This window comes from Chiloscyllium plagiosum, unplaced genomic scaffold, assembly GCF_037043375.1.
Source record: "Chiloscyllium plagiosum isolate Xiang-an unplaced genomic scaffold, Cpla_swu_hap1 HiC_scaffold_52, whole genome shotgun sequence".
NCBI classification, from domain to species: domain Eukaryota; kingdom Metazoa; phylum Chordata; class Chondrichthyes; order Orectolobiformes; family Hemiscylliidae; genus Chiloscyllium; species Chiloscyllium plagiosum.
In genome coordinates, this window is record NW_028270190.1 from 24,348,164 (window position 1) to 24,420,252 (window position 72,089).

A 72,089-nucleotide genomic window follows, 5' to 3' on the forward strand; every position below is an offset into this window, starting at 1 on the left:
TTTCACAGGTCACGTGGAGGAAAAAGGGATGAATGCCCATTGCTGTGACATCCGAACCGAAGATTTTGAAGCTACAGCAGAGATTTCGAACCACAATACAAACATGGCATAATATGGAAAAACACAGTAGAACATAAGAAAAGCGAAATGACATATTATGTATCAGGAACTGTATCATATTCATCACAGAAATATTTACCAATCAGCAGACAGAGATGTGGGATTTAAGAATGGGCTGAATCTTTAACTCCAAAATCCCCGGACGGTGTGGAGATTCCATCATTGAGTTTGTTCAAGACTGAGATCAATAGATTACTGCGATTAGATGAAACGTTCAGGAGATAGTGCACAATACTGTTGAAACGCAGGTTTCAATATCAGTGTAGTTTACGATTGGTTATATCACCCCTTTCCGCACACAATGAAGTAGCCACTGCTGCAGACGATCATATATTCCCAGTTCCCAGGCCCGAAAACATAGGAAGTAAGTCTTATATCCGTGAATATCCACCCCAAAAGAGGATGGGAATGAGTGCACGGAACGACTCTGTGGCGCCAGTGACGCGATCAGTTAGCACGTGGTACTTCTATGAAGGTACAGAGGCGCGTGAATTGCCGAAGCTCACAGCTGCAACCTGACCTGGAGCAGCTTCTATTAACAAGAAGCAGGGAGGATTGAGACATCAGGCTGAGGGAAAGGAAACTCTGCTTTTATCTGTAGTGAAATCGTCTTCGGCAGCACATATTTGTTGACTGAGGGAGGATCTGCCTCAGGTAATTGATTGAATTTTTTTTTAAATCCTGAAACATTGATGTCATGTCAGAGTATAGGGAAAAAGATATGTGAGGTAATATTTTTGCTCTTGGACTTTTCTCATGTGGCTGACTCTGCACTGGGTTACGTTTTCGAAAGGGATTTTAGTTCCTTTCATATTATTCAATTTCCTGCTAAATTTCTCAGGTAATTAAAATAATCTAAACCTTCGAAAATTAACGGAAATATATGATGTTGTGATTAGGCTCGAGTTTATGTTAAATTATAGTGGAAAGACAGGAAAGTGAAGGTGAAATTCATCAGACCAGCGGTGATCTCGTAGACAGAGTGTGAATGGATGCTTCATGACGACAAATATGTTTGCTTTGCCAATGACACTCAACGCTTCACAAAGTAGCGATCATTGAAGTGAAGCAGTGACAGTCATGATCTTTTTTGGTTGTGGACATCTCTCCTGGATTTACAGTAATGGGGCTTATGAACTCCTTTTACAAGGAAGCGGGTGAATTTAAAAATGCATACTCCAAATAATAGATAAATTTGTTCCCTGCTGACCGTCTGTTCTGGATTGACTGAGATGGCTTTTGCAAAGCTATTTTACAGGATGTAAACGGAAATTGTAGATCGGAAACTTAAACCAAATAACATATCAAGATCTGAACATCCCGCTTTATTGAGTAAGATAAAAGAAACATAAAATTTCTTTCTTCAATCTCGTAGTAACACTTGCCCAATGTCTGATCTTTATTTAACTTTATAAAGCTATTATAACATAGTCACTTTTAATAAATCACACAACAATCTCCTTTGATCTGTACAGAAGTACTTGAGTTTCTCTAACCTAATTTTACATCTAATATTCTTCATTCCTTTGACTATTCTGACAAATCTCGGTTTGAATAATTCCATTGGCCATCACAATCTTTGCGGTGATAACCTGTTTGCGCAGACCCAATTGTTACTTGTTCATGTGTGTGATGTTATCATGCACAGGCAATCGCTAACTAACATCAACTGGGAAAGTTTGCTCTGCCCACAGTTCTTCTGATTTCGTTTGGGCTGCAGACTCCGACATTTCATTATCAAGTTGAAACCAATAAAATTACTTCAGTATTTTAAATCAGTAATCTTCACAGTTCAGCTTTGAGTTCTGCGTGAAATCTTTACAAAGCTGTTTGGATCGTGTGACCCCTTTACTATGGATCTGAATCAATGTCCTTCCATTGATCGGTTTCATGTCTATTGTACTGGATCAATTCTCTGTCACATTCTAACTTCCTCTGTCTCTAAGATTAGATGTAATGTATTCGTTTTTTTATTTTGTTTCCAATGACTCCCTGAATGTGTTTTATTAAAGCTGGACATCCCATGAAAAAGGGCTTTTGGCATTTGACTTTGCATAGTACCTCCCTCAATGCCATTAGTTAAGGAGGTATTTACGAAGTGACATTTAAGGGATTGTGACACGTTCCAAACCAGTGACCATTAATTTATAAAAATATAGTGTTATTAATCAACCAAGGGGAGGAAACAGCTGTAAGACAACTTTCCAGATCGGCCGAACATTCTCACAAGAGCTGCACGCGACACTGGCTAAAAATCTTTTCCTCTTTTCATCGATATTGCTCTGCATCCTTTTCCTGATCCTGATGTTTAAATAATCTCTGGTCCATCTCATTAAATCTGCTACACTAACACTGATTCCACAAACAAGTTAGCTAAATGGATCAATTTGTTTGAAGGTCCCGATGATGAGACTGGTGCATGTTCACCCAGCAACAGTGACTTCACAGTACAGACTGAACAATGGTTAATGTGAAAGCGAGTGTTAGACTGTGCCGTGAAATTGGAGGAGGGACTTAAATAAGGGTTAGTTTTCGTGGAAGGGAGTGACATGTCTTAGAATGGGTCGTTTTGAACCCTGTGCTATGACTCACAAAGATGTCAGAAAGGGTCAGTTTGAGGAAACAAGACCATCACTTCAGATGAATATTTTCATGTAAACAATGATCGATGTTAAATGCATCTAAATCAATGACAATTAATTGATATCAATGCAGTGTTATAAACCAAGATTTATCCCCTTTGAAATAACGAGTTATAGTAGAGGTTCTAACATGTTTTATGGTCAAATATGTAGTTTTGAAGGAGTATTTAAGAGTGAAAATCTGAGGTCGAGAGAGAGAGAAAACGTTAATGAAGAAGCTTCACAGTTGATGGCCTTGACAACTTAGGGTCGATGGCGGCTAATGTGGAAAAGTTAAAAACGAGAATGCTCAGGAGATTGGACTTAAAGGAAATGCAGAGATGTCGAGTGGCATTATTTTAAAAAAAATCTCATTCTTGGGATGTAGAAATCGCTGGCTGAGTTAGCATTTATTGACCAGCTTGAATTGCTCATGAGAGGGCTGGATGACTTTACAGACCTGGGTAGGGAAGAGACTGTCAATAGATCTGAATAGAAGGGCGTAAATTTTATAGTTAGTCTCGGAGTGGTGGGTGAGCTGGTTGAGGTTCGAAGACTGTTTCTTTGTCTTTGCAGGTTCGCCATGGAGGCAGTGACGGCAGTGACTGTGAGAATTTGGTGGTCGGCTGTGAGATGACTGGTAACTTTCGACAGCATTACAGCTTCGTCAAATTTGGAGCTGGATTATGCAACGAGACGACTGATATGGCAACAGAGCATAGCAGGACCATGGACCTAGCATGAACCCAGATGGTGGTAGTGACAGCGAAGGATGATTGCAACAACAAGGCATGGTGCACCTGATGAATGTGAGCATCAGTCGTCAGCGGTGAGGACAGCTGGTCGAAACAGCCTGGTGTTAGTCCAGCCCGGGAAGGCATGGCCAGGCTGAGTATTCTTGTGGAAAACTTGAAGAGTCTGCTGGCCCATGATTTAAGGGGCCATTGTAATAAATGGTTATTTCAAATTTATTTCAATACATTTTAATTCAAATCCTAGAACACTGAGAAAACTCATTTTTCTTACTTTTCAACTTCTGAAATAAAGATGTTATGCAAGGGTACATTGTTTCTAACACGCTGCTGTATTGGGGATGCTTCCCTCTTCTCCCTTGTACCCTGTCCCTATGAACATGTTAATTCCATCTCATGGACATCGTCGTGTGCCAACAGGCCCTTAGTCTGAACACTAACCCACACAGACACATTCCCACATCGTATTATCCTATATTTTCCCAGGACGAATGCATCTTATCTGCATATCCATGAAAACTATGGACAATTTAGCTGAGCCAATACACATCACGTGAACATCTTTGGATTGTTGCAGGACACCGGGACACGCGGAAGAAAACCATATAGACACTGGGAGAGTGTGCAAACTTCACACAATCACTGGACGTTGGAATTGAACCCAGTCTGTTGCGCTGTAAGGCAGCAGAGCTAATCATTGACCAGCCTTGCTCCCTCAGCCATGACATGCTCAATTGATATGCCCCACCCCTGGTCTATCTGAATGCTTGGAGGACCAGCAGCTCCTCCGTGATCCTCTCGCCCCGCTACATGATAACACTAGGGCCTGTGACGTCATCATGCCAGCGGGCAGCATACGAATTGTGAGCTTGCATGCCATGAGTGATGGAGGGAAGGAAATGCTGGTGTCTCACAGTCACAGGCGGTGAGTGAGGTTTAAAAGGGAGGGGAACGCCTGAATCTACATTCTGGTAATTGAGATGAAAGGGCAGGGCGGCGCCAAGATTTACATTCCAGTGAGCGAGAATGAAACGTGAGGGCAGGACCAGAAGCTGTATTCTCGCGACAGAGTGTTAAAGGCGATGGCAGCGCCGGGAGTTATATTCGGCTGAATGAGTAGTAAAGGGGATGGCAGCACCAGGAGATATATTCCGGTGAGTAAGTTTTAAAGATGAGAGTGCCAGGAGCTACATTGTGGTGAGCGAGGTTTAAAAGGGAGGATAATACCAATTGCTCTGTTCCAGTGAATGAGGATTAAAGGGCAGGACAACACATGGTACTATATTCTGGTGAGTGAGGGTTATATGGGAGGAGAACACCAATTGCTCTGTTCCGGTGAAAGAGGATTAAAGGGGAGGGAAATACATTGAGCTATATTCTGGTGAGTGAGGGTTAAATTGAACAGCAGCATCAGAATCTATATTCCGGTGAGTGATGATTAAAGGGGAGTGTAATGCCAGGATCTATATTGCGGTGAATGAGGGTTAAAAGGGAGGACAGCGCCACGAAGTATATTCCAGTGAGTAATGCATAAAGGGGAGTGCAGCACCAGGCGGTATACTCTGGTGATTGAGGGTTAAAACAGAGGGCAGCGTCAGGAGTTATATCCTGCTTTTTCGGTTTCATTGTTAGTCACTGTTGGGCTCTCGACACAAACATGAGTTTTGGTGTCATGGTTTCAGCCACAGAGAACCTCAGGCTTCTTCACAGAAACAATTCCCAGGCAGCAGCCGCTACACTTGGTTCAGTTTTATATTTTTTTGTTTTACTTTTTAAAAAAAATCGCTTCACTGTATGTTTGTATTTTTTTGGTTTGAATGGGGCTGAAAACAAAGACTAACGTGTTGAATCACTGCTGTGTTCACTGAGGAGTATTGACAGATACTCCTATATGTTGGCTTTTAATCTCCTCACTTTCCCCTACATCATTTTCCTGCTGTTACGTATTTCCTTCAGTTCCTCCCTCTCATGTGTTCCTCAACATTTTAGGAATATCATTTGTTGCAACCTTTGTGATGAAACCACCAACATATATAATTAATTGGTGAGCCCTCTCCTTATTTCACGTTATAACTTGCCCTGTTTGACTGGAAGGGATTTGTTTCTGTTATTTTTCCCCCTTCATACACGTTTAGGAGTTGGAATAATTATTTTGTGTGTTCCCCTTAAGCAACCCTTAAAATTCATTTTTTTATCACTCTTAAATCAATCACTTAGTCCTCTTTTCTTGAAATCTGAACTACTCCCAGTTTTCATGTCTGCTGCTCTATTTAGCCAATTTCCACGCCACGTTCTGGGATCCACTTCTAACCTTAATATCCCTTTTTAGCATTAGCAGGGCCACCTTTCCTGTTTTATTTTGTGCCTGACAGGAACGAATAACGGTCAGAGTTCCTCAAAATACTGCTGAAATGTTTGTTAATACCAAAAGTGATCTTCCCCAAATTATTATAGCTTGGTTGTGTCTCATGCCTTTGAAAGCTTGTCCATTTAGGTTTTTACCACACATCCCCAGTCTCAGAATCAAATCTATCATTCTCCATCCTTTAGAGTTGTTCACTCTGCCGCAAGGGGTCCCACACAGTTATAGAACATAGAACATAGAAAAATACAGCGCAGTACAGGCCCTTTGGACTTCGATGTTGCGCCGATCCAAGCCCACCTAACCTACGCTAGCCCATTATCCTCCATATGCCTATCCAATGCCCGATTAAATGCCTATTAAGAGGGAGAGTCCACCACTGCTACTGGCAGGGCATTCCATGAACTCACGACTCGCTGAGTAAAGAATCTACCCCTAACATCTGTCCTATACCTACCCCCCTTAATTTAAAGCTATGCCCCCTCGTAATAGCTGACTCCATACGTGGAAAAAGGTTCTCATGGTCAACCCTATCTAAACCCCAAATCATCTTGTACACCTCTATCAAGTCACCCCTAAACCTTCTTTTCTCCAATGAAAACAGCCCCAAGTGCCTCAGCCTTTCCTCATACGATCTTCCTACCATACCAGGCAACATCCTGGTAAACCTCCTCTGCACCCGTTCCAGTGCCTCCACATCCTTCCTATAGTATGGCGACCAAAACTGCACACAATACTCCAGATGCGGCCGCACCAAAGTCTTATACAACTGCAACATGACCTGAGGACTCCGGAACTCAATTCCTCTAACAATAAAAGCCAGTACCCAATATGCCTTCTTCACCGCACTATTTACCTGGGTGGCAACTTTCAGAGATCTGTGTACATGGACACCAAAATCCCTCTGCTCATCCACACTACCAAGTATCCGACCATTAGCCCAGTACCCCATCTTTTTGTTACTCTTACCAAAGTGAATCACCTCACACTTACCTACATTGAACTCCATTTGCCACCTATCTGCCCAGCTCTGCAACTTATCTATATCCCGCTGTAAACTGACACATCCTTTCCTCACTGTCAACAAATCCACCGACTTTCGTTACATCCGCAAACTTGCTCATCCAACCTTCTAGCCCCTCCTCCAGGTCATTTATAAAAATGACAAACAGCAATTATCCCGGAACACCGCTATTAACTGCACTCCAAGATGAACCTTTACCATCAACTACTACCCTCTGTCTTCTTCCAGGCAGCCAATTCCTAATCCAAACCTCCAACTCACCCTCAATGCCATACCTCATTTTTTTGCAGTAGCCTACCATGGGGAACCTTATCAAATGCCTTACTAAAATCCAAATGCAACACATCTACCGCTTTCGCGTCGTCTACATCCTTAGTCACCTTCTCAAAGAATTTAATAAGGTTTGTGGGGCACAACTTGCTCTTCACAAAACCATGCTGTCTATCCTTAATCACATTATTAATATCCAGATGTTCATAAATCCTATCCCTTACAATTATTTCTAAGACTTTGGCCACAACAGAAGTGAGACTCACCGGCCTGTAGTTACTAGGGTTATCCCTACTCCCCTTCTTGAACAAGGGAATCACATTTGCTATCCTCCGTCTTCTGGCACTATTCCTGTAGACAAAGAGGACATAAACATCAAGGCCAATGGCTCTGCAATCTCCTCCCTAGCTTCCCAGAGAATCCTAGGATAAATGCCATCAGGCCCAGGGGACTTATCTGTTTTCACCCTTTCCAGAATTTCCAACACCTCTTCCCTTCATACTTCAAAGCCTTCCATTCTAATTAATTGTGACTCAGTATTCACATCGGCAACAATGTCCTGTTCCTGAGTGAATACTGACGAAAAGTATTCATTCAGTGTCTCCCCAATCTCTTAAGCCTCCACACGCAACTACCCACTACTATCCTTGACTGGACCTATTCCTACCCTCGTCTTTCTTTTATTCCTGTTACCTTGCCAGAAATCCCTTCTGATTGCCCAACAGGAATTTTGAATGTAAAGTTGCTGTAGTTCCAGAAAATCATGGGACTGATCTCTGACTGATACAGAGAGAAAGAGAGAGGACTTGTGGTGCTTTACCTTGAGGGTCAGCTTTCTTCCGGTGATGGTCAAGGTTAAAGAAGGTGGGACCTTCATGGTGACCTCAGCTAGTACAGGGATTGAGCATATGCTATTGATGTCTTTCTGCTTCACAATCCAGCCGTCCACCCAAATAATCTAACCACTCCCAGCCATTACACAGTACGTTGTTGATGACGGCCTTCCTCCATTTGGGTCCTTCATGCATCGCTCGTAACACCATCCCATCGACACTCTGAAAATGTTTCCTGTGTGATATTCACACTGATTTTACTTGCTCTATCTATGTGCAGATTGATGATCCCCACGCTACAAGGGCAGAATTAGGCCGTTCCGCCCATTTAGTCTGTTTCACCATGTGATCGTGTCAGAAATAATTCTCAACCCCATTCTCCTGCTTCCTTTCGTAATCATTGATGCCCTCCCCAAATCAGAAACTTCTCTGTCACTGTCATAAGCGTATCCACTGACTTGGTGTCCACAGCCCTCTTGTTTTGAAGGTGTACAGGTACAATACATTAAAGAGAGCTGAAGAGCTCATGCAACTGACGGATACAGCAAAAAGTGTCCTGAACAAGGTAATAATATAAAATTTGATATAATAATATTGTCTTAAATTAAAGTCCAACATATGTCATAATATTGTAGTTAGGGAATAGATGAAAAATGAAGGCACTTCTTCATTGCGATGCTTTCATTTTGTTCTGACGAGGGAGAGGTGTTAATAAGGTGTAGAGATACTGCACCTTTTAGAGAGTTGAAAAGCTAGCAGAACGATCTCACACTCCCCAAAGTATTTTGAACAAGCTTACAATGTATCTTTTTGTCTAGCTACTAGCAATAGCTCGGTTGCTGTGAGACAAAAACAAATTGAAACTTGCCCAAACATTTTAAAAACTTCCCCAAGACACCAAACTTTAATGAAATTTGAATTTAGTATGTTAAAGATATTAAAACCAATGAAACAATCCGAAGTCTTGTGGTATAAAACCAGACATTTTTGACCAGTTGAGGGAGAACTGTCAAGCGACCAACAAGTAGAGACTGCCAGCAGGACAGCTGTCTGAGAGGTGCCTGTCTATTCGCTTGGGCAGCAGAACTTCAAGGCCGACCTGGTGTGAGAGAAAACAGAGGAAAATCTACAGAGGAAACTCGGCAAAGCTGCCTGTTTTTGAAACGTGATTATTTTTCTGTAAAGGGCAATCCGATTTTTTTAATCGAACTAGTATTGTAGAGTGGGAGGTAAAAGATTGTACGAAGAGAAAGAATATGTAAATAATTCTTCATTAATACTCTCTGTTAAACTTACAGAATAAACTTGTTAATTTTTGTTTTACATCGTGATAGTTCTTTGCCTCTCGAATCTTAACAGATTGCTGCACGGGCTGTATCTTTTCTGTGTTGCGTGTTTAAATTAGGAAATGGAGTTACACCGTGTTGTAACATTTTGCGGCTCATCGCCAGGGTTTGAACAGTTTGAGACTTAGTTTCGTGATTTGGGCAGTTTCAGACAGATCGATTCTGAGATTTTAACACTTGCAGATTAGTGTCTGAGATATTCAAGTAAAACGTCGCGAACAATGTGTTTAATTTCGGTGACTTGTGGGTGGTTAAATTAGAAGAAGAGAAACGGCTCTGAAAATTGTGGAAGACTTTCCTGGATTTGAGGATGATGCTCAAATTTGGCAAGCAAGTATAGAAGGAGAGAAAAAGACCATACTTTAGAATAAGCAAATAAGTTGTTTTTGCGTTAAATCAAGGACAAACGTAAACCTGAAATTGTAATGGAGTTATAGAGTCACAGAGTCATAAAGAAGAACAAGCACGGGAACAGACACATCGGTCCAACTCGTCCATGCTGACCAGATTTCACACCCAAACTAGTCCCACCCGCCAGCACCTGACATGTAAACCTCCAAACCTTTCCGATTCATATACTCATCCAGATGCTTTTTAAATGTTGCAATTGTACTGGCCTAAACTACTACCTCTGACAATTCAGTCCACACACCCACTACTCTCTGAGTGAAAAGTTGCCACTTTGGTCATTTTTATGTCTTTCCACTCTCACCCTAAACCTACGCTTTCTAGTTCTGGTGTCCACCACCCCAGAGAAAGGACTTTGTCCATTTATCCTATCCATGCCCCTCGTGTTTTTATAATCATCTATGAAGTCACTCCTCAGCCTCCGACGCTCCACTGAAAACAGCCCTAGCCTATTCAACCTTTCCCTATTGATGAAATCCTCCAACCAATTATAATTTTGAGAGATACATGGTTTAACCAGACGCGGATCGTTAGAGATGAGCGAACGTACACTCTTACTGATTTGATACCCGAGAGTTTGGTAATTTTTTGGGTAGTTGGACAGAAATCTAGAACTCCCCTTTGTAAGATAGTTTTGGTATGCCAACTGAAGACTGTGAACGTATGAGTAGGAATAATTGACAGAGTATCAGCTCCACGGATCCAGGTTTTTTTCTTGGGAATGTTTGGGCATGTTCCAAGGTGGGAATGGCACCCCTTCATGGGAAGAAGCCCACAGAAGACCAAGAACCAGAGGAGTTAAAATACGATAAATGCTAATATCTTCATAGACTGCGACGTAAGCAGATCTCACTATCAGAAGTCGCAGCACGAAGTAAGCACTAAAGACAAAGATGAAGGAGTTGAGGTGCTGTTAGTGGACATCCTGTTTGACTTAACGTGCAGGAAATCCTGAAACAGGCAGAGGGACAGGCAGATGTATTTAATTATGAAAGGATCAGGGAATTGCAACAGGAAGAAAAGAAGGTGAAAGCGTGTGTGTATCTGTGAAGGTGTCAGAGAATTTTCCTGAGATAGAAATGGAGACCACGGCAAGTTAGGTAATGTGCTGAAGTTCACCAGATTGTGTTGCCTGTTGCAGAAAAAAACAGGAGCTGTAACGGATAGTACATCGACAAAGGTTCAGAAAGAGTTGGAGGCCATGCTCCACGAGGATATGATCAAACCGATCCTGAGTGAATGAAGTTCGCCGATCATCTTAGTTCCCGGATGGGACTCAATAATTTTGCTTAGATTATCGGAAGGTCAACAAAGGGACAAAGTCTGAATCATATCCAATTCCGAGACTGGAGCACTGTATCCAGAAAATTAGATGAACCAGTTACATCACCAAGTTGGACTTACTGCTTGGTTAAAGGCAGATACCTTTATCAGAGATGGCGAAAGAAAGTGCTGTGTTTGTATTTCCAAATGGGCGATGTCAATTTAATGATTGCTCATTGGAATAAAGAACGCACCCGTCATATTTCAAAGACTAAGGAACATTAGTGTGCAGTTTATTTGGACGTTGTCGCTGGCAGAGCTCTTTGAGCCATTATGAGAATCAAAATTGGCAATGAACTTAAACAAAAGTAATTTCGCGTAAACAGAGCTTACTTTCTTGGAACATAACATTGATCAGGGAAAGTTCACGCTACGGAAATCAAAGACGAAGAGCATCGAGGAATTCCCCCGACCAAGTTCGGGAAAAAAGGCACTTTGATTCTTAGGATGAAGCGTATTCTTTTGGAAGTTTGTTCCAAGCCTGAGCAGTGCAGTGGCACCGTTAACATATTTTTTGATGAACTGCACATCGTTTCGGAGGACAGAACAATGTTAGGAGGCATTGGACCATTTAGGAGGAAAATCAACTGCTGCACCAGTTTCAGCTACACCAAACGTTTCAAATCCTTCAAATGTTCTCATCGCAGCCAGGGGCAAAGGAGCTGGAGCTGATGTGGGGCAGGAAGATGATGATAAGTTGGTTACTTTTCGAAGAAACTTAACGTTCACCAGAGGAAATAGTCAATGATCGAAAAAGAAATGTTGAGGTTGGTACTGAACTTTCACCATTTTAATGTGTATGTCACGAACAATGTCGGAGATGGTTGTGTACACGGATCGCAATCCTCTTACATTATGGGAACGCTGTAAAGACAAGAATATGCGATTATTTCTTTGGAGTCTAACGTTAAAAAAATAATTTACATATCGCACATGTTGGGGGTCGTACGAATGTAATTGCAAATGTTTTCTCCCGGATTTAACTGATAAGATTGACATCTATTCATTGTTATACTTACGTGGAAAGAAGTTAATATGAACTTAAATTAAAGTCCTACAAATGTCATGACACAATAGAGTGAAAACATGAAAACATCGTTTCATTATGATAGTTAAATATTTTTCTGAAGGGGGAAGAGGTGTAAAAAATGTGTAGAAATACTGTACCTGTAAGGGATTTGAATAGCTCGTAGAATGACCTGAAAACAAACATTGTGTTCTGAACAGGTTAACGGCATATCTTTTGGTGAACGGTTAGCAGTAACTGGGCTATGAGAGAAAAACAAATTCGAATTTTCCCAAACATTTCAAATAATGCCCCAAAATAACAAACTCTAATGAATTTGGAGTTGGTATTTTGATAATATTAAAACCAATGAAACGATCAGATGTTCTCGGTATAAAACCAGACAATTTTGCGCAGATGAGGGAGAACTGCCAGTAAAACAGCTCTCTAAGATGTACTTCTGTATAATTTTGTGCAGTAGAACATCGTGCCTGACCTGGAGAGATAACCTACAGAGTAAACTCGGCAAAGCTGATTGGTTTTGAAATGTGAATATTTTTCTCTAAATCGTACTCGGGATTTCTTATCTGACTAGCATTGTAGAGTGGGAGATAAAAGGTGGGGTTAAGAGAAAGATGTCGTAAAAAGTTGTTAATTAATATACTCTATTCAACTGAAATAACATAGTTGTTAAGTTCTACTTTCAATTTTGGGATAGTTATTTGCCTGTCGAATTTTAGCACGGGGTGAATCTTTTCTGTGTTGCTTGCTTATATTAGCAGAGGAGTTTACCCCATGTCATAAAATTCCACAGTAATGAGTTCCACAGAATCACCAAGCTTTGGCTGAAAAATATCCTCCTAATCTCAGTTCAAAAGGGTGATCCATTCACTCTGAGGCTGTGCCCATGTTTTCTAGTATGTTATACGAGGTGAAATACGTTCTCTACGTTGACTCTATTCAGACCTCTCAACATTCTATAAATTTCAATCACATGGAGTCGTTGAGTTCAACAACACGGAAACAGACCGTTTGTTCTAATCAGTCCATGCTGACAATGTTCAGAACCGAAAGTAGTTCCACCTCCACTTAACCCATAACCCTTAAACCTTTTCTATTCATTCATTTATCCAAATGCCTTTTAAACTTTGCAACTGTATTCACATTGACTACATCCTCAGGAACTTCATTCCACACAGGAAACACGCTCTGTGTAAAGTAATAAGTGCCCGACTGTCTTTTTATAAATCTTTCGCCTCTGATCTTAAACATATGCCCACTTGGCATGGAACACCCAAGCCGAAGGAAAAGACAGTTGCACTTGATATAATCCATACCCTTCAGAATTTTTTACTTTACCTCTGTCGGGCTACCCTAACCTCCCTGTGAAAGAACTCCCCATCTATCCAGCCTCCGCTTCTAACTCATCCCCTCCATTCCGACCAAATTCATGGTAAGTCTCTTCAGAATTATCTTCAGCTTAATAATATTCTTCCCAAAACAGGGCAGCCAGAACTGGACACAATACCCCAGAAGAGGTCTCATCAACAACCTGTACAACCTCAACATGTCGTCATAATTCCGACACAAAACAGCCTGTGCAATGAAGGTGAGCACACTAACAGCCTTTTTAACCAACCTGACTACATGTGGCCCAAACGTCAAAGAATTAGGTCACTGAACCACGAAGTCTCTCCGTTCTACAGCACTATTCAAGGCAGTACTTTTAATTGTACAAGTCTTACATCCCCTTTTTTCCAAAATGCAGAACCTTATATTTAACCATTTTAATGTCTAGCTGCTAGTCCACAACGCATAGACCGAAGTGATCAATATATCTTTCAAACATAGATAACCTTCTTCCCTGTGTGTTATACTACCATGGAGAGTCATTGTCTCCTATAGCACAAAGACTGACTCTTTTGGCCCACACTGATTCATGCCGATCAAAATGCCTGTCCACACTAACTGCATTTCCCTGGATTTGGCCCATATCTTTCTAATCCTTTCCTATCCATGTAATTGTCGAAATGCCTATGAAATGTTGTTTATGTACACACTTCAACCACTTTAACCAGTGTCTAATTCCATATGTGAACACCAGTTTAGGTGTTCTCTGCAAATTGCCTATCCCTGCCATTGAAATTCTCAGCTAAATCATTTCTACAAATGACAAACAAAAGAGACAACACTGATCACTTTGGAACACAGCTGGTCGCAACCTCCAAGACCACATGCTTTCTCTGGTTGTTAAGTTCATTTTGTATCCAATTGGCAAGCTCACTCTGAACCCCATGGGATTTAACTTTACTCATTAGTCTACCTTGCAGAACCCTGTCAAATGTTTTCCTTAAGTCCAGCTAAACAATGTCTAACATATGGCCTCATCAATCTTCTTGACTATTTGATCAAAAATTCAAACAAATATAAGAGACGCGATTTCCATCTCACAGAATCACGCTGACGATCCCTAATCTATCCTTCCCTCTCTCAATGCTATCTTTCAGAATCACATCCAACAACCTGCCCACCACCAAGGTCAGACTCATAGGGCAACAATTTCCAGGACTTTTGTGGTTAGTTTGTGTTCATGTATTCTGGCAAAACAAACGATATTTAGAAATACCGTACAATGACTGTAACAAACATTACATTGGACAAACAGGCAGAGAACTAGCCACCAGGATACATGAAAACCAACTAGCCACAAAAGGACAGGACCCTCTCTCACTAGTATCCTCACATACGGATGAGGAAGGACACCACTTTGACTGGGCGAACACGTCCATCCTCGGACAAGCCAACCAAAGACACGCACGAGAATTCCTAGAAGAATGGCATTCCAACCGGAACTCTATCATCAAACACATTGAGTTTGACCCCATCTATTACCCGCTGAGAAAAGTAACAGGAAGTGACTTCAGCACAGGAAATACTATCACCTCAGGAAATAACATCACCAACCCAAAGAAACCCAAACGTATAAATAGAAAGCAGAAGTTTTCATCATTGCTTCGTCTAAGGCCCATTGATGATGTTACCTCGTAAGGTAACGAAACGTCTGGAAATGAACCTTGCAGCTCAGCGAGCAAACCTACACCCACTGTGATGTACTGGCCCTGGATTGGGTCCAGAAGAGGAGATTCACAGAAATAATCGCAGGGATGAATGTCTTAAGATATGAGGGTCATCTGATCACTTTAGGACTATACTCGATTGAGTTTAAAATCATGAGTGGGAATCTAATTCAAACGTACAGACTGCCGCAGAGTCTATACAGGTTGCACACTTGAAAAATATTTCCAGCAACAGGAGAGGATGGGACCCAAGGGCTCAGTCTTCGAGTGAAGCGAAGACAACTTCGAACGGAGATAAGCAGAAACGTCTTGAGCCAGTGAGTGGTGAATCTGTGGAACACCTTGCCACAGAAAGCTGTGGAGTCCAGGTCATTAAGTATTTAAATCAGAAATAGATCGGTTCCTGTTGTCAAGTGGATCAAGGGGGTTCTGAAGAGATAGCGGGAGGACAGTGTTGAAAAACCTATCACTCATGATTGCCTGGGAGAGGCGACTGTTTGTGCCAAATGGCCTAATTTCTGCTCGTACTTCTCAGGGTCCGATAATGGTTATGAATTCTTGTTATCATAATTCTTTGAACGCTTGCAAATTATCAGACGTCCGTTTAACCTTGAGCAGACTACTTCAATGTCTCTTTAAATTTCTTGTCTCATCGCATTCAACCTTGCCTTACTCCAAATAAGAAAAACCGTGATCTTTTACGGAAGGCTTATCCTTTCCCATAATTGTGTAAAATTGATAAAATCATGATCCTTAGACTTAAAGTGTTCCCCTACAATCAGTTCAGTCACTAGCTCTGCCTTATTACCCAAGGGAAGATCACGTATTGTTCTGTCTCTACTATAACACTGCCATGTTGATTAAGGAATTTTCTGGAAAACTATTTGACCATCTCTTCTCCATCCAAGCCTTTAGCATCATGATAGCCGCAGTCAAAGTTTGGAATCTTACTATTCTTACATATGTGAGATTTCTCTCCATATTTTTGATCCGTTTCTCCCTATCCAGTTGTGGGGGCTCCGTAGAGTACATTTCCATCAAGTTGATTATTCCTTTCTTTCATCAATCTGTATATTTTCATTTGATGACTTTGTAAGACATACTTTCTACTCTGAGATAAGTAATATTTCCCTTAATGACAAACACCTCTCTTCCTTGTCTTTGCCTCCCTTTCTATCCTTGCTATGTTCCCTCATTTTTCTAAACTCTATCGAATACAGACCCAGAATCCTCACCATTGATTTTTATTTCGCTGAAAGGGGTCTTCATTCTTGGATCATTCTTGCAAACTTCCTCTCGTCTTCCTCCAACGCCTGCACATTCTTTCTTGTGTACAGGGTCTTAAAATGTTCACAATACTGCAAATGCAGTCTGACCACAGCTGGTACAGCCTCAGCAGTACATCTCTGCTCTTGCATTATAACCTCCTTGACATTTGCCTTCTGAACTGCCAACTGAAACTGCATGTTAATCATTAGAGCATTCCCCTGAACTCGGACCCCAAAGTTCCTTTGCCCCTCAGATGTCTGAAGCCTTTCACTCTTCAGAAAATAATCTACGCAGTTACTCCTTCGACCAAAGTGCATAACCTCTGATTTTCCCACACCGTGTTCCAACTGCTACTTTTTTGCCCACTGTCCCAGATTTTCTAAATTGGTCTCCACTCTCCCCACTCCCACAACACAGCCGGCTGCTCAGGATACCTTTGTGACGTCTGCAAAGGTGACAACAATGTCCTCACTTCAATTGTCAGGAACATTGACGCATAACCTGAACATTTTTGGTCCCAACACTGGCCTCTGTGGAATTGCACAAGTCACCAGCTGCCATCCTGCAAAGGACCCCTTTATAATGACTCTCTGCCTACTGCCAGGCAGTCTATCCTCTACCTTTCCACTCACACCATGCCTATATCTTATTTAGCAGCCTGTTGTGCAATATATTATCACACGCTTTCCAGAAAAACAAATAGAACATGTCCACAAGATTTTCTTTGTATAAGCTATTTGTTACCTCCCAAATGAAATCTAACGGATTTGTCAAGCATGACGCCCCCTTGTCGAAGCAGTGCCAACACTGTCCCACTTTACCATGCACTTACAAGTATTCAGAAATCGCATGATTCAGAATGGATTCCATGGTCTTATCCACCACCTAGGTTTGGCGAATCGGCCTTTAACTTTCTGACTTTTGCTTTACTCTCTTTTTCAAAGGGCTTTCACTTCAGTCTTTTTCCAGTCATCTGACAAAAGAGATTTAGGAAGGTCATCACGAATGTCTCGACAATTTGCTCAGCTGTCTCCTTCAGAAGGCTGGGATGTCGTCCATGACGTTCTGCTGATATCATTTACACCTACAGCTTTCCAGCAACTTCTCCTTTTTGAATGTTCTCATGTGCTGCTCTTCAGAATATTTTGAAGCCAAATATTTTGGCTTCCACTAATATTCACCACATTGTATGATTTTTCCGTTGCTTGTATTTTCTCCCTGGCTTCCCTTCTAAGCCACAGTTGCCTCATACTCCCATTAATGTATTTCTTCTTCCTTGGGAGGATTTTCTGCAGTGCCTCCTGAAATACCTCAGAAAATCCTCCCTTTGCTACACCACTATCTTCTCTGCCAGCTTCTCCCTTCTAATCAGCTCTGGCCAATTCCAATTACATGTCGTTGTAGTCAACTTTACTTAATCATAATCACTTTTCAACTGATTCAGTTTTCTCACTGTCAAATTGCAGTGTGAACTCTATTATATTATGGTTAATACCTTTTAGGTGTTCATTCACCTTGAGCTCCCTCATCAAGTCTATCTCATGACACATCACTAAATACGTATCCCTATTCCTTCGTTGGCTCTACGACAATCTGCTCCAAAGAAAACTTCCCTAACATTCCACAAATCATTTTCCTTGAGATCAGCTGCTAACCTGATTTTCATAGTCCACGTGCATATTGTAGTTCCCCATCATTATTGCAGTAGTCCCTTTTTTGGATGCCTTTTCTATCTCGTGATTAATTATCTTCCCAAATCCTGATGAATGCCCAGATGCTTGTACACAGCGTCCATCACGACCTTTTTTTTTCCTTCGTGCTTCCGTTACTCTTCCCATATTCAGCCTTCACCCATCCGACTCTTTTTCCCTTCTTGCTGTCAATTTAATTTCATTTGTACTAACAGGCGCACCCCGCAGTATCTGCCCATCTGCTTATCTTTCTCTCGGATTTGTATACCTTGGATATATAGTTCCCAGCCCTGATCCCTTTACAGCCCCGTCTCTGCGACAGCTACAATAACATACCTTCACATTCCAATCCCCGTTCTGAGCTCATTAACTTGTTTCATATACTGCGTGCATTGAGGTACAACAAGAATAGTCCTGCCGTGACTGCACATCTTCTTATAGTTGTCCCCTTATCTGCTGTGTGTGAAGTAGATTCCTGAGACTTTCCGTACTTTCTGTCCTATCACTTGTTTCGGAAAAGTTATTCTCTGCAGAACCCTCCTCCTACTTGTAGTTTATTCCTGAATGTTCTTTGTAACTTAAACCAACCCACATTATTTAGTTTAAAGGCCTATCTACAGACCATCCTTTCTAGATACCCCAGGTCTCTGGTCCCAGCATCATTCATGTGTAGCTTATCCATTCGTTCCAGCTCCATCCTTCCCCCGTTCTGACGCCAAGAGCCAATAAGATTGAGTTCATGTCTCCCACACCTGTCTTTTCGGAGTACGTTTACCTCGTTAATCTTGCTGACTTTCTGCTAATCTATTTATGGATCATGTAGTACTCCAGAATTTTACCTTTTTGGTTCTCTTTTCTACTTTAGCTCCCAGCAAAATTCCTTCAGCAGAAGCACTTTCTTCATTCTAACTATATCAACAACTGGATCATTGCTTTCACACTCCAAGTTGATCTGCAGCCCGGAAAAACAACCTGAGGTCGGAAAAGCAACGTATTCTTCGGGACACTCAATTCTGGCAACAAGAATGCATCTTTATTTCCCTGACGACACTATCACCAGTTGCACGTATATTTCTCTTTTTTCCCCCTCTTGAATTCCTGCCTCATTCACCATGCTGTGGCAGTGTTCGGAGCTCAGGCTTCAGCACATCAATCTGAGCTGGAGTTCATCAAGTCATCAAACACTTGCTGTGGACGGAGTCACGATGAACCACAATGGGGTCCACCAGTTCCCAAATAATGTAGTTACAACACATAAACTGGCCAGGAATCTCCACTTAAATTACTAGCTAATTAGATTTTTTAAAATGTAGTGTTAGTATGCATATATGTCCACCGTCGGTCGAGAGATTAATTGACTGTGCTGAAGAGTTCGGAATTAGGCGAGTGCAGGTATTTTGAAGTATTATGTGGTTGGCAGAGATTACAGAGATATGGTTCATCCACTATCATGGGAGGGGTTTGCAAATATGTACAAGAATTGTATTTGCAAATGTTGCTTTTTCCCAATGGGCAAGCTCTTCAGGTGTGTGAGCTCAGGGTTAGAAGAACAAGACTCCATGTGAATGAACACGCGGCAGCGGAGTGTTGGGCGAGCTGAAGGTTATAGGGAGGTTGAAAGAGTGTGATAGATCAGGAGTGACTTGGGTCATTTGATATCGAGGTGACAAAGGTCGAACTCCATATAACTCCCTTTGCCCCATATTTCTGAATATCTTCACAAACGTTTATTTGAGATTAAAAACTAGTATCTAGCTCATGAGCGTCAACTGCCACTTTTGTATCACTGTTCCAAGTCTTTACCGCCATATTTATGGAGAAGTGTTCCCAAACATTTCTTTTGCACAGACAATGCTCCAAAGTTTGAAATTAAATTGGAGCAAATTTGTATAGATTAGCACTGAATTTCGAGACATTGTGTAACTTAGAACAAATATCGAAGTGGTGATGATCATTTTGTTGGAGGTGGCTGGTTTTGGAGTTATTGCTAAAGTTATGGATTACCTGTCGGTTTATGATACAGGGTGGAAGAAATGAAGATGGGAAACACTACCTTGAACCTTCCCCGAATTCTTTCGAACTACTTTTTCACCATAAAGAGAATCAGAAACCACGAGGCACCAATGTGGCTGATTCCAGATGCAATCGAGTATTAGCGGGAGAACTGAGGCAAAGAGAGAAGCATTGAAGAAGGGATTATGTCAATTCTTCTGCTCCTCGGATGCTGCCTGACCTGCTGTGCTTTTCCAGCAACCCACTCTGTACAAAGGCAACACTGGCAGGTTAGGAGAAACAATCTTGACACGAAAGGTTCCAGCAATAAGAAATTTCAATCATGACATTAGATTGGAGAAGCCTGAGAGGAAATTTAATATAGGTTTTCAAAATCGTAGTGGTTTCATGCAGAATAGATGGTGAGAAGCTTCCCACTTTAAAAGCATTGAGAATAAAAGTGGAGATCTCAAAAACAAATACAAGGGAAGGAAATGAGATGTGAGAATGAAACTTAACACAGCGAGTAATTGTATCTGGAATGCATTAGGCCGATTCAATCAAGGGCATTTGGTGATTATTTGATGAGAAACAATGTATCCGATGACACTGAGAAGTCAGGCAAATGGGACAAAGTCAGAAAGAGTAGACGTAACACTGTCTTTACACAGTGGGTTGAATGATCTCTTTCTGTGTCTAAAGATTTATTTATAAAACGCATTGTTGTCTCTGCATGGAAATTAAAAATAAAAATATATTTAAGAAAGAATGTCCAAGGCAGAATTTGTATTCTGGCAGATGGAGGATGAAGGACGTGGGGCATGGATTGATAACGGGGGGAAATTAAAGGAAAAATGATTGACAGAACCAGGATTTGCCTGACAAAATGTATATTCTATTTGATCGGAGCCGAATGTTATAAATTAGTTTTCGACAGGATTAGAAAGAGAGGATTTGCTAATGGGAAACTTAAATCAGACATCATACTGTGATCTGAGAAAGTTAATCCATTCATCAGGAACTGAATTTTACCTCCAATATGTTCATCTGAAAAACAAATTCAAAACTTAGTGTCATGGAAACGCAACGTTATGCCAGCAGGCCATTCAATCAAACTTCCTGGACATCATCACACCAAGACTCACGCCTCTATCCTATAATCCTGCATTTCCAATGTCTGACCCAAACATCCACGGCCACTGTGGAATCCACCAAATATATACAACTTTGGACAGAGGGAGGAAATCCACACAGACACACGTGACGAGAATGAATAAATTCCATTCTGACAGTCACCCAAATCTGGAGAGAGCCCACGTCTTTGGTGTTGTGGGGCAGCAGTGTGAACCACGATGACACCCTACTCAAAAAACACCGACATATTGACTCATAGGGACTATTTCAGTGAACAGATTGTGGAAAGATCTGGAGATTTAAACAGCGCTAAAGTCAAATGTTTCCAATCTGTGTACATGCCATCCAAGCAATGTTGTTATTCTTTGATGTTTGCAGCGCACAGTCATTTAGGGCGGCACAGTAGTTAGAACTGCAAGCTCACAGCGGCAGGAACATGGATTATATTGCACCGTCAGATGATTGCGTGCTTGGCGTTTTCACATCCTCTGCACAGTATTGGAAGCATTTGTCAGAGGAATGGGTCTGGGTGGCTTACTTTTTCGAACGTCGGTTTGGACTTGTTGGGCCAAATGGCCTGTTAACACAGTGTGGGGAATCTAATCTATGATCAAACAGTGAATTGTCTCAAATGTATGGGTTTTTTTTCACAGCTTATTCAAAGGCCTTCTTCTCGGCAGGGTGAAGATAATGGATGTGACAGTTGGAGAGGTCAGAGTAAAGTAATATTATTTTCAGGTTGGCTTCATAATTATCATCCTCGATTCTCCACTCTTATATCTCCCATCCACAGCTAGGCAATCTGTCTGTGAGCACAGTAAGGATTTTCATGTTTATTTTAATTTTTCACGCGTCCTAATTTAGATTTATGTTCTCTTAGTGGGGGAAGGGACCTGGAGATAATGTGAGCTCCTTTCTGACCATGGTTGTAAGTCTTGGCCATTTCTTTAAATCCCTGATTTTGTCCTCTGGCCTGAACTCTTGTCACTGCACACATGTGAATTCATTTATCACATTCAGAAGACGGAGCAGAGATGAATCATACCCTTTTCGTTTGACTGTGCTTTCGTATGGGTGTGTTGCTTTTGATTCCGCTAACACTTGGTCACTCGAATTCTGTGATTACCTCACTTATTGGTCTCAGGACATGAGCAGAATCTGTCAACTTTAATGTGATACTGCTCAGTGCACGTTAAGGCACACTAACAAACTGGTCGACTTTTCACTCCAGTTTGGACTTGTAAACCAACAGCTGCGAAATTAGCAATCCGAACAGGGGAGAAATACTCTTCGACAATGATGGCGCTGGGAATGCAATGAAGAGTCAATGTTCAACAAAAAATGCAATCCTTGAAAGGAATGTTGTCAAATGAGGACATCAAACACATCACCACGGTTACTGTTATAAATGAACGTACATTCAGGCTATAACCACATCTCCTATCAAGGCCACGTAATGGCTTAAAAGACATTCAATGTAGTAAATTGAAGAAAAGAGGCCTATGGCGCCAGTGCTTTCTGCTAGAAATTCAATGAAATCATTGAGATTCCACTCCAGCTTTGCTTCCTTCTTAATCCTGACATCGAGTTTCATCGTATCTTTTCATGTATTTAATGTTTTTGTCTCTTTTGTGCTGTTCTTTGGAAAGCAAATTCACTTCTATTTCAACAAAATTGACAAACAACGGAAAATGAGTCACTCACTAACACACATCTCCAGTCGTCACATTTATATTCACAAAGGCCAGTTTTTAAATCAAATAATTGAAATGAGCAGTACAGAACTTTGAGAAAGTTGTTGATTGACTTTGATGGGTGACTTGCTTTGGCCTTTGAAAAGGTAGTCCGAGGTTTTGTGATTCGGACATAATCTCACTCTGCTGTTCTGAGCCTGTGCTCAGTGAATTGGGAGGTTTCACCCGGTTTGCACAATCTCACATCTCAAGGATTTGCAGTAGACCCGAACTGAAGCTGCCATGTTGCTTTTTAGTGACAGCAAATGATTGGATAGCGTAGAAATGGAACATTGCTGCTTCTCTATTTTTCCCTGTGTTGTTCCATATGGAGTTCAGGAAAGCGATCCATTATCGGGTTTTATTGACACCAAGACTATCAGGCGTCTAATGATTTAGGTGTGGAAAGACAGTCAGTTGTTTGTTTTGTGATTGTATTTATAAGAATATTGGTACAATACGCCAGGATGTATCTGTCCTCGATATTCCAGGAACAGTCAATAGTTGTAGATGATTCTTTGCAGGCAGTATCTCCATTGACAGGCCAAAAAATGTGCTATAATGAAACAGTAAAGATTATAAGAATTAAAGGATCAGGAGGAGACGATTCAGCTGCAGCCTGTTTCGTCCTGCAGAGAACCCATTGCTGATCTGAGACTTACCTCTTTTTTCCTGTCTTTGGCCCATACCCCTTCATCCTTTCGCTGAACAAAAAACTCTACCTCACACTTAAAGTTAACAAATGACCCTGTGTCCGCTGGCACTTGTGCAAGAGCGTTCCAAACATCTGACAAACTTTCTGCGTGGAAGTGCTTCTGAACATACACCTGGCATGGTTTATTCCTCATTCTGAGATTACGGGCCACATCAACTCACGAATAATTCGGTAAACAGCGGAATGAGCTGACGAAATGCACAAGAGACTGAGGTGTTAAAAATCTGTAAAATCCCGATATCCAGGAATCATTTAGTTCAAGCATCAGACTGCAATATCAATTATGAATAGCAATACCAATTGTTATTACCAGTGTTACTCTTCAGAAATACAGCCTGTGACGTCGATTGTGGACAGACTTGGGACATTCGGATCCCTGTAACTGCAAATACATCCATATCACCAGCAATCAGTTCTATCTGTGGATACATACAAAGTGAACCCCCAACCCGTTTGCCATTTAATCCGTTTCAATTGCAGTGTCACTTACACCTCTCTTTGGAAACATAAACAGCTAGAGGTGAATGTAGTCATTCTCTGCTATAATCAGGGCTGCGGTTTTATTGCAAGTTATTGTTTTCAGTATTGGTCGACTCGGCCAGGCTCTGACTTCCAAGGTCAATGGGCACAAATCTTGCCGACATTGTTTCTCACCATGTTCAAACTTTAAACAAATGTGCACAGAACTAATTTGCCAACATCTGGAAGAAATGCTTCAAAACATTCCTGAGGAAGTTTCATTTGATAGATCTTGAACTTTAAGGAGGACTGTGGGGAGTTTGCTCCAAGGCCATTTTATGTAAAGATTAACACTCATGTAAACTGACCGTCATGGAAGTTTCTTTAACAAACTGCCTTTGGGAGTTTCAGCAACACAGTAACCTCATAGGACATGCACTGTGATGGTCTGCAGCTATTATGATGGAACATGAATATAAATTAGTCATGGGTGACGTGGTACTGGACCATTCAATGGAATGCAATTCAATCTCCATGGATTTACATTCGTACATTACACTCACAGGCATTCCTCATCTGGCTTTTGATTAAACATTTGCATTACATTACAGTGTGGAAACAGTCCCTTGGGTCCAATAAGTCCACACCGACCCGCCAAAGCGCAACCCACCCATAACCCTACATTTACCCCTGACCTAACACTACGGGCAATTTAGCATGGCCAATTCACCTTACCTGCACATCTTTGGACTATGGGAGGAAACCAGTTCACCCGGAGGAAACCCACGCAGAAACGGGGGGAACTTGCAAACTACACAGAGTCAGTCGCTGAGGCGGGAATTGAACCCGGGTCTCTGGCGCTGTGAGGCAGCAGTGCTAACCACTGTGCCACCGTGCCGTCCACTAAACAAGTGTCTTGTTACTGTATTTTTATTCCTGATACTCATGATGTTTCTTTTTGTGGAAGTTTGAGAAATACATTTTCTTGATGGCTCAATTCGCTGGACAATAACCGGAAAATGGGTGTGGAGTCTGGTCTGTGATTCATTTTTATCCCTCGCAGATCCGTCTGCTCTCGTTGTCTCTTTTCCGGATCCACCCTGTGACGTACAGAGTGGAGCTGAAAATGTGTTACTGGAACAGCGCAGCAGGTCATTCCTGAATTCCTGAAGAAGGGCTTATGCCCGAAACGTCGATTCTCCTGTTCCCTGGATGCTGCCTGACCTGCTGCGCTGTTCCAGCAACACATTTTCAGCTCTGATCTCCAGCATCTGCAGACCTCACTTTCTCCACGTACAGAGTGGAGTCTGTCTCCCCAGATGCAAGTTGAGGACCGAATGTATGGAGATGGAAAGGAAAGGCGGAAATTGAAACAATTAATTGGGGAAGAGAGGAATGAGACAGACAGAGGGGAGGTTCTTGAGAGGCAGAGGAAAAGAGTGGGAGAGAGACAGGACAGGCAAGAACTTCTGAACTCCATTACGAGTCATGATTTAAAGTGATTGCAGTATAATCACAACTCTTAATCAAGTCCAGTAGTGAACTCCGGGTGATGGGCTTGCCAGGTTCACAAAGCTCAAAAAATCTCAATTCCGTTGGTTTCACATCGTTACACTTTGGTGTCGGTGTACATTTATTGATCAAAATAATCTTTCTGACCACTGTCCTAATCTTTCCTTTTCACAGCAGAGAGTGGCGCGAGCTGGGCGGAAGTGAAGTTGGAGCGCAGAGCTAGTCAGGAAGCTAAGTGATTGATATTTAAGAACTTACCTCGATGCCAACGGTCTTTTCACAGCAGAGAGCGGCGCGAGCTGGGCGGAAGTGAAGTTGGAGCGCAGAGCTTGTCGGGAAGGTAAGTGATTGATATTTAAGAACTTACCTCGACGCCAACGTTCTTCTCACAGCAGAGAGTGGCGCGAGCTGGGCGGAAGTGAAGTTGGAGCGCAGAGCTGGTCGGGAAGGTAAGTGATTGATATTTGAGTGGGTGTGTTGTAGACCCCAGGCCCTACATAGTAGGGCCTCCCTCCCATCCTCCTCCTCTAACCTAACTTTAAACTCCACAGGTAAGCTACTCAGCGTTCTTGTTTTGGAGACGAAGTGTAGAGTAATGGCAGCGCAGGCAGTGGAATGTTCCTCCTACAGGATGTTTGAGGTAGGGGTGACCACCGATACTCCTGCCGACTTCATCTGCAGGAAATGCAGTCAGATCATGCTCCTCGCAGAACGAGTTAGGGAACTGGAACTGGAGTTGGATGAACTGAGGATTATTCGAGAGGCTGAGAGGGTGATAGATAGAAGCTACAGGGACATAGTTACGCCAGAGAACAGAGGTATTGGGTAACAGTTAGAGGTGGGAAGGGGAAGAAGCAGGCAGTGCAGGGATCCCGTGTGGTCGTTCCCCTCAACAAAAAGTATACCGCTTTGGATACTGTTGGGGGGGACGGCCAAGCAGGGGTAAGCTGCAGTGACCGGGTCTCTGGCACGACGTCCGGCTCTGAGGCTCAGAAGGGAAAGGGGGAGAGGAGCAGAGCGCTAGTTAGAGGAGACTCTTTAGTTAGAGGGACGGACAGACGGTTCTGTGGACATGGACGGTTTGTTGCCTCCCGGGTGCCAGGATCCGAGACGTCTCGGACCGTGACTTCAGAATCCTTCAGGGGGCGGGTGTGCAGCCAGAAGTCGTGGTGCACGTTGGTACCAACGACATAGGGAGGAAGAGGGGTGGGGAGGTCATTCAGGAGCTCTGGGAGTTAGGCTGGAAGCTAAAAGCTAGGATGGACAGAGTAGCCATCTCTGGCTTGTTGCCGGTGCCACGTGACAGTGAGGCAAGGAATAGGGAGAGAGTGCAGTTGAACACGTGGCTGCAAGGATGGTGTAGGAGGGAGGGCTTCAGGTATTTGGACAATTGGACAGCATTCTGGGGAAGGTGGGGCCTGTACAAGCAGGACGGGTTGCACCTGAACCAGAAGGGCACGAATATCCTGGGAGGTAGGCTTGCGAGCACTCTTCGGGGGGGAGGGGTTAAACTAATTTGGCAGGGGGATGGGATCCTGACTTGTAGTCCTGCAAGTAGGCTAGCTGTTTATCAGGATGTCCAAGAATGTAGGGAGGCTGTGGAGAAGGTAGTACTGACAAGGAGTACTTGCGGACACAGAGATGGGCTCAAGTGTGTATACTTCAACGCAAGGAGTATCAGAAATAAGGTGGGTGAACTTAAGGCGTGGATCGATACCTGGGACTACGATGTTGTGGCCATCACGGAAACGTGGATAGAAGAGGGACGGGAATGGTTTTTGGAGGTTCCTGGTTACAGATGTTTCAGTAAGATTAGGGAGGGTGATAAAAATGAAGGGGGGTGGCGTTGCTAATTAGAAATGGTATAACAGCTGCAGAAAGGCAGTTAGAGGGGGATCTGCCTTTGGAGGTAGTATGGGCTGAAGTCAGAAATAGGTAAGGTGCAGTCATCTTGTTGGGTGTTTACTATAGGCCCCCCAATCGCAGCAGAGATGTGGAGAAACAGATTGGGAAACAGATTTTGGAAAGGTGCAGAAGCCACAGGGTAGTAGTCATGGGTGATTTCAACTTGCCAAACATTGATTGGAAGTTCTTTAGATCAAGTAGATTGGATGGTGTTTGTGCAGTGTGCACAGGAAGCTTTTCGAACTCAGTATGTAGATTGCCCGACCAGAGGGGAGGCCATTTTGGATTTGGTACTTGGTAACGAACCGGGACAAGTTAAGGGCTTGTTCGTGGGTGAACAGTTTGGTGATGGTGACCACAATTCTGTGACTTTCACCTTGGTTATGGAGAGAGGAAGGTGCGTGCAACAGGGTAGGTTTTACAATTGGGGGAAGGGTAGGAACGTGAAAATTTACTGTCAGTTTTATTCGGGAAAGATATGTCAGGAATGTGTTGTCCCCACTAATTGGGTAAATTTCCCACACCCCCAGTGTGAACAGTAAAACATAAACTGATCATCATGGGAATTCAACACACAGCCTCCTGCCTCTGGTCAGCTGATTTGAGCAGTTAGTGATCTGTCAGTGTTAATAACATTACATTAATATTGGACACCTCTATCTACAGGCACACACTTTTACTCTTCAGTCTATGGGGAGATTACAGTGGAGGAGCAGTCAAAGAAATTTCATTAGTTTGAAAATAGTGGTGGAAAAGATTAGACTCGATCGAAAATTTAAAGTTCTAAATTGGATAAAGGCAAATTTTGAGAGTATTGGGAAAGAACTTTTAGAAGTTGACTGGGGGTAGATGTTTGCAGGAAAAGTTCGGCTGGAAAATGGAAGGATTTTAAGTCCATTTCCTGCACATTTGTGTCACTGACTTCTCCCACAGCAAGTGATTGAGAGGGAGCAGTTGGACGAATGGGCTTTTCCCTCTTTCCATACAGCTTGCAAGTTGAAACAAAATGATTTCATTACAAACCAGTGGACAGAGCACGGTCCTCGACGCGAGGACAAACACAGTGTGCCCCTGTAAGACTACAGGGGTAGGCGGAAGGAAAGCAGGGCGCAAAATTGTTAAGGGATGTCTCTACTGACTTCCTTGCTTCCTGACGCTTCACACTGAGAATTGTGCAAAAGGTAGGTGATTTGAATCATTCAGAGTCTGGTTGCGTGGTGAAAAATCTGAAACACTTGTTTTCATTTTGAACAATTGATTCTCGTTGTCGTTTTCACTGAAAAGGTAGGTCTGTCCGCTCCTTACTTCAGTTAGACAGATCTAGATTAACGTTGCTTTGTGAAAAAAAGTATCAGGCCTTTTTGCTAAAGTCACGATCTGAAGTGAGGACTTGTGCAAGAACCGAAACGAGAATCAGACCCGAAGACAAACGAACCACAGACCAGCCGCAACACACGCTGCTGAATGAGCTGTGAATCGGTTAGCATGAAATTCATTTGACACTTATCCAGGAATTCCATGGAGCAAAGAATTTCCAGAACATTTGCTTCTTGTTCTATCTCCCTGCTCCCAGGGTGCTGCTTCTTGTCCTGTCGCCGAGGACCGTACTCTGTCCACTGGTTTCTAATGAAATCATTTTGTATCAACTTGCAAGCTGTAAGGATGGAGGGCAAAGCCCATTCGCCCATCTGCTCCCTCTCAATCTCTTGGTGTGGGAGAAGTCAGTTACACGAATGTGCAGGAAATGGAATTTATTCAAAAGTCTGTTCTCCGAGTGGTACAAAGATGCTGAGCTGGAAGGAAAGAGCGAAATGGTCACTGGAGACTATTCCCCAGGTCCAATAATATGAGTTTTCTTGTATGCACTCTGTTTGTTGTTCAGAACTTGTCTTTGCCCAACAATCCTGCAGAACGCCCACTGAAAAGCGAGCCTCAGTTTATTTGCTGCTATCGGACATCAGGTAGCACATGAATCCCAACTGTCCCAAATGAAGAGAATCCGAGTGAAATCTTCACTCAACTAGAGTTATGCTCACTACCGTGAGCTGAGGGAATACAGACTGTCCACCACGGAATGCAAGTTTAAAATGGGTCATTGTTCTTCCCTCAGCTGCTCTGTCCCAGAGACAGTTAGAGGGTCGGCATCATCATGTGGCATCATTCTCACACGGAATGAGATCAGCCCATAGGATCACCATCCAATCTGTTTCGCTTTTATCTCTCTGAGGTTATTCCCAATCTGTGATACCTGTCCTGACAGTGGGGAACTGATCATGTGTCATGTTGTTTTCGGCCACTTGTTGATCGTCTTGCCATTCACGTCTGAAGCCAGTGGCGAATTACTGCAGGGAAGTGACGAAACAGCAGGTAAAGCATTTCACTTTCGCCAGTTCATTCCTATCTCAGAGAAGGGATTTTGCGATTCAGTTCAGAGCAGAACGACAGAAAACAGTCTTGAAATGTGTCTCCTTAGCTGTGTAAATTTAGCCAGTGTATAAATATGAGATATTTAATTCAGATACATGAAACCACACGAAGCAGAAACGTGATCAAAAGGTAAAGTGCAGAACAAAGCATTACTTTAGGCCACATGTACATGTAGATATTAGCACAACATGGACCGTGGGGTAATGAATAAACATGCTTCCGTTGAGCCACCCTGTTCCCTCGCGCATTTCCAAGCACTTTCGTTTCGACCATTCTAATCAAGGACATACAGATCATTGGGTGAAAATAAAAACTTGGGCAGAATATGACATTCAGGTTAATCTTCACAAGATGTACCCATGGATTGATCAATATTATTTCAGTGCAGAGAATCCATTCATCAGCCTAATCGCGACAGGGATAAAGCTGATCTTGAACGAGCTGGTGTGTGTGTTCAAGCTTCTGTATCTTGATCTGACCTGGATTTCATCGAAATTATACCATCACAGTGAAAAACTGAACTAGTTGCAAAATGCCACAAATCATCTGCGAGAAGAAGGGGACCTCTCACACTTTACTCAATCTACCCGAAATGAGAATCATACCCAGAAAGAATGAGCCAGCACCATTGCCGTTACGTGAGCAATGGACCCGGTATGTTTTCTTGAAAAGTAAGGATATTTCTGTTGCTATGGGGACTGAATGCAGGACTGATTTTTCATACTTTTGTCCCATTCTGATTGCTGGCTCCAAGGAGGCTGTGATAGCTTGCTTACCCCGGGACCGGTCTCTCCCCATTGGCAGCTGGACTAACCTATCTGCAGGCACAGGTGGGGGAGAGCAGCACGAGTAAGCTCTGCATCTCCCTATAAAAACAGGCTTAATACTTAAAAATGATTTAGTTGTGAAGGACAGCAAATGATTCTCTCTGGTGTTTGTGAAATGATAAACAGCAGAGTATGGTTCCCAGACTATGGTCTAAACTCTGAGTTAGGGGCCGAGCGTACTCCCACTGTGACGCACTGCACACGTGATCATAAACACCGTAATTATTCAGTGACAAGATCTGTTGTGTCTCATTCTTTGATGAATGAAAGCAATTGGGATGAAAACCCCCCGTGACAGTGAAGACTAGAACACTCTCTGTGAGGGATTTCAATTGTAGTCTTCAGTAAACGGCACAGTGCTACTCCCAAGAGGCAGTTTTCAGACCACCTCTCTTCTGGATTAATAAAATTACTTTTTGTACAGGGAAGACCATTTCAAACTCTTGACTGAAGTAAAATTCATAAATGAGCGGAACAACACAAAAACACGGAACTGGTATTGGACAAAAGTGTCTATCTCACTCATCACTTTCTGCAATCTTCCTGTGCTTGAGGCGAGAACAACCACTGGACTATGTGAATAAAAACTACTCTGGGTGAGGCGTGATCTCAACTTCGGCACTTTACACGTGTCTGTATGCCTTTTGTAATATTGCTGCAGCTGCAAAGTTGCACGGTGGCTCAGTGGTTTGCATTGCCATCTCACTGCACGGGGGAGACAGTCAGTAAGCTGTATCATTAGGGGCAAATGTGGAGTAATAGTGTAGTGGGATGTGTCTGGGAGGGTTAATCTTCCGAATGTTGGTGTGGACATGTTGCATCAAATGGCATGTTTCCGCACTGGAGGCATTCGATGTTCCCTTACTGTGTTACTTTAGCACGTTAGGAGATGCAGGAAAAGTGCGGAAAAATAGTCATTCCCTATCAGGTACTTAATCCTTTGTTGCGAGAATCAACTGATTCAGCTCTGACTGAAACAGCTCCCACCTCTCCTTACACTGGTCTTGAGATTTTACAGCATGGTAGCGACATTTCCTGTGTTGAATTGGATGCAGCACCCTTTCTCAAGACGGAATTTACTGGGATGTAAAGATATGATTAAAGACATGGGGTGTGGTTCACTGAAAAATAAAGACGAGAGGAATGAACAAACAGGATTTATTTGGATGCAGAAACATACGAAAGGAAGCAAGGAGGCTTACTGGGAGATAAAGCCATTAGATAAAAACAAGGCGGGAAAAATTAATAGATCACGTGGGGTGAAAACAGGAACATCTGAGTGGTGTCCGCCTGTAGGTTTACCAGATGATGTGAATTTGGTGACAACAAATAGGAGGGAAATTCCTTCATTCATGTGGATCTATAACTCATGTTTAGAATTTCAAAACTATTGGTGAATGAGAAAGACAATATTGGAGCACTTTTGTTTTCATTCGGCCAGTTTAATTTATTGGAAATGACATTTTCAGAAAAGAAAACAGTTTCAGAAGCTGATTCCAGAATATGTGAAAAAAAACGCGTACAAGCATACAGGAGTGAATTTAACAGGGACAGGGAGTCTGGGCTGCCGGGATGGGGAGGGGTAATGTGCACATTCTCTCATCCGTTAATGTCAATTTGAATAAAATTGCAGAATATCGTAAGACTAAGTGTACAAACGAGCTGGTTGTTTTGAAAGTTCGATCAGCCTGTTATCAGTTAACTATTATCAATTGGAAAAGAACTGAGCTGTTTGTTTTTGCTCTGTAACGAAGGGAAGTCGGTTAGTTATGTCCGCAGCATAACTGGCCTACCACATAAAGTGACACCAAGAGTGTGGGATTAATCCTCGCACCATCTCAGTTGACCAAAAGGATCCTAGTCTCCCTGCTCACCTGATCCGTAAAAATATGGCGACACGAAAATCCCTTTAAAGTGAATTTTTACCACAGTTAGTAGGAATTGACTTGTCGATGTAACACACCAATTTTATTGTCATCTGTTGCATGAGCATTTCACCGCAAGCACCAGAGGAGGTAGTGAGCCCACTTAACACTCACTGATGTACACCCAAGAAATTCAGTGACAAGACTCGAAAATTATTCCTGCTTTACCAATCTGCTCTTCACAGCAGTACTTTAAATAATCTTTATCGTTTTGATACCAGTTACTCCTTAGAACATTCAAACTCACCAATGAGATAGATCTATTTCATTTCGAATTGGCTTAATGACATGTGCAAGTTTGTAGCAAATGCAATAATTTGAAATGAGCTAAAAAAAAAGCCTTTCGCAGAATTTTACACAGCGCACTGTCAGTTTGATGAGAAATGTCTTCGAGCTCAAACGTCACCTCTGTTTCTCGTTCCAGAGTCGGATACTCACCTGGGGAATATTTGTAGCTGTTCGCTAATAATTGAGGTATTTCCCAAGGACAGAACACTTCACAAAATCATTGACTGGACTTTCAGAGTTAATGCTGTTTCATTCAACATAGTTTTGCATCTTTTTAATTGAAATATATAGTGTGTTTCAGAAATAGGAACTGTCGCAATGGATGGTAGATGTGTTCAATGTTCCTCCTGTAGACGAATAGTGCCCATGTACGGTATCTGCACACATTTCTCGCTCCACAAAAAGTTTGCAAGTGTACTGGAGTTGCACCTCAATAAACGTCGGATATTTCGGGGGACTGAGGAGGTAATTGAGAGGAATTATGGGGAACCAGTAACAGCTCAGGTAAAAGGGAAAGGTAGGTGGGTTACAGTCACGGGATGAAACGGGAATCGACAGGCAGAACAGTACTCCCCTGTGTACATTCCCCTCGATACGAAGTATACATTTTGGTATAATGTTGGGGGAATGACTTACCGTAGGTAAGGGTCTAGATTAGAGTGCTGCTAGAAAAGCACAGCAGTTCAGGCAGACATCCGAGAAGCAGGAAAATCGAAGTTTCGGGCAAAAGATCTTCATCAGGAATACAGGCAGAAAGCCTGAAGGGTGGAGAGATAATTGAGAGGAGGGTGGGGGTGGGGAGAAAGTAGCATAGAGTACAATAGGTGAGTGGGGGAGGGGATGAAGGTGATAGTTCGGGGGAAGGGGTGAGTGGATAGGTGGAAAAGAAGACAGGCAGGTAGGATCAGTCATGGGGACAATGCTGCGCTGGAAGTTTGGAACTGGGGTGAGGTGTGGGAAGGGGAAGTGAGGAAACTGTTGAAGTCCACATTGATACCCTGGGGTTGAAGTGTTCCGAGGCGGAAGATGAGGCGTTCTTCCTCCAGGCATGTGGTGGTGAGGTAGCGGCGGTGAAGGAGGCCCAGGACCTCCATGTCCTTGGCAGAGTGGGAGGGGAAGTTGAAATGTTGGGCGATAGGATGGTGTGGTTGTTGGTGCGCTTGTCCCAGAGATGTTCCCTAAATCTCTTTGCAAGGAGGCGTCCAGTCTCTCCAATGTAGAGGAGACGGCATCGGGAGCAACGGATGCAATAAATGATATTGGTGGATGTGCAAGTAAAACTTTGATGGATGTGGAAGGCTGCTATAGGGCGTTGGATGGAGGTGAAGTTGGATGGAAGAGGTGTTGGCGCTGGTTTTGTAATTCCTGCAGTGGCAGGGGAAGGTGCCAGGATGGGAGGGTGGGTTGTCGGGGCTCGTGCACCTGACTAGGTAGTCATGGAGGGAACGGTCTTTGCGGAAGGCAGAAAGGGCTGGGAAGGTAAATGTATCCCTTGTGGTGGGGTCTGTTTGGAGGTGGCGGAAATGTCGTCGGATGATCTGGTTTATGCCAAGGTTGGTAGGGTGGATGGTGAGCACCAGGTGCGTTCTGTCCTTGTTACGGTTGGAGAGGTGGCATCTGAGGGCGGAGTTGCGGGATGTGGACGTCATGCTTTGGAGGGTATGTGGACGAGATGCGTTGGAGGGCATCTGTAAGCACGTGGGAAGGGAAATTGCGGTCTCGAAAGAAGGAGGCCATCTGGTGTATTCTGTGGTGTAACTGGTCCTCCTGGGAGCAGACACGGCGGAGGCGGAGGAATTTAGAATACGGGACAACACGCCGTCCTCGAATCCCTCTGCTCCAATCCCGGCATCACTATCAAGCCAGCAAATAAAGGTGGCGCAGTGGAGTCTGGCACACTGACCTCTACACTGTTGAAGCCAAAAGCCAACTCGAGGACACCTCTTCCTACTGCCCCCTCGACCATGATCACATCCCTTCACCAATCCATCACCTCCAGACCATACACAAAATCATCACCTCAGGAGATTTCCCTCCCACAGCTTCCAACCTCATAGTCCGGGAACCCCGCACTGCCTGGTCCATCATCCTTCCCAAGATCCACATGCCTGACCACCTTGGCCGACCCATTATCTCAGCATACTCATGCCCCACTGAACGCAAGTCTACCTACATCGACATTGTCCTATCCACCCTAGTCCAGGAACTCTCCACGTACGTTCGAGACACCACCCTCGCTCTCCACGTCCTCCAAGACATCCGTTTCCCCGGCCCCCAACGCCACATCTTCACGATGGATATCCAATCCCTCTACACCTCCATCCGCCATGAGCAGCGCCTCCAAGCCCTGCGTTTCTTCCTCTCACGACGTCCCCAACAGTCCCCTTCCAACGACACTCTCATTCGTTTGGCCGAACTGGTCCTCAACCTTAACAATTTCTCCTTCGAATCCTCCCACTTCCTCCAGACCAAAGTGGTAGCCATGGACACCTGTATGGGACCCGATCTTCTGTAATTACACCAGCATCACTCTCCAACTCTTCCTCCGTGACATTGATGACTGCATTGGCGCCACCTCGTGCTCTCGTGAGGAGTTTGTCCAATTCATCAACTTCGCCAACGCATTCCACCCTGAACTTAAACTTACCTGGACCATCTCTGACACCTCCCTCCCTTTCCTGGACCTCTCCTTTCAAGTTTCACAACACGTTTCATGTTCAGGGAGACCAGAACTGCTGGCTGTATTCCAAAAGTGGTCTAACCAATGTCCTGTTCCGCCACAAGACGACCTCCAGATTCGTATTCTCAACGCATGGACCAGTAAAGGCAAGCATTCCAAATGCCTTATTCACTGTCCTGTCTACGAGCGTGTCCAATTTCAAGGAACTATGAACATAATCTCTAGGAATCTTTTTTGTTCAGCAATACTCTGCTGGACTTTACCAGTCACTGTCCAAATCCTGTTCTGATCAGGCATTCGAAAAATCAAAACCCGCTTGCATCAAAATTATACTCCTCCGCCACTCCTCGGCCCAGTTGTGAATGGATCAAGATCCCTTTGAACTCCGAGGTAACATTCTTTGCGGTCCATTTTTAAATTGTACCCAATTTTGATGTCATCTACAAACTTACTGACAATTCCTACTATGTCCACAATTGAATCATTTGTATAACTGATAAAAAGTAGTGGACCTACGCTGATGATTGTGGCACACACCTTATCACACGTCTCCAGTTCGAAAAGAAACTTTTCACCACTACTTGCTGCGTCTTAACATCGAAAAAATGGGTAGTTCCGTCGGTTTTTCATGTGATCAAACCGTGCTGAACAGTCCACCATTTGGAACCATGTTGAACACCTTGGGTCCGAAAAGACAAAAACCTCTGCCTGTCTGTCTGTCTGCCTCTCTCTCCCTCTCTCTCTCTCTAACTCTCTCTCTGTTTTTGTATGTGTGCGTGTGTGTGTGTATTTGTGTGTGTTGAACTGTGTGCGTTTTTTTCTGAGTCTATGCCTAACTATGTGCCTGGGAGTGTGTTTGTGGATGCGTATGTGTGTCAGAGAGAATTTGAGTGTGCGCGTGCTTATGAGACAGAGAGGGTGAGTATATTTGCTTGTCTGAGAGATTGTGTATATGACTGTTAGTGAGGTAGAGAAAGTGTGTCGAAAAGTGTGTGTGTGAGAGAGTCATGTGCGTGTGTGGGAGAGAGGAAGTGTGTATGTGTGTTAGAGAGAGGGAGGATGTGTGCATTTGTATGTGTGTGATAGAGGGTTTGTATATGTGAGAGTTAAGGAGACAGGGCGTGTATGTGAAAGTGTGTAGGTATGTATGTGCATGTGTGAAAGAAAAGCTGTGTCTGTGTGTGAGAGATAAAGAGAGGAGTGCGTGGGTGTGGGTGTCAGAAAGTGCGTGCACGTGTGTGTGAGAGAGACGTTTGTGTTTTTCTATGTGTGATAGGGTATGTGTATGTGTGTGAGATGGAGAAGGTGTGCCTGTGTTTCTGAGAGATGGCATGTGCCTGTGTGCGTACTAGCTGGAGGGATGCGTGTGTCTGTATGAGAGAAGATGTATGTAAGTGTGTATGGGACAGTGTGTGCCTATGTTTGTGTGTTACTGTAATGAGGCTTCTGTATGTGTGTGTGTGTCTATGAGTTTATCTGTGCGTGTACCTATCTGTCTGTCTGCGTGTTTGTGTTTCTGTGTGTGTGTGAGAGAGAGAGAGAGAGAGAGAGAGAGAGTTTCTGGAAGAGTGTGTGTGTGTGTGTGTGTGTGTGTGTGTGTGTGTGTGTGTGTGTGTGTGTGTGTGTGTGTGTGTGTGTGTGTGTGTGTGTGTGTGTGTGTGTGTGTGTGTGTGTGTGTGTGTGTTTGTGTGTTGGCATGAGTTAGGGGAAGGGCATCACCCCAGGGTTTTCCAAGAACAGCTTCCCAAGCGACACTTAACATAGCAACATGTGTGGGAGGGTTCTGATCAAATACGGAGCTGGTCACAGAGTGGTATCACCTCATTCAACACGAACTGCAATTTCACACTGGGGGTGGCAAGCGGAGAGTGTTGGGGGCGATGCTGCCAGTAGCTATCGGTGTCACAATTTCATAGAACATAGGACCTTACAGTGCAGTGCAGGCACTTCAGCCCTCGATGTGGCACGACCTTGTGCAACCAATCATAACCCATCGAACCTACACTATTGTACTCTTGTCGATATATCCATCCAATGATCACTTACATGCCCGCAAATTTGGCGAGTCTAATACTATGGCAGGCAATGCGTTTCATGACCATGATACGTTCTGAGCAAAGAAACTATCTCTGACATCTTTCCTATATCGCTCACCATTCAATTTGAAGCTATGCCTCCTAATGCTATCGATCATCATCCGAGGAAAAAGGTTCACACTGTGCACCCGATCTAGCCCTCCGATTATCTTAAATGTCTCAATTAACGCACCTCTTAACCTGCTCTCCAAATAATACAGCCTTAAGTCCCTCAAATGTCCCTCCTAAGAACTTCCCTCCATCCCAGGAAACATCCTAGTAAATCTCCTCTGAACACATTCCAAAGCTTCCACATTCTTCCTCTAATGCAGTGATCAGAGCTACACACAATACTCCAAGTACGGCCGCACTGGAGGTTTGTACAGTTGCAGCGTGACCTCCTGGTTCCGAAAGTCGATCCGTCCACTAATAAAAGCTAAAACATCGTATGACTTCTTAACAACCCTATCGACCTGGGTCGCAACTTATAGGAATCTATGTACATGGGCACCAAGTACTCTCTGATCATTTACACGACCAAGAATCTTCCCGTTCTCCCAGTCCTCTGCATTCACGTCATTTCTTCCAAAGTGATTCACCTCACACATTTCTGCATTAAACGTCATTTGCCACCTCGCATCCCATTCCTGCAGCTTATCTATGTCCTTCTGTAGCTTATCTATGTCCTTCTGTAATCTGCAAAATGCTTCGCACTACCACAACTGTACCGACCATAGTGTCGTCCGCAATTTTAGTAACTCTTTCTTCTATGCTCGTATCCAGGTCGATTATAAAAATGAGAAACAGCAGTGAACTCAAAACAGATCTTTGTGGTACACTATTAATAACTGAACTCCAGATGAACATTTCCCATGAAATACTTCCAACTACCTTCTTTCAGCTGGACAATGTCAATACCAAACCACAAATTGTCCTCAACCCCATGCCTTCGTGTTTTGTGCTGTAACCTCCAGTGGGGAACTTCTTCAAACGTCTTTCTGAAATCCATATACACAACATCAACAGCTTTACAATCATACTCGTGTAGGGCCACATACTCAAAGAACTCAATTAGCTTTATTAGGCACGACCTACCCTTCCAGAAATCGTCTTGACCAGCCCTAATGAACTTATTCCTAACGAAATGACTTTCGATCTTATCTCGTATAATTGTTTCCAAGAAGTTATCTACAACCGAAGTTCGGCTCACTCATCTATTATTTCGAGAGATGTCTCGACTCACCTTCTTGAACAAGGGAAAAATACTTGTTATCCCCCAGTGTTCCGGCACTATTCCCAGAGATAATGACGACATAAACATCAACGTCAAAATCTCGGCAATCGCCTCCCTGGCCTCCCACAAAATTCGAATATAAATCTCATCTGGTCCAGGCCATTTATCTATTTTCACACTTCCCAATGTTTCTCACACCTCCTCCTTGTGAACCTCAATCCCATCTAGTCCAGTAGTCTGTTTCTCAGTATTCTCCATGACAACATGTTCATTTCCAGTTTAAATTGTGACAAAAACAGCCATTTTGCGTTTCCCCATCTCCCCTGACTCCACACACAACTTCCCACTACTGTCCTTGATTGGCCCTAATCTTATTCAAGTCATTCCTTTATCCTTATTTAGCTATAGAAAACTTCAGTGTTTTCCCTGATTCTTTTTGACAACAAATTCGCATGTCCGCTCCTCGCTTGTCTTAGCTCTCTCTTTAGGTCTTTCCTGGCTCCGTTGTATATCTGAATCGTCCAACATATACCTTCAAATTTCATCCTAACATAAGCCTCCTTCTTTCACTTGACAATAGATTATGCTTCCTTAGTAAACCGCTGCTCCTGCGCTCGACAACTTCCACCCTGTCGGACAGTTACATTCTTGTCAAGGACACACAGAGCTGCTGCTTGAATAAACTCTACATCTCTATTGTACCCCGTAGCTGCAGCTTCCTCTTCCCAGCCTATGCATTCTAAATCTTGTCTGATCACATCACAATTGTCTTTCCCCCTGCTTTAACGCTCACCCTCCAGCGTATACATATCCTTTTGCATCGCTAAATTAAACATAAGTGATTTGTGGTCACTATCAACAAAATGCCCACCTTACTCCAAATCTAACACCTGGTCAAGTTCATTAACAAGTAGCAAATCGAACGTAGCCACTCCCCTTGTTGGCTTGTCTGCATACTTTGTCAGAAAACGTTCCTACACACAACAGTCAAAAACGGACATGTCAATTATGTCCCAGCATATCGATATCAATATCACCATTCGTTGACGGAGGATATATATGTTGCATGAGGTGAATAAAATACGGTCTCCCTTAGCATGGAGCTGCCGAATGTATCCTTCTTTATACAGTATAACGCGATTCCCGAAGGTGTACATGGTTCTGCGGGGTTAGCATTTCAATGTGGAGTTGCAGAGAAACTGAAGGATCTCTCAATTTATAATATTGCAATGTACATCGGTTTGGTGAATATTCACTGTCCTGGCAGCAGCCACAGAGTCTTCATTCAGAAGCAGTTTTCTATTCCCATCATCCTTGGGCCTCCACGTAGAAAGGAAGCATGAAATCTCGGTTAAAGGCTGCCCCCGTATTACAAGGCAAAAATAACTTCCCCATTAGCAATCCCCACCACCACACATTCGCGTCAATATATCTGGTGTGTCGAGCAATACAGCCACTGCGAACATCAGGGAGCAAACCTTCAGAGAAAAAAAGCAACACTTCTCATATCTGAATAAGTCAGAATGAATCCTGCTTTACCAATTGTGTCACTAACTCTTGTAAACTTTCTCCAATTAAGTAACAATTTGTCTGCCATTCCTACTGAAACAAAATGATAGGTTATATATCATGTCATATTTTTTCTTCGAATGTATTTTTCACTGACTTTAACTGTCAATATCCATTTGCAGACTCTCTATCTTGTCTTGATAATTTACTGCTTATCTTCGTTTCGTGAACAAAGTTAGTTCCAATGCATTTGTTCAACTCCACTGGTTAATTGACACAGATGGTGAATACTTGGGAACTAAGCAGTGGTCACTGTGCCACTCTGCTGGTTACGTTATATGAAACTGATTAAAACTGATATCTTCCCAATACCTGCTTCCTGTTTGGTAACCAGTCCTCCCCATTCCTGTGCAGCACATTCAAAGGGCTGAATAAGATAGAGGAGAATACGTTAGTAATTCAGCACCTCGGGCCTACTCCGCCATTTTCGACAGTCATGTCTGATGTGATCTCGACCTCAATTCTACTTTGTGCCCACTCTCCATAACCCGTCTTTTACGCAATTTCCCAGCATTCATGTAGTTCAGTATTTGGTCAGTATGTGTTGTTTACCTGTTGACGCTGGTCTGAAGTTCCCCATTGGCTGTTCACTCTACTGCGACATCTCGGAATGACAGTTTCTTGCTGTTTTCCCCTTTAATGAATTTAGAAAACAACTGCAAAGTGACACTTCTACATAACTCAGCAGAGGGAACAACCAATGTGGAACTTCAAACCAGTGTCTACAGCAAAACAACATCACACTGACCAAATACTGAAATACAGAAGCAAACACACAAACACCCAAAAATGAAGCTGCATTAGAACATTGTTTCAACGAACCACTACATACTGCAACATAGAGGAACTATGCAGAGCAGAGGAAATCACCCATGCAGTGTTTTCAAAAAGAACGGATGCGCAATGAACATAGTCCATCGATTTCTCAGCAACAAACCCCAACAAGCAAAGCATGCCCAGAAATGTTAACCACTCTCCACTACATCAAGTATATCTCGGGAACGACTGCCAGAATATTCAGAAGTTTTGGCATCATGATAAGCCAAAAACACTCCAACACACTAAAACAGCAGCTAATGAACTTGAAGGACTCTATGCAGACGACAAGCATACCTCAGACCGTTTACAAAAATACATTGCAATAACTGTAACAACCACTACATTGGGAAACAGGCAGAAAACTTGCCATGCAGATACATGAACATCAACACCCCATAAAAAAGCCATGGCTCACTCTCACTAGCATCCTTACATACAGACGAGGAAGGAATTACTTCGACAGGGACAACGCATCCATCCTAGGACAATTCAAACAGAGACAAGCACAAGAATTCCCAGAAGCATGGCGTTCCAACCGGAATTCTATCAGCAAAAACATTGAATTGGATCCCATTTATTACATCCGAGAAAGAAAAGGAAATGGCAACACCGCTGAGAATGACGATACCAAAGGAAATAGCATCACCAGCACAAGGATCTGTAAACACATGAATAGAATTCGTGCCATGCCACCAGCAGTGCTTCATCCGGAGTTTCACAAATGCTGTTACCCAGTATGGTGACAACCCAATTGAAAGCAGACGTTCTAAAACAGCGAGTAAACCTACATCCCGAATCACAACCTGAGCTACAAATCTTCTCAAAACCTACTTCTAACCACATGCGATCTTCTTTTGCAGATTTTTTTTTGTGCCGACTTTATTCCATGCCTTCTGTAAGGCCAAATATTACACCTCTAGGATCCCCATTATCTAGCTTGTACATCACATCTTTGATAAGCTCTAGCAAAAAAAAAAGAAATACGATTCAGAATTTGCAAAAAGATGTTGATTCTTCTTGATTGTGGTTTCATTTTGCAAATGTTCTATTGTTAATTCCTGAGTGAAGGGTTTTATCAATATTAATTACATCCCAACAGTTTTCTCACTACATCACATTCCATCGCGAAGGTGATACTTCTCAATTCTTACTTCTTTATATTCTATGTGTTCCCTCCAATTCTATATGAGTGGCACATAGCTTAAACTGAACTGCTCTGCTTGTTCATTCTTTTCCAAGAGCTCAAGATCAATGGGCTGATGCCTTTCTCATATTCCAACACTATCGTCTCAGTGGTCTGACTGTCCTCTTCCTGTTGATAAGTAAGTGATTTGAGGGTTTCCAGAATCTTCCTGTTCCTAAGTAACGGTTTTAGTGATTGAAGAACAGCCTCATATTCCTACATAACTGACTGGAGATACTGAAAGAACTTCTCCTGCTTCCCTGATGCACGACCAAGTGACAGCTTGATTTTCTGTTCCTATACACGAGACAAGTGTAGTGAATTTCTTCCTCGTTTCCCGTACGAAGTCTTACACAGTTTGCATTCTTCTCCAATTCCCGTGTAACAGGCTCGATGGGGTTGCATACCCTCCCTTTAATCCAATGTAACCATCTTCAGTCACTGTGTAATTTCATCCAGTTACTGTGTTGCAGACGTGAGCGGGTTGAATTGACTATTCATTTTACTGTGCAACACGATACTGGTACTGCATAGCAGACTCTGGGCCCAGCGATATAGACTCGAGGAGCTGATTGGCGTCCTCCTGTAATTGCATATCAGCTTCCAGCGGCTGAATAGCCTCGTCCCGTTCTAGTTTAACAGGTCTTAGGCCTTAAAATAATTCAATTATTCCTTTATAAGAGACTTGAGAAGTGGAATGGATTTCTCCATTTGCTGTATAATTTGCTTCTGTTGCTGACTCCTCCCATTGTTCTATGGAAAACTCTGATCATTTTAATGCTTTTAAACTCCAATGGGCATTGACTCAAAGTGAGAATCGTTTGCTTTTAAATTCACACCTTCACTGCAGCATTTAGTTGAGCGAGCCAACACAGCTTACAATGAGGCAAACATTCTTTCTTCAGTGTGGAGATTTAATCCATACTCACTGCTCCAGATGTGACCTCACTAAATCCTGAACAGCAGTCGCAACATTTTGCCAGCCTGTTCTAAGTTTCACGCCATATTAGAGCATTCTCAGCAGTATGGAGGAATGCACAGGATTCTTGAACATGTGGGCGGCAAGGTGGCTCAGTGGTTAGCGTTGCTGCCTCACTACAGGTGCTTGGGAACAATACTCACATCGTGCCACTGCCTGTGTGGCGTTTGCACATTCTTTTCGTGTTTGCGTGGGTTTTCTCCAGTTGTTCCTGTGTACTCCCACAATGCTAGGATGTGCACAACAGTTGAAGTGGCCATCTTAAATTGTCCATCGTTTTAGGTGCATTAGTCAGGTGGAAATGTAGGATGGGGAAAGCGTCTGGGTGCGTTATGTTTCGAGGGTCAATGTGGACTTGTTGGGCATGAAACACCTGTTTCCATACTGTCGGGAGTTTAATCTAATCATTGTTCTTCTCGATCCCACCAGCATAACAGGAGATTTGTTGAAAATATCAAAATATCACTTGAGAAGTATAGATAAGATGCAGCGAAATGAACTCACAACAGGTCAAAATAAATCTCGCCGAATTTCTCATCTCAATCTACAGTTTATATCCCCACAGCCCATGTCGCTCAGATTCCAGTAAGGTGGAGCAAAGAAACAGCAAGCAGAAACAAACATTAATGGGAAGTTAATATCAAATTGAAAGCTACAGTACAAATGTTGCGCATGTTATAAAATAGAAAAAATGACATACTCGTCTCTGGGTGCTGCAGTAACAATTCAGGTTTCTGGAAAAATTCTCATTACATCTAAATATAATTAACGCAAAAGATTTATAATCTGTGCAAAATGAATTTTTAAGCATGTATGTGATGGTTGAATTCATCAGTATGTTGAACTCTAAGTTATATATCAAGCTCGTTTGGAATTAGTGTTTTGCGATCAGAATAACTCATTTAAAACGTTGCTGTAAAGGAGCTTTTAGGAAGAGTGATCATATTGTAATGATGTTTATAAATATTGTTTTGAGTACAAAGTAGCAATTTTAAAATTGTGTTTATAAATGTTTATTCTATTGGCAAATGAAAAAAAATGGAATAGCGCAGGTTATATCAGATTCAGACTGGTCCCACTGGTCGGCGGGACATCAAGGGCCGAAGGGCCTGTACAGTGCGGTAATGTTCGATGTTCTAAACCTGCATCATACAATCCTGAAAATGTAAGGGCAAGTTGGCTTCAGCAAATTCAAAACGTACATGAAAATGATATTTTCGAAGACAGGCAATGTCTGTTATTTGTAGAAACACTGTAAGGTATCCAAAATACATTTATCCCTCCAAGGTGAAAACATCAAAATGGAAAGATGACTCCATAACGGTTAACAGAAGTTAAGACATGACGTCATAGGAAGCAACTTATTGAAAATGAAGATATTGTGGGAACCCATGGATGCAGAGAAATGTTGTACCCAGTAAAGAAGAAGAAAGAAACTAATAAGGAAATCAGATAAAAGAACAAAATTGTAAAGCTACTAGAAACATAAAGACTGCCGAAAAGCTTATCCTGTTACTTGAAAGGAAAATGTAATGGTAGTTGCGGAACAGTGAGTGTGCGGGCAGGATAAATTACTTTAGAGAACAGAGACATTGCAGAGAAACTATACAGTTACTTGTGCCTAGCTTCAAGGAGGCAGATTCAGAAAGTTTCACAGAGAAATACGGGACGAACTTGCGACTTTATAACTAAAGACTAAAATCCTTAAAATCAATGGTGACGTAACATTTTGAAACATAAGTGGCTTAAGCATCGATACGTGTGACGAACCACTTATATGTCATGGCAGAATTTCAGAAGAAGTGGTGATATGCATATTGATTGTATTGGGGAATCATAATTGTTTTCCTAGACAATCCGTACAGATAGGAAACTCAGCCTGTGTTGTCTACTGTTTCAAAAAAATTAGAGATGAACACAATGAAACTTCTAAAATTCACGCAGAGGGATTAACTAACACATAAGCATGGAGAAGTGAGGGAAGGCTGGAGACTACTGTCCCGTGGTATGCCACAGGCATCAGTGCTTTGACCCTTATTATTTGTAGTGTTTAGAGATGATGTAGATATGAATATGAATGTGAATGGGGAGGGGTGAATGTGATGAGAAAATCTTTCTATGACACAAGCTTGCCCGGGTGATTGGCAGTGAGGAGGAAGGCCTTATGTTGCAGAAATTTATAGATGGAATGTTCAGATGGGAAGATCAGTGGTATGAAGACATGTAACCATTATAAATATGCGGTGGTTTTCATTCGAAGAATGAACTTGATACAGGAGGAAAAAAATTGAATGTAAACTCACGAGGAAGCTCTGAGGGGGCTTCTCCATAGATCCCTGAATGTGACTGGTCAGGTGCCTTAAGAAAACACAATGGGGCTGTTGGCACAGTTTTATTAATCGTGGCATAGACTATAAGAGCTTTGCAGGACGTTGTTTAGGCGAGGATTGAATACTGTATGTAGTTCTGGGTGCCACATTACAGGAAGAATGTTATTGCACTGGAGGTGATGCAGACGTAATTCCCCAGGCTGTTCTCTGGGATGAGGCATATCAGCTATGAACAGAGATTGGATAAGATACGGCTGTTTACTTTGGATCTCAGGAGGCTGAGAGGGTGTGATTCGAGAGTGTAAGATTAAGTGACCATGAACATGGTGGATAGGCAGTAGCTGTTTCTTTTATTCAGGAGGTCAAGGATAAGGGAGCACACTAATAAAGTGATTGATTTGAGATTTAGAGAGGAGATGAGGACTTTTTTTGCTTAGGTATCCATGGTAATAATGAATACTTATCTTCTCATCTTCCAAATTCCTGGTGGTTTTGGAGCTGAATACACAGATTTGAGAGCATAAAATACAAACCAACTATTCCTAAAGGGGTCGGGGAGGTAGCTGTGGATCATAGACTGGTTAGCGGCAAAGAAGCAGTCAGGAGAATCAAGAGTCTGTTACAAAAGGATGCACTGCCAGGAAACTTTGAAAATTAAATTAATTTAAAAATAATAAACATGGGAAAAGTCGATGCTAATGTATTTGAGGTGGATCATAATTGCGAAAGTGACTGTTAAATACATTATGTAGAAGCAATGGACACTGTGAAATTTGATATTCAGAAAGATTGTAGATGAAGTCTGAAGACTCGTGTGCAATAGCTGTACCTAAAATACTGGCAGGGAGTAAGAATTAGAGAGCTGACAGGAAACAATGAGTCAGAATGAACAGGTCTCTTTGTTTTTGGAGTGGAAATAAATGGCCAGCAGAATATTGCAGGAATCCATGCTTGGGTCACAATTATTTACAATGCATATCAAATTTTGTTCGTGCTGACAGCACAAAACTGGATTTGTGAGTGTTTGAGGAGAATGTAAAGAAACTCCAAGCTGATCGTGACACGTAAGCGAATGGGCAAATACGTGGCAGATGAAGAGCAATGTGAGGAGATGTGTTGTTCGCACTTTGATAGTAACACAGGCGGGCAGCTTATCATTTTTAAGGGATTGGTTGAAAAATGTGAACTTTCCAGACACTTTGTTGCTATTTTGCTGTTTCCCTCTGTGCAGACCTCCGAGTTCCTTCAGGACTGTAAGTTCTGAAGCCCGAAGTCAGTACTGGGAATGGAAGTGATTGGTATTGGATCCAATATACATAGACCCACAGCGTGTGTAGCTGTAACGTTGAAAAGCATCTCGATCTCCTGGTACACCAGTACGCTTAAAGTAATATTGAAGATAAAGAGAGCAGTTTGCAAAATAAATGGTACAGGATTAAGGGTGTATGAATGTAGCTATACTGTGCCTTCGTGAACATTGGATATTGTGCTGTATCGTGTGCAATACAAATGGCTGAGAGGGAGGGCAGCGAAAGATAATCAGGCTGATCTCTGGGATGGCAGGCTTGTTGTGGGAGCAGAGTTTGGGTTGACAACGTGTATTCCTGGCTTTTAAGAAAATGAATGGAGATTTCAGTGAAATGTAGAAAGCCCTGTCAGTGTGAAACAGATTGCAAGCAGGGACGATAATTCCCCCGGCTGGGAGGTCGAACACTGGCGGCCACACTGTTACAACATGGCGGTGAAACGTTCTGTTAATTAAACCAAACATCAAAGAGCTTGTGTCGCATCGTAGTCAGTTAAAATATGAGTGACAGAAAACACCCAAATTCCATTAGTTAAAGAAAATATTATCAAGTTATTCATTACCTATAAAAGTGAATATTGAAGAACAAGTATTCTCAACTCTAAGCTCTCTTTTCTCTTAATTGCTGATTACATGCCTCCAAATGTACAACAATATACTGTTCCAATAAAACACTTATTAAAATTAAATCAACGTATTCTAAAAAACATACAGCGAATGTCATCGTTGGTGTCGGTCTTCTCCCATTTGAAGTTCTTCCTGGGCCGTCTTCTTTCCTTTTACTACGAAAATGCTTCCTACAAAAAGGTATATTTCCTGCAGAGTGTTTAAATGTCTTGGGTCTTTCTCTCTCTTGATGGCAGTTGCTCTATCTGATTTTGAAAATGCCTGCTATTTGTTATGTCCAAAATCGGTTCTTCCCATTGTTTCGATGTTGGCAAAACAAAAACTTCAATTTATTGTTTTTTAAGTTACCTGGGGCATAATTTAATCTGATGAATTCGAATTGCTCTCTAACCAGCAATGAACTCACGTATTCATTTCATAGCCAAATGTTACATGTTTCCAATTTCCCAGTAAAATCTGAGACTGCGCTGGTCAGCTCTCAGTTCAGAACAGCATTCACACGCTCTTCAATGCAGATTACGTTACTTTCACATCAAAATAACTCTTATTCGGTACAGGTATGTCACTCTGCACTGAGATGAGAATACAATGCCTGCACTGAGCAACTGGTGATCCTGGGAATTCTCTCCCACATATGACAGTGGAATTCAGGGCAATGAACACAAAATGTACTTTTGGAAACAAAAGGGAGAGAGCTGGTCTATGATTTGGGGATAGAGCATCAGACGTCAGTACATTTAATAGAAGAGCAAAATTGATGGATGAAAGGGACGGCTGCAGTTCCTACTTTATTTTTTTTTTCTGATTGTCCAGCTCATTAAGCTATATGTGATACTTCCATTGTGGGGTATAAATGGGTTGGGCAAATTTTTGGCAATGAACTAGAAAGTGGGAAGATTAATGTATTGAATGTTCTACTCCATGCTCGGTGTTTTTTATGAAGTCTGTTGGAAAGCTCGGGAAATGTTTTCACAAGCTGCTGAGTCGACCGGACTCTGCTTCTGGTTCCTTTTTCCGATACCGAGGCTGGTGCTGGATGTTCGGTGCGGCTTTATCCTTTAAGCCCTCAAAACAGTTTGATACATTGCGGGTCTTGTTTGGCCGTTTCGTAGACCATTGATGAGGTTATCACATGTCCCTGTGACTGGAGTCAGTTCCAGGCCAATCCAGGAAAGCAGGTGAGCTTCCTGAAAGTACATCAGTGAGACAAACTGGTGTTTACAATCGACATTTATTTCAAGGTAACTATTACTGACACCGAACGTTAGGTGTCCATATTTTATTAATTGTTTTAATAAAACAAGATCAGCCTGATCTGCATTATTAATTCAGTAACAATTGAACAACAGCACCACCTCTGCTTGGGGACCTATCAGAAACCACACTGAGCAGGTTACTTCTTTGCTGCTTGACAGCTATGTCAAAAAGAACTTGCACGACTTTGATTTTTGATATGGGACAGAGGGGGTGGTAATTAGTCAGATTGTAATTATTGTACTCTTAGTGGATTGGACATATTTGAGTAATTTTTCACATTCCAGGGAGACGTTAGAGTTGAGGCCATAACGATACCGCTTCCCCAAAACTAAACGGCTTGTTGTGTAGCACAAGTATTCCGTCCTATTTCAGCAATGGCGTCACAGGCCTTTGCTTTTATCAAATTTATTGTGTTCAGCTGTTTCTTGACGTGCAGCAAATCGAATTGTTTGAATCAGGAATATGTGATTCCCTCGGCATCCTGATGGGGTGAGATGAAACATAGACTGGATACGTCTGGCTGAGGATGGTGCCAATATTACATTATTGTCTTATACTCTGATGTGCAGGGCTGCTCCACTATTCAGAATAGGGGTATTTGTGGAGCACTCACCTCCAGTAAGTTGATTAATAGTCCAACGCCATTTATTACTGAAAGTGACAAGATTGTTGGCCTGTTGGTCTTGGGATCATTTCTCCCTCTCTCCTCGGCGTTCTTTCTGCTACTTGGAATGTGGTAGCTTTAATGTATTGTTATCAATTTTTGGTACACATTTTTCTGAACCTGGCATGTTAACCCACACTTGTCACTGAACCATAGAACGTTTTTATGGTAATGGTAGACAGGGGGATTATCCCAGACAATACTTTACAGACTGTGCTTGAACATGATTCTGCTTCTGCTGCTCCTTTGGTGTTTTGCACAACATCAATGACTGGAATACTCTATTCAAAAAATTCCAGAGAACTCGGTCATTGAATGTATTTGCAGAGGATTTTGGAACTGGAAATGAATTGAGGCAAAAGAACAATTGGTGATAAGAAAGGAGTTATCGAGTCATAGACTATTTGATTCATACAACATGCAAACAGACCCTTCGGTCCAACTTATACATGCTCACCAGTTTTCCAAAACTAAACTAAACCTATTTTTATGCTTTTGATACACACCCCTCCAACCCTTTTGTATTCACGTACGCATCCAATCCTCGTTTAAGGATTGCAACTGTGCTCGCCTCTAACACTTCTTCTGACAACTCGTTACATCTGCACAGCAAGCTCTTTGAGTAGCATCAGCCTCTTTTGTCCCTTTTAAATCTCTTACCTCTCACGTTAAACCGATGCTCTCTCGTTTTGTGCACTCGGATTATGGAGAAAAGACCTTGGGGATTCACCTTATACACGGTCCTCATGATTTCATAAACCTCGAGAAGCTCATCCCTCAGCCTCCTACACAGATGGAACAATATTCAAGCGCATCCTTCTAGCACAAAAAAATCCAGTCTCCGTCTCTCCATTTTAAACACTTTTGCATCTTCTCCAGTTAATAGCATGTTTTGCAAAGCAAATGCTCCAAATGTGGTTTTACCATTCTCTTGTACCCCAACTCTTATCGTCATTGCACTGACCAACGAAGGTAAGCGTGCCAACCGCCTTCTTCACTTCTCTGTCTAACTACGACTCTACTGTCAAGGAACTATCTACCTGCAGCAATGGGTCTATCTGTTCCTTAACACTCCCTAGGATGCTACCGTTAACTGTGTGAATGCTGCCCTGGTATGTCTATTATAATGAAACATCTCACATTCTTCTGCAAAAGCTCCATCTGCGATTCTTCAGACCACTAGTCCAGTTAATCAAATCTCATTGTTCTCTAAAATGACCTTCTTCAATGGCCACTATAACACTTATTTTAGTTTTATCTTAAAGTTTACTATCCATAATTCCTATATTATCATTCAAATGATTTATAAAAATAATGAGCAACAACAGACTGGAACTTGTGGCACATGCGTTCAGTGGGAACAACAAATTTCTACTGTCACTGACTGCCAAGCCAATTTTGTGTCTAACTGGCAAGTTCTCCCTGATCCCCTGTGATCGAAACTTATTAATCAGGCTATCATTCAGAGCCTTGTTGGGCCGTGTATAAAAGGTATGCTGCGTTACCTTCATCTGTCTTCTTAGTTACCTCTTAAAATTCTTCAATCATGTTTGAGAAAGACGTTTTACCCACACACACAGTCATGCTGACTATTCTGAGTCTATCCTTGCCTTTCTCAATACATATAAATCCTGCTTCTCAAAATCTCCACCAAACACTAATCCACGCTGACATCAGAGTCACCAGTCTGTTAGTCGCTGGCTTTTCCATGCACAATTTTAAAATTACTCAACATTAGCTGTCTTCCAGTCCTCCAGCACCTCACCCATGGCTGTCAATGATACAAATAAAAATTGAGAAAAAAAAATGCATATTCTATAAATAAGAAACAGATGTTGCAGCAAAAGCTCAGCAGGCTTTGCAGCATCTGTGCAAATAAATCAGAATTAACGTTTTGGATTCAGTGACGCTTCTAAGAATTGCAGCAAATATCTCTGTGAGGTGCTTTGCAATTTCTTCCCGAGATTCCCACAATGATCTGTGATACATTGAACAGGTCCCATGTATTTTTCTACAGTTATTAATTTTAAGATCACCAGCCCTTCCTCTTCTGTAATGTGGTCTCGTTTCAGAACAACACTTCTTTTGTTTCCCCGAGTTCCCTCGCTTCCATGTGCTTCTACACAGTAAATTCTGACGAAAAATATTCATGTGGGCTGCTACCCACTGAGCATGAAGAGGCAATCGAGTCCAGCTGTGGAGTGACAAATCATGGACACGCGCTTATGAACTGTGCTGTTGAACCGTTAAATATGTTTCTTTCTTGTCTGATCTTATACAAACGGCTGTAATATTTTAGGTTTAAATTTTGTTTTCTTTATTTGTTCCACTTTGCACCAAGATTCTGTACCTGGGTAGGGGTTGAAGACCGTGTACTTTTGTGCATCGGAATGCGTCAAATGTGGCGACTAGTAAATATTTCACTGTCCTCATGTCACTACATGAAACAATAAACATAATATACCTAATTCATCTCCTGCGGTTCCACACAAAGATCGCTGTTTAAATGTTAAGGGAACGTATTCTCTTCCTAGTTTTTCTTTTACCCTAAATAACCTTGTAGAAACTCTTTTGTTTCGACTTAACCTTATTCGCCAAAGCTACTTATTGCCCCCGTTTTGTCCTCCTGATTTCCGTCACATGCATTCCTATACCCTATATGCTCATCGAGGGATTCACTTGATGCCCCCTGCTACCTGATAGCTCCTGCCAGAGACACAAGATCCCAAAAGAGCCACAATATGTTCTCTTTCCTACTCCTGTTAGCAATGACTAACAGGAACAGGCTGTACCTGAACCCACGTTATCTCACTTTTGAAAGGTTTCCAGATGTACCTCTACCTGCCAACAGCCTCGCCCAGTCATCTTTTGAAACTTCCTGCCTAATATCATCACAATTGGCCTTGTCCTAATGCATAACTTTAAATTATAGACCAGGCTTACCTTTTTCCAGAACTACTTCAAATGAATAGAATTATGGCCACTGGTCCCAAAGGGATCTCACGTAACAGCTCAGTCATTTGCCCTGCCTTATGATCCAAGAGGAAGAGAATTTGAGGACTACATCAGATCACTATGATCTTATTTAATGGCAAGGCACGATTGAGCGATCGAATGCTTGCAGATACCTCAGTGTATTGTTGTGTGTGTGTGTGTGTGTGTGTGTGTGTGTGTGTGTGTGTGTGTGTGTGTGTGTTTGTGTGTGTGTGTGTGTGTGTGTGTGTGTGTGTGTGTGTGTGTGTGTGTGTGTGTCTGTGTGTGTCTCTGTGTGTGTGTGTGTGTGTGTGTGTGTGTGTGTGTGTGCTTATCTGTGTTTGCCTGCGTTTTTGTTTGTGCTTTTTGTGTATTAATGTGCGTATGTCTGCTACTACACCTCTGAGCGATTGGTTTCTGTTGTTTTCAGAGTGAATCTATTGACATGGTGATCAAACTGTCCCTGCTCACTCTCAGACTCGATGTCCGTCTGTCGTTTTCTCGTGTTAAAAAGGACGTACTACCATCCTTCGCTGGTCATCACATGCCACTGCACCAGATTTGTTTGAAAAAGGCAGTAAAAGCAGTCACGCTCGCAATTGAATTGAATTGAATTGAATTGGCTTTATTGTCATGTGCACTCAAGTGAGTGCAATGAATAATCCGCAAAACCGTTTCATATCGTACCAACTTAGGGACGAGATACCTAGTTTCAGGTAGTTGAATATTTGGTGCAAAGTTAAAAGAATGTTGCATGAATGCCAATAGAATTTAAAAAAGAACGAAGAATGGACTCGATTTGTAGTATTTTTACCCCAGACTGTGCCAGCACCGAATCTGCAGACCTACTGGGCTCAGTATCCAGACTGCACTGGGCCAAGTCTCCAGACCGCACAGGGCCCATTCTACACACTGCATTTGATCCAGTCTCCAGAGTGCACCAGAGGAGGTCTCCAGACGGCTCCGTGCCCAGTGTCCAGCCCGCAACGAGCCAGGTCTCTGGGCTGATACAGGCCTGGTCTCCAGCCTGCACCGAGCCAAGTGTCCAGACTGCAACGAGCTGGGTCTTCAGGCCGCGCCAGAAGTTTTAAGACCACGCTGGATCCAGTCTCCAGTCCGTCTCAAGAGCAGTTTCCAGACTGCACCAGGCCTGGTCTTCAGGCCCAATCTGGCAGAGTCTCCAGAGTGCAACGAGCCTAGTCTTCAGATTGTTTTCGACCCAGTCTCCAGCCCGCACTGAACTCAGTCTCTCAACTACAATCAGCTGAGTCTTCAGACGGCAGGAGAACCAATCTCCAGACTGCGCTGGGCCCAGTCCCCAGTCCGGACCGACCCCGCTCTTCAGACTGCACCAATACCAGTCTCCAGACCCAAACTGCCCCAGTCGCCATAATGCACCAGGCCCAGTCTCCAGACTACACTGGATCCTGTCTCAAGAACGGCCCGGGGCCAGTTTCCAGTCTGCGTCTGGCTACGTTTCTAGACTACACTGCACCAAGCCTGCGGACTGCCCCAGTCCGAATCTCCAGACTGCACCATGTCCAGTGCCCAGGCCTTGTCGGGCCTAATCTCCTGATTGGACCAGGCCCTGTCTCCAGACTGCACCAGGTTCAGTCCCCAGACTGCATGAGGCTCAGTCTCCAGACCGGACTTGGTTAAATCTGCAGAATGCAACAAGCCAAGTTCCCAAAATACACCGTGCACCGTCTCCAGACCGCACTAGTCCCAGTCTCCGGACGGCACTCGACTCAGTCTCTAACCCAGAACGAGTCCAGTCTCTCCACCAAACCTGGCCCAGTCTCCAGACCGCACGGGCCTAGTCTCCACACTACGCCAGTTCCACTCTCCACATCACACTGGACGAGTCTCGAGGGGGCAGCGGGCTGAATCTCCAGACAGCACCGGATCACATCGCTAGCCCACATTCTGCCTAGTCTTCAGATCCCACCGGGCCCAGTCTCCCGACTGCACAAGGCCAATTCTCTAGCCCAATCTAGGCTCAGTCTCCAGACCGCACTTGGCCGAGTCTCCAGCGGCGAGGTCTCGAGGCCGTGACTCACCTTCTTCATTCCATTCCGAGTAAATTTACAAAGTTAGAGGTTAGGTGAGAAAACACTTCGGACAACAGGAAGAAAAGAAATTCAGAGGAGAAAATCTTGGGCAGGGCCATTCTGACTCTCCCGCCATTTTTAGTACATTTCTCGGGTGTTTCCTCCTTGAAAGAATGATCTTGGAGACTCAGAGCACTTTTTTCCGAATTTGTTACAGGACATTTCAATCAATTCTCACGATAATTTGGAAGACTACATCAAAATATATAAAACTCTCGAAGAAATGCAATAAAATTAATGTTAATTTCTTCCAAAGTGCTCCGTTCAGAGTGTGCAAGTAATTATACTATTGTGGTCTGATTAACTCCGGGTTCTGGACAGGTATATAATCCAAGTTTAGAGATGAATGCGCCGCTGTGGTCAGCACAGTCTTCTATTCTAGATAGATTGCCAGGTTGGACTGTGCCGAGCTTGGTCTTCCCAATGCTCCTATGTGAACATATGCCAATTGTGTGTTTATGATAATTAATTTGATTTTTTTGAGGTGGATTGAGTATGTGATATAACTAATCATTTCAGCTGAGCAGACAATTCTTTTATTTTATGTTCTCTCCCTTGTCACTGGCTCCTCAGTCTCTCACTCCATTAATGTTGCAGTGTGCCCACATACAGTACATCGTGTTGTTGAATAAACACTACCGTGGCAGCATCCAAAGCCTCGTCATTCAGAAGCAGTCAGCCATTTCCGTTGTCTTCAGCTCTCCATATCGAAAGAAATGACTGCCTCTCAGATAAAGGTCATCCGCTTGATACACGGTTAAAATACTCTCCGCCACACCACTCCCCGCCAACCAACCACATCAAAATATCCCGTGTGCACTGAGACCAACGGGACCACAGGGAACATCAGGGAGCAGACCATTAGGGAGATGGAGCAATATGTCTGATGTCTGAATGGGTCAAAGAGAAACTCCAGTATCCACTGTCTCGTTAAGCTCTGTAATGTCTCTATTCGCACGTAATATGCAGCCTCTTATTCTTCCTGAAAAATTCAAACGTTCGCAGTTACCCATGTTATATTCCATCTGCCAAACTGTCGTCCATTGCTTATCCACTTCCACATTCTCTACCTCATCTTGATAACCTAATACCCCGCTTATTTTAGTTAGAATACATTTGTTCCAATTGTCAAAACCGTGGATGATTGTTGCAAAAATTTGAAGACGCAGCAGTCGTCACTGTCAATGAAGTCGTCAATTTGTCTTAAACTGATGAAGACTGATTTATCCATAATTAATTCCTGATTCCGGCTCAGTAACCAATTATCCTTGTATTACTGTGTCGTCGTTATTAAGGGCAGAATATTCCCTTCCATTTCCTGCGTAACAGATTAAATGATTTGTTCCACTTGCTGAGTAACAGCCTCATCTCGCTGAATGGACTTATTCTGTTCCTGTTTAAAGGGCTTGATGGGCTGAATATACTACTTCAGTACTGGTGTATTTGAATCGAGATGAACATTTTGGAACCATCAGTGACCAGCCCACTATATGATGGAGGGAAGGACTTTGATGCTGCAGTTGCTAATGGCCCACAGTGCCTTATTCACGCACCGTTTCAGTTTTGTCGGTCCTTTTAAATGACGCCCTACGTCGCTGGATTTACTGCTACATAACACAGTGGGAAGTACCTTCAATAAAATACTGAAACTTTCCCACCAGGACGACTGTGTGCGTGCTGCTACAGATAATTTTCAGGGATAGGTTCATAGAACATAGAACGTAGATCATAGAACATAGAACAGTACAGCACAGAACAGGCCCTTCAGCCCACGATGTTGTGCCGACCACTGATCCTCATGTAAGCACCCTCAAATTTCTGTGACCATATGCATGTCCAGGAGTCTCTTAAATGTCCTCAATGTCCTCGCCTCCACAACTGCTGCTGGCAACGCATTCCATGCTCTCACAACTCTCTGTGTAAAGAACCCGCCTCTGACATTCCCTCTATACTTTCCTCCAACCAGCTTAAAACTATGGCCCTTCGTGTTGGTCATTTATGCTCTGGGAAATAGTCTGTGGCTGGACTGGACGCAGTAATCAAATTGCGGTCTTACCAAAGTTTTATAGAGCTGCACCAAGATCTCCCGACTCTTAAATTCAACCCCCCTGTTAATGAAAGCCAAAACACCATATGCTTTCTTAACAACCCTGTCCACTTGGGTGGCCATTTTAAGGGATCTATGCACCTGCACACCAAGATTCCTCTGTTCCTCCACACTGCCAAGAATCATATCCTTAATCCTGTACTCAACTTTCAAAATCGACCTTCCAAAATGCATCACCTCGCATTTATCCAGGTTGAACTCCATCTGCCACCTCTCAGCCCATCTCTGCATCCTGTCAATATCCCGCTGCAGCCTACAACAGCCCTCTATACTGTCAACGACACCTCCAACCTTTGTGTCGTCTGCAAACTTGATGACCCATCCTTCAATCCCCTCATCCAAGTCATTAATAAAAATGACAAACAATAGAGGCCTAAGGACAGAGCTCTGTGGAACACCACTCACCACAGACTTCGAGGCAGAATATTTTCCTTCTACTACCACTCGCTGTCTTCTGTTGGCCAGCCAATTCTGTATCCATACAGTTATGTTCCCCTGAATCCCATTCCTCCTGACCTTCTGAATGAGCCTACCATGGGGAACCTTATGAAATGCCTTGCTGAAGTCCATATACACCACATCCACAGCTAGACCCTCATCAACTTTTCTAGGCACATCCTCAAAGAACTCGATAAGGTTTGTGAGGCATGACCTGCGCCTCACAAACCCGTGTTGATTGCATTTAATCAAGCCATGCTCTTCCAGATGGTCATAAATCTTATTCCTCAGAATCCTTTCTCACACCTTGCAGACGACAGACGAGAGACTTACTGGTCTGTAATTGCCGGGGATTTCACTATTTCCTTTCTTGAAGAGAGGAATTGCATTTGCTTCTCTCCAGTCTTCAGGTACGACTCCAGTGGAGAGCGAGGATGAAAAGATGTTCGCACGTGGCGAAGCAATTGCATTTCTCGTTTCCCAAAGCAGCCAAGGACAACTTTGGTCCGGGCCTGGTTACTTGTCAATCTTAATGTTTGACAAAATTTTCAGCACATCAGCTTCCTCTATCTCTATCCATTTCAGCATGCACACCTGCTCTTCAAAGGTTTCATTCACTACCAAGTTCGTGTCTTTCGTAAAGACACGCAAAAAAACACATTTAGGGCTTTCTTTACCTCCTCAGACTCCACATACAAATTCCCTATGCTATCCCTGATCAGCCCTACTCTTTCTTTGTTCATTCTCTTATTCCTCACATATGTGTAAAATGCCTTCATGTTCTCCCTCATCCGTTCTGCCAAGCCTTTCTCGTGCCCCCTCCTGGCTCTCCTCAGACCATTTTTGAGCTCCTTCCTCACCTGCCTGCAATCCTGTAGAACTGAGCTTGACCCTAGCTTCCTCCACCTTACGTAAGCTACCTTTTTTCCTTTTGACGAGAAGCTCCACTGCTCTCGTCATCCAAGGTTCCTTTATCTTACCACTTCTTGCCTGTCTCAGAAGGACATATTTATTCATCACTTGCAACAACTGTTCCTTAAACAGTCTCCACATGTCTATAGTGCCTTTACCATGGAACAATTGGTCCCAATCCATACTTCCTAACTCATGTCTAATCGCATCATAGTTTCCTCTTCCCCAATTAAATATCCTCACATTGTGCCTAATCCTCTCCTTCTCCATAGCTATGTAGAATGTGAGGCAGTTGTATTCACTTTCACCAAAATGCTCTCCCAACACAAGATCTGATACCTGCCCCGTCTCATTTCCGAGCACTAAGTCTGGAATGGTCTCTCCCCTCCTCGCCCTGTCAATGCACTGAGTTAGGAAACCCTCCTGAACACACCTTACAAAAATAGCTCCACTCAAATCTTCTGCTCGAAGGAGGTTCCAATCAATATTGGGAAAGTTAAAAACACCCATTACAACAACCCTATTACGTTCACACTTTTCCAAAATCTGCCGACCTATGCTTTCTTCCATTTCCCTGCTGCTATTGGGGGGCCTGTAGTAAACCCCTAACGAGGTGACTGCTCCCTTGCTGTTCCTAATTTCCACCCATACTGACTCGGTAGGCAGATCTTCCTCGACAATGGAAGCTTCTGTTGCTGTGATACCCTCTCTGATTAGTTGTGCTGCATCCCCTCATCTTTTCCCCCCTCCCTATTCTTTTTAAATGCTCTAAACCCTGGAATATCCCGCAACCATTCCTGCCCCTGAGAAACCCATGTCTCTGTTATGGCCACAACATCATAGCACCAGGTTCTGATCCATGCTCTAAGTTCGTCACTTTTATTCCTGATACTCCTTGCGTTAAAGCAAACACACTTTAACAGAACCTTTGGTTCCTTGCCTGGAAAATCCTTCCTACTAGCTGGTCTACATCTTGCTATTGCCTCATCTGCATCAACTCTCACCTCCGGTATACAGCTCAGGTTCCCACCCTCTGCCATATTAGTTTAAACCCTCTCGAACTACTCGAGCAAACCTTCCACCCAGGACATTGGTCCCCTTCCAGTTCAGATGCAACCCGTCCTTCTTGGCCCCACCTTCCCCAGAAGTCATCCCGATTATCTACATATCTGAAGCCCTCCCTCCTACACCAGCTGCGCAGCCACGTATGAAGCTGCGCCCGCTCCCTGTTCCTCGCCTCACTATCTCGTTTGTGATAATTAGTTAGGTAAGAATGTTTCATTCTTTTATTTGTTTCCCATCAATTTCCAAAGTCTTGTAACTGTGTATTTGAGGGTTCTTCCTGCTCTCTCAATCGTGGGCCTGAAAAGACACGCTTGGTGATGGACATCGAAGTCCCACACCAAGAGTACGTTCTGTGTCCTCGTAACTCTCAGTATTGCAACACATTTGTTTTCAACATCGAAAGGAACGGAGTTATCACTGAGATGTGATGTGGAGGGCAGTAGATATCATGCAATTTCCTGGACCATCTGTGACCTGTAACCATGAGATTTCCTGAGTTAAGAAATCAATGTTAGGGAATTCCTGACAGTATCCCACAGTGTCCCCATCACTGGGAGATCTGTCCTACCACTGGGAAAAGATATACCCAGGGATATTAATGGCAATTTATGAAACATTACCCATCAGTTTTGATTCTGTGAGCATGAAGATTCTTGACTGGTCAATATAAGGAATTAAGGTGATAATGGAGCAGGTCACAGATTAAAAGCCAAATGAAAGGTACTCTACCTGGCTGTGATGTGTATTGTCAAAACAGATGACCGAAATCTCTGCATGCATCGATGGAAATAGATATGATTTATTGGCAAAGAGAGACCTGGTTAAATAGTGACCAACATTGAGAACTGAATATCCAGAACATTTCACACCCGGGTGGATTATGCAGAACTGAAAATAGGTGGGGGAGATCTCGGAATAACGGATGACATCTTTCGGATCATAAAAGAGGATTTTACATTAAATGATCATGATATTGTATTAACCATCTTGATTTTGTTGCAAAATGCCAGTTGAGATTAGGAACAGATTTCTACGGCGAAGCTGAGTTGGACTCAACAAATGCAATGTGCAAATAGGTCTTTATGATTGGGTCTTTATGACTCCATCACATTCTATACCTGACATTCCCCGAAACATTTTATACCCGACTTACCCAGAAAAATCTGTATCCAACATTCCTGGTATATTCTATGTCCAACATTCCTCTGAAAACTCTATAACTGACAACCATAGAACATTCTTTCAGTGATTTCCCCAGAACACTCTGCACTCAACATTCCCTGGAACATTCTGTAACTGTTATTCCCCGTAAGATTCTATAACCGCCACTCACCAGAAATTGTATAAAACACATTCCCTGAAACCTTTTATAAGTGACGTTATCCAGTACATTCGATAACTCACATTCCCTGGAACTTTCTGACATTCTTTGTTTAAGGCCAAACGTAAGTGAATTCCCCTCAGGCAGTTAAACGGGGGAATATGTTGGCCTGCGTATACATTTCTTCACGACAGAAGTTAGCCAACAATTTAAACTAAAAGACAGAAATTTCTAACCTCCGTTTCTCTTCAAGGAAGTGGGCGAAAAACCTTCAGGACGGCAATGTTTTCACCCTCCGTATTTGTCACTGTAAAGACGTCACTTGCGTTGCCCTCGAGTAATCGAGTGTTTGTAAATGATTTAGAAAACATCTGTTCTGATGGATGCCTGTGTGTTTCTTTCGGGAGGGAGAGTTTCGTGTTGTTTTTGACACGTTTTGTGTCATTATTTCAGTTCCTCACGTTTGCTATTTCAGCTTCAATTATTTCAGGAAAGTCCTGAATACAGTGACACATTTAAAAATATCACGCTGTCCTCAATCAAACTGGTCACTTTGCCTCCAGGCTAATGTATAATATGTTTGTTTCACTTCCTCACCGTTAACGCAGTGACAATCTACGTCCTGCTTTATAAAGATTGTGGATTGTCTCCATGTGTCAGACGTTACCTGGCGGCCATGGCAGTGGCGGATCTACTGGCTATTATCCTCGACCTGATATTGAGACACATTCCCATCGTTTATCCGGAAAAGTTTTATTTCCTGGAGTCCCTCCCCGTGTGTAATATCCATGCTGTCCTGCTTTATGTAGCCACAGACGGTTCCGTCTGGTTCACCGTCACTTTCACCTTTGATCGATTTGTGGCTATTTGTTGCCAGAAGCTGAAAAGTAAATATTGCAGTTAGAAAACGGTGGCTGATGTTCTGGGAACAGTGACAGTGCTGAACTGTTTAAAGAACGTCTTCTGGTATTTTATGTTTTCTGCTCGGTATTGGCTGAAGAACTTCCCCTGGTTTTGTAAAGTTACACGTGATATTTATTACTCCCGAGTCTGGATCACGTTAGAGTTCCTCCACCACATTCTAACGCCGGCTCTCGCATTTCTAATGATTCTGTTGCTCAATGCTTTCACCGTCAGACACATTTTAGTGACCAGCAGAGCCCGCAGGAGACGCCGGGTTCACACCAATGGGGACGCTAAGTCTGACACAGAGATGAGAAATCGAAAAAAACCCATCATTCTACTATTTCTAATCTCCGCAAATTTCATCCTGTTACGCTCAACGTTAATGGTGTATTCTTTATGGAACAGGATATATTGGATTGTGAAGACCCCTGTGTTTCTACATTGGTATATGCAGCACCTGGGGTTCATGCTGCAGCTCCTAAGTTGCTGCACAAACACTGAAATTTATGCCGTGACCCAGACTAAGTTCAGACAGCAGCTGAAGAATTTGCTGAAATATCCCTTTACGCAAATTTATTAATCAATTAAATTCACTCATTCATGAATCCATCCTTGATTATTTCATTTCAGTTCAATGCTGCTGCATTGATGGCACCTGTCGCTCTGGTAACGCAAAGAGGATTGTGCTGGTTTGCCCAATCCCAACCCACAGAGCATTTCGTTGTTGCTCTCAACTCAGTGACCAGAACGAAAAGGGACCATCTCACTGAATGTATCTGTCACTTCAGTTTGAAAACAATATAAGTGTTCTTTTAAAATTGCCAAGCAGCAGAGTGAACGACATTAAAGTCTGTGTGTCCGTTGAAAAGTGTGAACTGGAGAGAGACAAATTCAAACAGATTTCCTTGGCGTCGGGGAGGGGGAGCAGTCCGGCTCCGAGGTCAGGACTTGGGTTTACGTCACTCTGACCTGGTTTCACCTCTGAGGACCCCACACATACCGAGCCAGCGATTAAGTCATCTTTTCACCTCGCCCACATCTCCACTCAACGTCATCTGTCTCTCGTTTTAACTCTCATTCCTCGCTCTCCCTCTTCCCCCTCGCTCTCCCTCTTCCCCCTCGCTCTCTCTCCGGCACAGACTCAATTTTATTTCCACATTTCGTTCTCCTCTTTTCTCGCCCTCTCCATCTACACATTCTGCCTTTCTGTCCTCATTCCATTTCAATCTCTCCATTCCCGCAACACCCTCTCACATGCCCGGTTTCTCCACACGCCTCCCTCATCTCTCCTTCCCTCACATGCTCTGTCTCCTGCTGTATCTACCACTCTCATGCATTTTACCCAACACCTACTTTCTCGTTCTTCCACTTGCCCCACAGCTCTCTCTCCTCCACCCGCATTTAGCATCTCAGACGCTCCGTTTCCCCCCTCCACACAACCATCCGCGTCTCTTTTTCAAAGGAGGAGCGAGAAATCGTGTGTCAAGTAGAGAGGGAGAGAGGAAGCGAGAGAGATTCAGTCAGAGAACAAGAGTGAAGTGGGGGAAGAGCGAGCGAGACAGAGATATAGTCAGAGGGAAAAGGAAGGTAAGACGAATGCGGAAGAGAAAAGTCAGAGGAAGGGCGACTCAGACATGGGGAGAGGGAAGGAGCGAGAGAATGAATATCAGAGAGATGAACTGAAGGAGCACGAAAGAGAGTATCAAAATTTGACAGAGGAAATAACGGAGACCAAACGAGAGACGGATGGAGTATGAGGGAGGGAGAGAGAATCAGACAGAGGGGGAGAGAGACGGTGGGAGAGGGGGCAGGGGAAAGAGGGAGAGAGACAGATCGGGTGTGATAGAAGGAGGGAGGGAAAGACAGACAGGGAGAAGGTGGAAGGGAAGGAGAAAGAGTAAGAAGCAAAGATAGACGGTGGTTTCGAGAATGAGAGTGCAAGACTGAGACAGGGAGAGAGAATGTGATGAGAAGAGATAGAGAGAATGTTGTAGGGACAGAGCGAGTGTTTAGAGAGTCTGTAACGGGAATGAGATAGTCCGGGAGAGAGACAAAGAGAGAGAGGGAGGGGAGAGAGATAGTGGGAGTGGGTTAAGAGAAAGAGAGATAAAGAGAGAGGGGAACACAGCGAGAGGGAGGGGAGGGAGAGTGTGGGAGTGGAGGTGAGAGAGTGGAAGGAAAGAGGAGGATGGGAGAGAGAGAATGGAGGAGGGGTAGAGAGAGTGTGGGAGGGGGTAGAGAGAATGGGTCGGAGGGGTGTACAAAGACAGAGTAGGGGGTTAGAGAGATATGAGTGAGAGGGGTGTAGAGATGAAGGGTGTGGTAGATTGAACGAGATAGAACGAGAGTGATTGGGCGGTGTATGGCGCGGGAGTGAGACTGAAAGAGTAGAAAGAGAGTGGGAGTGAAGAGAGACAGGGGAGTGAGAGAAAGTGTGGGATAGAGCGAGTGTGAGGAGGTAGAAATAGAGGAACAGAGAGACCAAGAGGGAGATGGGAGAGAAAGAGCGGCGAGGGAGAGAGTGGTGGGAATGGAGAGAGACAGACAGAGAGGGAAATTGAGAGCGATTGAGTGTCGATAGAGATTCTGAGTGAGGGAGACAGTGAATTGGAATGGTGGACAGTGTCAGACAGTGAGAGATAAAGATGGTGAGAGAGCAAGTGTGGAGAGGCAGAGGGACAGAGTGGGAGCGGAGAGAAAGAGAAAGAGAGAATGGGATAGGCACAGAGATTTGGGAGAGATAGAGAGAGACGGATATGGTGTGAGTGAGTCGGAGAGGAAGAAACAAACTGAAAATGTGGGAGAGAGAGTGGAAGCGATTGAGATAGAAAGAAGGCAATTGAGAAAGTGTTCGAGAGGGACTGGGGTGAAGATATAGTATGTGAGGTGGCGGAGAGAAGGAGGGAGAGTGTGGGAGCGTTGAATGATGGTGGGAAGAGGTAGAGATAGAGGTAGAGATAGAGATTGGGAGCTGGAGAGAGAGGTGGGGGAATGAGTGTGGGCCACTGAAAGAGGGACAGAGGCGTGATAGAGTTAGAGGAAAAGATAGAGTGGGGGGTGAAAGAGATTGAGAAGGGGTGAAAGAGAGGGGAAGGGAATGGTGAGAGTGAAAAAATGAGAGGGGTGAGGTAGACGGAGACAATGTGTGGGGAGTCTGAGGGAGAGACAGAGAGTCTGATGGGGAGACAGACAAATAGGTTGCGGTAGAGGGAGGAGAGGGAGAGGCGAAGAGAGAGAGAGTGGGGAGACGGAAAGAGAGTGTAGGAGGTGACACAGTGAGGGGGAGAGACAATATGATGGGGTGGGAGAGGGGAGAGGCTCAGCGTGGGAGAGAGACAGAACGAGTGGGAGTGAGTACGAGGGATGAGAGATCGAGAGGGAGCGGAAAGAGACAGCGGGGAGAGAGGGTGGGAAGTAGTGAGGTAGGGAGCTTGGGAGGGGCAGGCGACAGTGGGAGGGCTGAGAGACAGTGTGCCAGGAGGGCGGAGAGAGAGAGAGTGGTAGGCGTAGAGAGAGAGAGAGAGCGACGGAGGTAGGGTGAGAATTAGACAGAATGGAAGTGGTGAAGACTAAGAGACAGAGAGATAGCAGAGAGAAAAAAAGAGTGGGGAAAAAAGAGGCAGTGAGCGCAGGGCTTTGGGAACGAGTGAAAGCGACTGCAGGAGACAGTAAAACGGGATAAAGACAGGCGGTTTGTGGAGAGAGAGTTTGAAGAGGTAGAGCGAGACAGAGAGATTGGGAAAAGGGGAAAGAGTATGTTGTGGGTTTGAGAGATGTTGGGTGAACAGACAGAGCCAGACAGAGTGTACGTGCTGATAGCGACAGTTAGAGATATTGTTGAAATAGTGTGGGGGACAGAGAGTTGGGGAAAGAGAGATTGTGAGGTTGAGAAAATGAGAGTGAGAGAGTAGAGATCGAGAGAGATTGGGAGGGGAAAGGGATTATGTGGGGGAGAGATAGAGTGTGGATTGGAGAGAGTGAGATTAGGAGGGGAGAGGCAGAGTGGAGAGGTGACACGTTAGAGGAGCGAGGGAGTGAGTGGGAGGAGAGACAAACCACGTGTGAGAAGGGAGAAGGAGTGGGGAAGTGTTAGAGTGGGACGTTGGACAGAGGGTGGGAAGGGAGGGAAAAAGTGTTGGAAGAGAGTGTGGGAGGGGAGAGAAAGTGGGAGGAAGGAGTGGAAAACAAGGAGTTGGGAGAGAGACAGTGGGACGGGATGAAAAAGTGCTTTCTGGGAGTGACATCGGAAGGATGGTGCAGAGAGTAAGGGGGGAGTGAGAGTGACAGAGTGAGAAACAGGGGTGAGAGAGAGAGAGGGAGTTGGGAGACGGAGATTGGAGTGGCTGAGACATTTTGGGAGGGGGAGAAAGTGTTGGATGGTGGAGCAGGAGAGAGAGAGGGATTAAGTGGGAGAAGACAGAGAGTGTGAGGGGGAGAGAGCGAGAGTTGTTGGTTACAGTGGGAGTGGGAGGGTGAGAGAGAGTGGGAGGGAAGGTAGCAGTATAGGGAGAGTGACTGAGTGGAGGGAAGAGAGAGTTTGGGAGGGGAGATAGAGAGTGAGAGGGAAGATAGGGAGAGACTGGGAGTTGGGACAGAGAGATTATTGGAGGAGGAGATAGAGAGTGAGGTATCACGACACGGGGTGAAACCCTCTGTTAATTCGAGCCCGATACACAGACAATCTTACCTTGTGCCATAATCTCCTAACTTTCAAGAGTCAAAGAACTATTCCAGGGGTCACTATTTCAAGTAAGAATTAACAATTTTGTTCATAAAGTTCAAAAAAAAAAATTAAACAGCATCTGTTATCAACTCATTTCCCTCAAGTCTATTTTTTAAACACCCACTCCACAGTACAGGTCCAATACATTCCCCTTTATGTTAACTGCAATATTAATTTCAAACGTAATTATAGTCTTTGAATGTCGAACTAAATCTATAGATTCCTTTAAGTCGACTTCGGTCCTCTGCTGCAAACATTTCTTGTCAACAGATTCCTTCCAGAGAACTATTCTGCTGCTTGGCAGCTCGTTGTAGTTCTCACTCTAACTGTTCAAAATGTCCTATTGTGTGCCCCAAAACGTCGGATAATTTCATTGGTTTGATGTCATCCAAAACACCAACATTCAAATTCGATTGAAATTTGGTATCTGAGGCATAAGTAAAACTATGGCCAAATTTCAATTTGTTTTTTTACCACGGCAACACAGACCAGCTATTTGTCTCAACTCGGTTTTGTAATTTTAGAACCTCCAGCGCAATCTACGCCTCTCTAAATCCAAACCAGAGTCCAATATCTCTTAAAGGTACACTTACAGGTAGATAATAGGGCGAAAGAGAATGTGTCGGCGGATGTGAGAGACAGAGAGAGTGAGGGAGGAAGCGAGGTTGGGAGGGGTGAAAGAGACAGAGAGGAAAGAGAGTGGCGGGGGGGGGGGTAGAGAGAGAGAAAGAGACAGAAACAAGGAAGTGGGGTAGACGGGCGAGTGGAAGGGTGGAGAGAGAGAAAGAGACAGAGACAGAGCTTATGGCGATAGAGAGACAGGGAGATGGGGTTGAGTGGGAGTCAGCGACAGGGGAATGATTGAGAGAGTAAGTAGAAGTAGGGTAAGAGAATGGGTTGGGACAGAGTGAGAGTGGACGTTTCGGGCATAAGCCCCTGATTCCTGAAGAAGGGCGTATGCCCGAAACGTCGATTCTCCTGTTCCCTGGATGCTGCCTGACCTGCTGTGCTTTTCCAGCAACACATTTTCAGCTCTAATCTCCAGCATCTGCAGACCTCACTTTCTCCTCAGAGTGAGAGTGGCCGAGGGAAAAAGTGTGAAAGGGTGGACATAGAGAGTGGGAGGGATGAAATATAGAGTGAGGGGGTAGAAAGAGAGAATGGAGTGTGAGAGAGAACCTTGGAGCCAAGAGAGAGTCAGAGCTGAGATAGAGTGTGGGAAGGGAGAGGGCGTGTGGGGAGAGATAGAGTGAGAGAAACGTTACGCCTGGATGGAGAAAGGGTGAGTGGTGTGGAGAAAGGGTGAACAGGTGGTGAGACAGTGAGCTGGAAGGGTGTGTACGAGAGAGTGGAAGGGCGAGAAAAGTGTAAGAAGGGATAGAGACAATGAGTGGGGTAGGGAGAGACATTCAGACAGAGGGAGTGGAAAGTTAGACGGAGTACTTCAGTGTGTGAGGACCGGAGGGAGAGAAATGGTCAGGCAGACTGGATGGGAAGTCGCGTGAAAGAGAAAGGAGTGAGACATGCCTGCGGGGAGACAGACAAAAGGAGCGAGAGGGCGTGAAAACGATAGGTAGAGGTATCAATCAAGCGACAAAGTGAGTCAGACAGAGGCAGAGAGAGACGGAGAGTGAGGAAATGAGGGAGAGAGAGAGAGAAAGATAACCAGACAGTGGAAAGGATTCGGAGAGAGGGAGAATCTGACATTTCAAGGGAGAGAGAGGGAGAGGGAAGGAAGGAGACAGACAGACACGAAGAAAGACAGAGGGAGAGGGTTGAACAATGAACGAAAGAAGGAATGAGAAAATCAGTCAGAATGAGGGAGAATGATTGGATCATGGGGTGGAATGAGGAGGAGAGAGAATCAAGTATGGGAAGAAGGGAGAAAGAATGTGTGTGTGTGTGAATGTGTGTGTGTGTGTGTGTGTGTCTGTGTGTGTAAGTGTGTGTGTATGTGTATGTGTGTGTGTGTGCGCGCGTGTATGTGTGTGTCTGTGTGTGTGTATGTGTATGTGTGTGTCTATGTGTGTCTGTGTGTGTGTCTGAGTGTGTGTATGTGCGTGTGTGTGCGTGTGGTTGTGTGTGTGTGTGTCTGTGTATGTGCATGTGTGTGTGTGTGTCTGTGTGTGTGTATGTGTGTGTATGTGTGCGTGTGTGTGCGTGTGTGTATGTGCGCGCGCGCGCGTGTGTGTGTGTGTGCGCGCGTGTGTGTGTGTGTCTGTGTGTATGTGTGTGTGTGTGTGCATGAGTGTGTGTGTGTATGTGTGCGTGTGTGTGCGAGTGTGTGTGTGCGCGCGCGTGTGTGTGTGTGTCTGTGTGTATGTGTGTGTGTGTGTGCATGAGTGTGTGTGTGTATGTGTGCGTGTGTGTGCGAGTGTGTGTGTGTGAGTGTGTGTGTGTGTCTGTGTGAGTGTGTGTGTCTGTGTGTGTGCGTGTGTGTGTGAGTGTATGTGTGTGTGTCTCTGTGTGTGTGTGTATGTGTGTGAGTGTGTCTGTGTGTCTGTGTGTGTATGTGCATGTGTGTGTGAGAGTGTGTGTGAGAGTGTGTGTGTGTGTCTGTGTGTGTATATATGTGTGTGTGTGAGAGTGTGTGTGTATGTATATTGTGTGTGTGAGTGTGTGTGTGTCTGTGTGTGTGTGAGTGTGTGTGTATATGTGTGTGTGTGTCTGTGTGTGTGTGTGTCTGTGTGTGTATATGTGTGTGTGTCTGTGTGTGTATGTGTGTGTGTGTATGTGTGTGTGTCTGTGTGTGTGTGTCTGTGTGTGTGTCTGTGTGTGCATGTGTGTGTGCATGCGTGTGTGTGTGTCTGTGTGTGTGCGCGTGTGTGTGTGTGCATGCGTGTGTGTGTGTCTGTGTTTGTGTGTGTGTGTGTGTGTGTGTGTGTGAAAGAGAGAGGCACAGAGCGGGAGGGAGAAAGAGTGAGAGTCAGACCGAGGAAGAGGTAGAGAGAGAGAGTAAGAGGGAGAGCATCAATCAGAGCCAGAGGGAAGGAAGGAGAGAGTTAGAGAGCCATTCTGACGAAAAGAAGGTGGGTAAAACAGAAATTCTGACAGATGAAAGTGAGTGAGAGACAGATGGGAGCAGGGAGGAAGAGACAGACAAGCGCAGGGAGGAAGGGGACGAGAGACAGTGGTAAGGTAAGACACACAGAGGGAGAGGGAGCGTAGGAAGAAGAGAGTGCGGGCGAGAGAAAGAGAGAATGGGGTGAGCAGAAATGTGCGATAGAAAGGGAGAACCAGACGGAAAGAGACAGACAGTGAGACAGAGCAAAGGGAGGGCGGGATAGAGAGAGTGAGTGAGTCTTACAGATGAACTAAGGAGCGAGAGAGAGAGAATGAGAGGGCGATGGACGGAATGACCATTCATATCCCAACACAAAACTAATAGTTTGTAGGTCATAGTGTTAACAACAGTTTGCCGACAGAACACTGACGATTGATTTTTTTTAACAGTAAACATACTTCCCAACACAAAACTGATCATTCACAGTCCGAAATGTTAACAACAGCTCCCCAACAGAACAAACAGAACTCCACAACATGAAAGAGATAATTCAAATAACGTTATATTAAACACAGCTCTGTGTTTAAGAATGACCATTCATCAAACCTAATAATAATCACCGTTCCACAACACAAAACTGACCATTCACAGACCGTAACATTAAACACAACTCGTCCACAATACTCATTATTCACAGACAGTAATATGGCCATGCTAAATTGCCCATAGTGTTGGGTTAGGGGTATAGGTGGGTTGCGCTTCGGTGGGTCGGTGTGGACTTGTTGGGACGAAGGGCCTGTTTCCACACTGTAATGTAATCTAAAGTGAAAAGTTTGAGGTTCAGAGATGATTTAAACATTGTGGGCGGCACCGTGGCACAGTGGTTAGCACTGCTGCCTCACAGCGCCAGAGACCCGGGTTCAATTCCCGCCTGAGGCGTGGGTTTCCTCCAGGTGCTCCGGTTTCCTTCCACAGTCCAAAGATGTGCAGGTCAGGTGAATTGGCCATGCTAAATTGCCCATAGTGTTAGGTAAAGGGTAAACGTAGGGGGATGAGTGGGTTGCGCTTCGGCGGGGCGGTGTGGACATTTTGGGCCGAAGGGCCTGTTTCCACACTGTAAGTAATCTAATATAATCTAAACATTGAGACGAACCATTCCAGCTGTTAACATAGCAATTCCCGGTTTAGAGAGCCGACTGTTCACAATGAGATTCCCATTTTAATCAGCTGTAACACCCCCTCTGTTCACACTAAGATTCCCTGTTTGGAGAGCTGGACGATTCCAACTGTTCCTGGGGAGGTTCCTCGTTTAGAAAGCCGGATCGTCCTGGCTATGCAAACTGAGACTTCCTGTTTCGAAAGTTGAACCAACGCGGCTGATCACACTAAGAATCCCAGTTTTTGGAGCTGGACAATCCCGGCTGTTCATACTACGATTCCCTGTTTACTGAGATGGAACATTATGGAAGTTCACACTGACATTCCTATTTTACAGAGATAACAATCCGCGCTGCTCACACTGAGATTCCTAGTTAAGAGAGCCGGACGATTTGGGCTGTTGCCACTGAGATTCACAGTCTCGGGAGCAGGACAATTCAGCTTGTTAACACTGGATTTCCAAGTTTAGAGACCTGGACCATGCTGGCTGTTCACAGTGAGATTCCCAGATTAGAGTTGTGGACCTTCCCGACTGTTCACATTAGGATTCCCAGTTTAGTGGGCTGGACCATCCCAGCTGCTCACACTGAGATTCCCTTTTAAAGGTCTGGAACATCCCGACTGTTCACTCAGAGCTTCCCAGTTTAAGGACTGGACCAGCCCGGCTGTTCACACAGAGTTTCCCACTTCAGACAGCTGAACCATCCCGCCAATACTGAGATACCCAGTATAGGGGGTTCGATCATCCCATCTGTTCACACCGAGATTTCCCATTGAATTCGCTCAATCCCGCTAATCTCACCGAATTTCCCCATTAGAGTGCTGAACCATGCAGGCAGTTCACACTGAGATTCCCAATTCAGAGAAGTGAACCACCCCAGCTGTTCACTCTGAGATTCCCAGTTTCGAGTCTGGACCAACCCACTGTTCACGCTAAGATACCCAGTTTCGAGAGCAGGGATATCCTGGCTGTTTACACAGAGCTTCCCATTTTAACGAGCTGCACCATCCCGGCTATTCACACCGAGATTAAACTTTTATAGAGTTAGACGATCCCTGCCGTTCACACTGAGATTCCCAATTCAGAGATGTGAACCACCCCGGCTGTTCCCTCTGAGATTCCAAGCTTAGACAGATGGACCTACTCAGCTGTTCATTCTGAGAGTCCTGTTTAAGAGTCTGGACCAACCCAACTGTTCACACGAACATTTCCATTTTAACGAGCAGGACCATCCGGGTTTTCACACTGAGATTAACCTTTTAGAGAGTTGGACATTCCTTGACATTCACATCGAGATTCCCAGTTCGGAGAGATGAACAGCCCGGCTGTTCACTCTGGTAGTCCCAGTTTAGAGAATTGTAACATCCCGGCTATTTGCACTGAGATTCCCACTTTACAGAGCTGGACGATCCCGGAAGTTCACACTGAAATTCCCAGTTGAGAGAGCTATACGATCACAGCTGCTGTCACCGAGATTCACATTTGTGATAGCCCGACATTCCAGTGTGTTCAGACTGAGGTTCCCAGTTTAGAATGATGGACCATCCCGGCCATCCAGAAAGAGATTCTCAGTTCAGAGAACTGGATCATCCCAGCTGCTTCCACCGAGATTCCCCGCTGAGGGAACT